Here is a 67,804-nt window from a genome sequence, read left to right as displayed (position 1 = left end):
GGGGCCCTGGTTGAGCATCCAACTTGGCTCAGGTCTCACGATCTCACGGTTTGTGAGTTCAAGCCCCAAATCAGGCTCTGTGCTGACAGCTCAGAGCCTGGAGCCTGCTTCGGATTCTGGGTCTCCCTCTCTCTCTGCCCCTAACCCACTCACATTCTGTCTCTGTCTCTCTCAAAATAAATAAACATTAAAAAAATTTTTTACATAAATAAGCACTAAAAAAAATAAATTCGGCAGGGGAAAAAGAGAGACTGTTTTGGTTTATGTCCTTTATTTTTCCACTACTCGATCTGCCACAGGAAGAATGTACCTGTTTTCCTGTCCAGGTTTTCCATGGATATCTGAATTATTGCTTTAGGTATTCTGTTATGTTGGATAGCGCGTAATGATTTACCTGTTGGTGACAACCTTTGCAATTGCTCAATGCTATCACAAGCTCTTGAAAACGTCTTCTTTAGACTTTGCTTTATGCAATTAACACTGCTGGCCTCTAACACATGTTGTTTATGAACGCATTCCGCATTAATAGCCTCAGTTGTCCTGATGCCGTGTTTGGAAGCCGTGATGTGTGCGTGCAGTATTGGAGATGCCCTCTCTACCTGCCGTGGGAATGTGAACACATTGGGGATTTCTACCGGTGACAAAGTCGGGCACTGCTAATACCACTGTGGAGGCGAGTGCTGAATTCCAATCAGAGGTCAGCGCAAATGGGGATGTCATTTTCTCCCACGTTTCAAAGCCCACACACCCCGGAACGAGACCCCCTATAGTTCCTCCTGTGCTGGGGTTTACCAGTGGAGTGCATCATGGCTCGAGAAACACATCAGGAATCTTCATTCATCACCAGGCGCAACAGCCGAGGTGTTCCCCTGAGCGGCAGCTGGTACGTCACTCTGTTCACGGTGCTTGGCCTCTGAGGGACCCCTGGCTTCCTTCCTACCCTCACAGCTGATTCATTCTTGCCACCTTGGCCGGGCCCTCGTATTCCCTCTTTCCTCTCCTGTCTCAAAAGCTTACTTTGCCTCACGGCTCACAGTATCGTCTATATTCTTATGACACCCAAGTGATCGTGGCCAGCCCAGACCTTGCCTGCTCGACCAGACTCTGACCCCTCTGCCCACTGCCGCTCGCACCTCAGGCCGGGCCCCTGTCCTCACTGGCCAGGATGGACAGCTACGGTCTCCTACCTCCCTGCTTTTGCCCGCGGTCTGGAGTCTCCCTCCCAAAGCCCCCGGACCCAGGAATGCCTGAATCACACAAGGTAACTCCTCCGTGCAGAAGGACTCCTGCCTGTATTCTCTCCCACTCGCACTGCCCCCCCTCCGGGCCCGTATTTCCTTGTTTATATTCTGCCCCTCCTCCCGTGGAAACACCAGCTCCAGACGGGCCGCTTTGCTGACTGACTAGAGGGTCCGGACCTCTAGGAACCCAGACCGGCCGAGGGACCGTGTCCAGTGTGGGGGAGAAGAAGGGGGGTGTGGGGGTCAGCCTCCCCAGCCCAGCCCAGCGTCCTCCCACGGCCAGAAAGGCCCGGGGAGGAAGGGCTGCCCGCTGTTTTCCTCCACACCCATGCCGAGCCGGGAGCCCACTCACCTGGCGGAAGGTGTAGTCGGCCCACCCGGCGGAAGAGGTGCAGTAAGGCAGGGTCCCCGCTGTCACTGTAGCCCATGAGGAAGGCAATCATGGCTTCGCTGTGGGGGCCACCAGAGCTTCATGGCCCACTCCAGCTGAAAGCCCAAAGCAGTGGCGGGGTCTGAGGGCCCTGGGTCCCACCCTCTGCCACCTCTGTCAGCAGGAAAGCCACCCCCATTCTCCAGATCACGGCTCAGACCCATCCGGCCCAAGCACTTGGAGCTTCATCGTAGGATGGATGTCTCTGAGGGTCTGAACGGCCCCTCTGAATGGGACTAGCTTTCTGAACGGGATGCACCCCACGTAGCCCCTTCCGAAGGGCCAGGGTGGGGTGACCTCTCCTTTAACCCTAGAATCGAAATCCCGTCTTCTTGTCAGTCTGTCTAAAGCCTCTTGGACACTCGGCTCCTGCCGGTGGCAGGCTCAGTCAGTCACCCTCTGCAGGGGCAAGGCTGCCCCAGCTGCTGAGGCCGCAGAGTCACCCAGAGCGCCTTTCAAGGACGAGGGGGACGTACGTGAGGTTGAGGGCCACCGGCCTAGAAGTCGAGAGTTTGTCACCAGGGTCACACGGGGCAAGTTCATCACTCTGAGACCCAGGTCCCCCTCTGAAATGGGTGATGACAGCACCCGCCTCCCGGCGAAGAAAGCCTTGAACAGGCTAGTACCGTGGGCCCCGGGGGGAATTCCCACCTGGGTGGGGGCAGAGGCCGTCCGCATCCTGGAAGTAGAAGAGGCCTCCGTGGTCAGGGTCCCCACCCAGAGCGGAAAGGCAACAGCAGGAACTTGTCGATAACGTGGGCTCGAAGTTCGGGATCGCCCTTCCTGATGGCATGACGGAGCAGGAACCAGCCGGCCTCCAACGCGTGGCCTGACAAGGGTTCCGAGTGAGGCACACAGAAGAGCCTTCCCCAAGCAGGGGAAGGGGGTGGGGGAGCTCAGCCCCCCTGTGCTGCCCGCAGGCGGCACCCTTCCTCCTTCACTAACAGCAGGAGTCGCCCTTAGCGGGCCCAACGGCCACCCCCCTGCAGAAAGTTTGCCCTCACCGCCGTCTGTCCTCGACTCCCTCTCCTGCTGCTGACACCCCAGCCTGGGAGGTCTGTCCCCGCCTCCCTGCCTGGTCCTCAGCAGCAGGTGGAGGGCACAGAGGGCTCAAGGCAGCCCCCAGGCACTCCCCACACCTGAAGCCCAGAACCCAAGAGTGAGCGTTCCCTTCCTCCTGGGCCACCCCCAGCCCACCCTACTCCTCACCTGGGTTCTGATGTCGCCCCAGGCAACCAGAAAGTTCCTCGCCATCCTCTGACACATTCTCCAGCACAGCCTGTCCATCCCTCTGTCGCGGGAGGAACCGAGAAGCTAAATGTGCCTTCGGCCCCTGCCATCCAACCAGAAAGATGCCCCCTCCCTCCCCTCTGTCACCTGCAGTCTTGGGCAGGCCGGGCCCACAGGGGAAATTTGAGAAGAGGCCCAAGGGCCTGGGTGCATTCTGACCCTTGCTTCGGGCTGGGCCCTGAGAGGTGGGAAGGGGGACACACTGAATGGGGGCCGAGACTGGGTGGCCTGGGCCTGCCCACAGAGGCCCGGAAGGACTTGGCTCTGGCCGGGTCTCCTGCTCCCTCGAACACGCCAGGGGCCCCTCCCTCCGGAGCTCCCCTGGGCCCTCCGCCTTCCCCAGGGTGTAGGGTCCCGTGCTTCCCCGGCCTCCGTGTCTCCCCATCCGTAAAGGGGACCACCGGCGCCCAGCTGGGGGTGGCGGTGGTGGGGGCGTGAGCCAAGGAGGTGCTGCAGGGGGGTGGGGAGCGGGCGTCCCCCGCTCCCCGGCCCCCCGAGACCCGTCCTGGCGGCCAGCGTCCGCCTCCCGGCCCCCGGACGCGTCCCCAACCTGGACATGCTGCAGGATCCTCTGGGCGCACCAGTCCCCCCAGCTCCGCGTAGTTGCCCGCCAGCTCCTCGTCCGCCTCCCCCAGCTGGTCCACGAGGTTGAGCAGCAGCATGGGCACCGCCATGGACTCGGACGCCGGGGCCCCGGGGAGCCGGGGCCGGCCCAGCCCCGATGGGTCCTCCCGCACCCAGTGCACGATCTGCTCCATCATCTCCACTGCCTCGCTCTGGGTGGGGAGAAGGGAGGCGAGGGGAAGGTCGGGGCTGAGGCCGCATCCCGGTCCCTGAGGTCCTGCCTGGGGGTGGGGTCCTGACCGGGGCGGGGGGCGAGGGTGGGGGGTGGGGGTGGAGGAGAGCCCCCTCCTCCCACCCACTCATGGGACGCCTTCGCCGAGGGCCGACTCTGGGCCCAGCGTCCTGTCGGGGTGCTGGGGGCCGGGGGTGGATCTGCCCCACCCTGCCTCGGGGGTTCCCAGTGTGTGGGTGCAGGCCACTGCCAGGCATCCAGGTCAGGTCTGAAAGCACAGGGGGCTCCAGGGAGGAGGGAGGGCTCCCTCCCGGCCAGGGCAGGGCAAGGACTGGTCCCTTTATGCCTGGTGCCCAGTGTAGGGATTCAGAGGTAGAGACTTCTGGGAGGGGCCACGGGTGACGATACAGCACCGCGAGGGGGGTGTAGCCAGCAGCCCCCGGGGGGGGGGCCCGGGGGGGGGGCCGAAGAGAGGATTGACTTTGATAAGAGACCCGGCCCTGCAGGCAGAGCCCGGGGCGGGGAACGCTGGTACCCAGGACTGGAATGCATCAGGGAGACGCACGTGCAGCCTTCCTCCCACGCACCTGGTAACGCGCTTCCCCCGTCACCCTCCACAGCTCGTTCATGGCCATGGTGTAGAAACACTCGCTGAAGATGGTTCGCTGCACCTGACCGGGCGGCCGTCCCGCGTCAGCACAAAGGCACACTTCTTTCCAGGAGGTGCCACTCGGGCATAACGCAGCAAAAATTCGCCACCTGGTGGTTGAGAAGTCGGCCTGCTAGAACTCAGGTGAGGACACTGCCACCTTCCCCTTCCTTCCCACCCGTGAGCGTCCCCAGGCCCTTCGCTGCTTCTAGACCTCTCTAGGAACTAGAGTACACTTGGAGGTGCCTCTGGGGGAGATGGGGGGGAGGGGAGGGGACACCTGCTTTTGCCGCGTCCAGAAGTTCGGGGCTGCGGAAGCGCTCGAGTTTTGCGGTACAGGCGACAATACATCCACACCTGTGGGGGAGCAGAGGGAATCTGGCTTCAGTGGGGAGCAGCGGGGTCCTCAGGGCTGGGACGAGCAGTGCTCAGGTGCCGCCGTCATGGGAGGAAGAGCGTGGAGGGGACCGGCCTCGTGTGTGTGTGGACCGCGGACAGGCGGAGCTGACGTCCCCTACCTGCCTCCCCTGCAGCCACACATACTTGAGGTCATCATACACCTGCCCGTCTCGGCCAAGGCACGTGAAGAACCCCCTGTGGGAGGCACAGTATCAGCGAAGCGGGGGGAGGGGCTGCACACACACACACACACACACACACACACACACACCCCGCCCCCGCCCCACCGCCCTGCGGGGCTCGGCACATCTGGGTCCGCGGAGGGCGAGGTGGGGGCTCAGGAGGGGCAAAGACCCCTGCTGAGGCCACCACAAGGGGGAGACGCACCCATGCTCCTGGTCGTGGGAGTGCTCCACCCAGAAAGCCACCACGCGGTCCAGCTCCTGCCCCACGCGCTCCTTCCAGGCCTGCAGAGCCCCCCGTTCCTGCTCCTTTTCCATGTCCTGAGGGGAACTCGGGACTTGGAGACCCAGCTGCCCGGCAGACGTCCCCAGCTTCCCAGGCCCCAACCTCCTCGACAGGTTCCTCTGTGTCCCAAGTCACCCCAGGCTCCTGTGGACCCCAGGACCACCTGACCCGCCCCCCTTAGGCCCCCAGGCCTCGGGACCCAGACCTCAGGGTCTCCCCGCACCCGTGCCGGAGGCTGCCCTCTGGCCCAGGACCGGCCCCAGGACTGACCCCAGCGTCCCGGGAACCCTTCATGACGACGCCGGCCCCACCACGGGCCCCACCGCTGGGCTGCCGCACTCGGAGACCCCCGCTCATCCCTCCTTCTCCAGGAAGCCAGACGGAGCTGGTCGCTGTCCCGTGACTGTCATTCAGCTGACCCAGCGGCGCCCCACCCGACCCCTCCTCCGGGAGGTGCCGCAGAGCCTGGGGGCGGGGCTTGGCGGTCGCACGACTCCGCCCCCCGTGCTCCGGCACCGCCCCCACGCTGGCCCGGCCCAGACCCCTCGGGCCCCGGAGTGGGAAAGGAGGCGGGCAGTGGCCGCTGCTGGGCGCCCTGGGCTCAAGACCCTCCTGGGGAGAAATGCTGGGTGAGCTGGCGGGACAGTCTGGGACGGGGAACGCGGGGCCGACTCCCTCACATGGGCTCCCAGCCACCTCTCACCACCCTTCAACTGAGTTGGGATGAGAGGCGAGCGGGGGAGGGGCTGGGCAGGGCAAGGCAGCCCAGAGCGGTGGCCCCAGCTCGTGCTTAGGGGAGGTGCTGGCTTTGGGTCCAACGGGGCTTGTACCCCCCCGCCCCGCTCACAGATGCGTGTTGTCAGTATTCATGGTATTTCCCTTCACGTCCAGCCTCTCCCCTGCCTTCCTTGCAGTCCGTCCGTCCCCGTCATGCCTAGCCAAGGGCAAGCCTTGGTATGTGGGAGGTTCCAAGGTTCCTGGCCTTGGGTCCAACGGACGGCGCCTTGGCCAGTCCCGAGGCAGAGAACTGGCCCCACTCCTCCCCGCGCGCATGGGCCTCTCCCCAGAAGGCTGCAGAGCGCTGTGCTCAGATGTGAGCCGGCACCAAAGATGCTGTAGTGACACGGCCCCGAGTGCCTTGCGGGCCGAGGGATGGTGGAGTGGCGGGTGGAAAGAACCCGGGCGGCCGTCCCCAGTGCAAGCATCCACAGAGCCGTCTGTCGCACGCCTGGCACGTCTGCACGGGCCCTCCCCTTCTGGGGCCAGCCCCACGTGGACCCTTTGCACCAGCTGGTGTGCATCCTCCCACACAGGGGCATTGTTCCCGCTGCTCCAACCTGAGGGACACACGTCTGCCGTCTCCCTGGGTCCCTGCCCCCTGGAGACGCCTGGGCTCCAAACCAGATCAGAGCTGGTGCCGTGGGGAAGACGGAGCCAAGGCTCCTGGTGTCAAGATGGACGGGACAGGACCCAACACAAGACACCGTGAACCCGGTGGAGGGAGCATCGGGGGGGAGATTACCCTGGGAGGCTTCCCGAGAGAGGTGGCCATGAGCTGGCACCGCGTGGGTACACGCACGCGAGGGGAGAGAGGGAGTGACTAGATGAGAGGGTGACGAGGACGGCCTCTCCCCACAGCCCTTGGGTCCCCGGCAAGAGTGACGGGATGCGGCACAGCCCCTCCTGGCTGGTTGGCGGGAAGTACCAACCCCGCCCGTTTAACCCCGGCACACCACCCACCCTGGCAATTGCGCCAGCAGCGGGGCTGCGAGGAGCTACTTCGAGAGACTTCCGTTCCTTCTCTTTCCGGGGCCTGGCCCACGTGCAGGATGGAGCCCGGGCAGGAGAGGATCCGCTCCAGCGGCACCTGCTGGGCCTCGGACACGGGAACCACCCCGCAGGCGATACCCGTGCGTCCTGGGGAGCGGACACCGCGAGAGAGCCCAGCTCAGTCCTCCCCAGCCATTCACGGAGGCCCGTGGCCGATGACCCGCTCTCTAGACAGGGAGTCGGGAGCGGCTGCCCAGGGCACTCTCCCCCCCCCCGTGTTCTAAACCCCGGCTACCGTGAGACCTTCTGCGGGCAACCAGGCCCTGGCCCAGCTCAGTCCCAAGGGCCAGGGGCCTTGGCAGACCCTTGAAACTTGGGAAGCAGTCTTGGATGGAGAGGCGCCCAGCCCTGGGGGAGGGTCACACCCCTGGCCTCGAAGTCCCATGAGCCCAGACACAGTAAAACAGAAGGTGCTTATTTCAAAAAAAGTCTTTTAATTGTTCAAAATAGCACAAAACGACATCGCACTATGGTAATATTGAGTCACAGGGGTTACTCTACAATAGATGAACGGGTGTACTGTTCTCAGAAACAAGAGAAATCCAAGGGCGCTCAGGAGAGGGGACAGGGAAAACGACAGGACCAGGCGAGTGGGCTCCAAGGTGACGGACTAAACGTGACATTTTCCACAGCGAAATCTACTATAATACAACGAACCAGAGGCCCCAGAAGGTGCGGGCCAGCGGCAGGGCCATGCGCAGGCCAGGCCCCTCACCGCGGCTGCGTCTCCAGGGCGGAGATGGGGAGGGGGGGTCCGGAGAGACTGGCTGCTCGCTCGAACTTGTCCCTCACAGCCTGCTCACGAGCCTGAAGCCTGGGTGCGGGGCAGAGAGCCGGACCGCCAGCCACACTGGGCAGAGCCCCGGGCCACCTGGGTTTGGCCCTGGGAGGACGGCCACGGCCCTGCAAATGTATACAACCGCTGGCTGGTGCCGATAGCCCGCCTCTTCCCCGGGGCTCCCTCCCGGTGACGCCGCACACGTGCCCTCCCGGGCCGCCTCGGAGACTGAGCTCCCCTCCGTCCCCCGACCCCACCGCTCTGGACACCACTCTGCGTGGAGACGGCCGCTGCGGGAAGCTCGGCGGCCGAGGGCGGCAGACAGCCGAGCCGGTCATGCCAGGGAGGGGGCCCGGGGGCGGAGGGCGGGGGGGGGGGGGGGGGCGGGCCAGGACCTGCTCCTCCTCCGGCAACTGTCAAGCTCAGTCCTACAAGTGTGGAGCAATCGCCCGAGGGGAGTGAGCTTCAAGCTTCGCCAGCTCCCTCCTCCCTTGTCCCAGAGGCCTGGGGATGGGCAAAGGGGCAAAGGGGCAGACGGCAGGGGCCAGCAAGAGGAAATCGGGCCAGGCGGCAAACATCATGCCTACAGGGGAGAGTCCACACCTCTCCTGCCCGGGCTGCCCCCAGCTTTTCTTCCAGAAAGATCCCTGCCAAGGCTTAGCCAAAGAGAAAAAAGTAAAAGTTAAAAAAAAAAAAAAAAAAGAAAGAAAGAAAAGAAAAAGATACACGTTCTGTACACAACTAACAACAATGAAAAAGGGACAAAACCCCACACACTAAGGCTAAAATTACAATAAAAATGTTAACTTCCATCAATTCCAACTTAAAAAAAAAAAAAATACAACAAATGCAGCAGTTGGTGGTGTGGCCCCTACCCCGACCCAGGGGCCAAAGCCGGGCTCGCTGGGGGCTGCCCTCCGCCCCGCCGGGAGTCAGGAGATTTGCACAGAACACTGCTCAGGCCACCACCAGGGGCCGGTTCTTCCCCCTTCCTTTCTCTTTCTTCTTGCGTTCTAGCTCTCTACCCAGGAAAGAAGAGGGAAGGCGAGAGGGTCGGAGTACGAAGGCCGCTGAGAAATCGCCAGGCTGACGGGGCTGGACAAAGCTCAAGCACGGGCCGCCAGGTGGCGGAGATGCAAAGGGAACAGGTAAAACGGAAGCAGATGGGACATGTGGTGCGCGGGGTCTTCTCGGGCCAGGGGAGGGGCTGGGGCCGGCTTCCTTCGGCTTCCTTGCCGCACCCCCTCCGCCCCGGGCCGCCCCCCCTCCCGAGAACCAAGGGGAGAAGCTGCAAGAGGCACGCTCTCCGTTCTGTCTTCTTTGTCCAAAGTCTCTGTGTAGCGCCCGTCGAGGGCCCCGGCGTGGCTGGGGTCGGGGGCTCACCGCCACCGGACGTGCTCGCTGCTCTTCCAGATCTGGGTTCTGCTCCCACCCGCGGCAATGATAAAATGTGCTTTCTTGAGATTATTTTAAAAACAGAAAGGGAGAGAGAATGAGTGGCGGCCAGTGGCTCCTGAGGGTGAAGTTTGAGCGCCGGGTGGGTGGGGTGGGTGGGCCCTGGCAGGTGGCGTTCCTGAAGCAGAGGGGGGGTCTGGCGAAGAATCCAGGAGCAGGGAGCTGCCTCTCACTGACCATCTGCCTTAGATTTCTTTGGAGCGGATTTCCTTGGAAGAAGAAAAGAAAGAGGAAAGACACTATCAGCAAGGGTCCCGGCAGCGCTGGGAAACCGCGGGAGGGACTCGAACCTCTGTGGTCGGGGCCTGGTAGGAGTTCGTACCCCGTTAGCACTCTCCAATCCTTCTAGGGAAGAGAAGAGCCATACTATCGCCACTGCTCCTTCTTCCCAGTGGTTGAGCCCCCAGCCTTTCAACCCCCAGCCTTAGAAGGTTCCCGAAAGGGGCATTCTGCTTACATTTCCGGAGAGGACATGGGCCGCTTGCTGGCTGGCTTGGCGCCGGAGCTGTCTTTACTGGTTTCTGAAGGGAAAGACGGCACGGTAAGCAGCTCAGCGAGGCGGGCAGGCAGGACGGCTTCAGCCACATGGCAGCACACAGGCCGAGAGGGCCACCGTGGGGACAGCGTGGCCCCCACCCGCAAGCTCCGGAGCCCGTCGGCCCGAGTCGGCAGCCGGCCACTCGGCCTGCGTGTGCCACCTCCCGCGGTCGCCCCCGGGCTCAGGCTCCGAGGCCCTCCCTGTCCTCCCGTCATCAGCCTCAGGGGAACTGACACAAAACCTGACAGGGCATCCTGGGGCCTCCGCTCCCCCCCCACCCCCCCCCCCCCCGCCGCCTGGGCTCGGGCCTCACCCTGTGCCTCCTACTTCAAGTTCTCGCCGTCCCTATCTCGCCTCAAACAACCCTGGACAGCATTCCCCGAGCCCACAGAGGAGGCAAGGTGCCCCTCCCGCCGCCCTCCAACTCCTCCCTAGCACCCGAGGCCACCTCCCTTGAGTCTATAACAAAGCTCCAAAGTCCCGCTTGGGGCCAGGTCAGCCCACCCCACCCGAGGCTCGGCCAAGGAGCCTGACGGACGACACCCACCTTGCAGCCACCTGACTTGGGTGGCAGGGCCGTAGCCCTTCTCGTTGCGGGCGGCGATGCGGAAGATGATGGCGGGCTTGGTGGTGTAGTCAATGTGGGCGTTGGAGAGGCTGGACGACTGCACCAAGCAGGAGGGGCTGGGCCCGCAGTACACCCGCATGAAGGCCAGCTGGGCCGGGGCGGAGCTCTTGGGCTCGCCACCGGCCTGCGAGCTCTGGATGGCCAGGTACACCGAGTACTCGATGATCTTGCCGGACGTCACGGACGGCGGCTCCCAGGTGAGGTGAGCACCATCTGGACTCTAGAAGCAAGGGGGCAGAGGTCAAGCCATGCCTTCTTTGGCCTTAATACCTCGATCTCCGTCTGCCCGCCCAGGGACGGAGGAGCGAGAACGCGTCACAGCTTCCAGAACCCACTGCTCAGACTCCGTCCCTCTTCCTGACACAACGGGCCCGTCTCACGGTAGACACAGCAGACGCGAGGAGCTGGGAGGACGTGGCCTCGCCTGCCCCAACCTGGAAGGCGGCCCGGCGTAACAACAAAATAAGACGAGCGGGGACTGAAGACACAGCCTTCATCCACCTGCTCTGCCACCTAACGTGTGACCTGGCACTTAGCCTCTCGGTGCCTCAGTTTCCTCATCAGGTCCCAGACCTCCGAACGACCCACACCGAACACGAGCTGCCGTGTCAGGGAGCAGGAGGACGACGGGGAGCCGGAAGGAATCTGCCCCCGTCACTCCAGCAACCGGTGACAGCCGGGACCAGAAGCTGCACTCCATGACCGGCAGACAGTCCACGTCCTGGGGCCCCTGCTGAGTCACCCCCACGTGGCCCAGCACAGAAGGGAGCACCCCGTGTGTGGACTGAGGTTGGGCCCGCCCTGCCGCGGGCAGGCGGGGGACGAGCTGGGGATAGGCCCGCCCCACGGCGAGACTCACTTTGCTGATTTTAATGGCACAGGGAGCCCCCGGGAAGCCGGGCAGACACGTCTTGAAAGCAGAGATCTCGCTGAAGGGCCCCCGGCCGCAGGCGTTGACCCCAGCGACACGGAACTTGTAGGCCGTGCCCGGCTGCAGCTCCTGTTTCTTCAGCTGGCTGTAGTCGGGGACGGCGCCCGAGTCATCCTGGCACAAGAGGCCGGGAGAGCAGGGAGAGAGAGAAGAGAGGCACGTAAACCCCGCCGCCGAGCCCGCGGTTCTGGGGTGGGGCTCTGAGGCCAGCAGAGCAGCGTCCTGTCCCGGGGAAGATGCGGACCCATGTGGGAGAGGGAGACGGGGAAAGGGCTGGCAGCGGCGGGAGGGGGCCAAGCCTGCGCTCCTCTGCTGCTTCGAGAGGCGCAGGAAAAGCGCGTGGAGAAGGCTCTACGCCTGGCTGTGCTTGGGGCCGGCCCCGAGACAGGCACCCCTGGGAAGCTTCCGAGGTTCCCACGAGCCTGGATACCTGCCTCACGGCCAGGATCCACCCCGCCAAGGGCATCGGCTCCCAGGAAAACTTACGTCGGACGGGACGGCATCGTCTGGTGGCAGGAAATAGTGTGTCACCATTACGTTGGTACCCTTAATGACGCCCACGTCGAACCACTGGTTCTCCTTCTTCACGGGGGCTTTGCTGGGCGGGGGCGGTAAGTCTGGCTTCTGGAAGAGGAGAAGGAGGGCTCACACCCTCAGCCTCTGGGGCGCAAAGGCAGCACCCCCCGAAGCCCCGTCGTACAAGACTCACCACGCCCAGGGACTCGATGCCGTTGGCCACTTCAGTCAGGGTCGCCGCGGCCTGTAGTTTGGCAGGGCTGGCTACCACGACCGGCTGGGGGGCCACAAACGTGTTGGACGGAGCCAGGCCTGCGAGGAAAGAAGACGTCAGCGGGCACGGCCCCAGACACCCGGCTGCCACGGGTGGGGGGGGGGGGGGGGGTGGGCTGCCCTCGGGCCACACCACACGCGTCGGCTGGCCGGCCCCGCTTACTCTCAGTGGCTGTGGAGGGCAGCAGGGCCACGGTGCTGGGGACGGCGGCGGCCAGCTCATTGAGGCAGTTGCTCTCGATGGCCGGGTCGTTGAGGCTGTCGGCAGGCGCCAGGGCCTCGGTGGGCAGGTGGTGGTGCTGCTGGGCCTGTGCCTCCTGCAGCTGCTGCTGTTGCTGCACCAGAGCGGCCAGCTCCTGCTGCGTCAGCACGATGGGGATGGTGGTGGCCTGGCCCTCCTGGCCCTCGGCGGACAGGTGGCCCAGCTCGGCCTGCGTCACGGCCGCCGCCGCCTCAGACGTGTCCATGGGCTCCCCGGTGCCTGCTCCGGGGGGGCGGGGGGGGGGGGAGAGAGACACTACTCAAGAGGAGCGCCGGCCAGGGCAATGTCGCCGGCCGCAGGCCTGCAGACCTTGTTTCCGGGCCCTCCCCGGCCCAAGGGACCCCGCCTAACTTTTTGGGTGCCGTGCCCGGCCCGGCCGAGCCGCCGCACTGGTCCCCCACCCCGCCGCCGTCACATCTGACTCAGGCCGCCTCCTGTGGACCGAGCCACCTCTCCTCAGGCCGCCCATCACGGCGGCCATCCGGCCAGAGCTGTCAGCAGGGAAGCTCCAGAACCCCGTGTCTTTGCTCCGCTCGAGGGCCCCATCTCCCCCTTGGGTCTCCCGTATGGCCTCGACAAAGACAGAGTGGCGAGCTGCCCCCCCACCCAGCACCTACCCATGACGGCCTGCTGCGCAGCCTGGAGCACCGCCTGGATGGCCAGGGCCTGGGCCTCCTCGGTGGCTGCAGCCTGGGCGGCTGCTTCAGCGGCAGCGGTGACCGCCAGCTCCTCGGGGGTGAGCCCCGTCACCATGAGGGTGGTGGTGCCTGCCTGGGCCTCGGCCATCAGCTCCTGAGGAAGCGACAGCTGGTCTACTTCAGACTGCGTAGGCGGGGGCGGCTGGACCACCACAGTGGCCACCACGGCGGAGCTGGCGGGCTCCTGGCCCGAAGACGGGTCCCCTGTACCGCTCAGATCCACGGCGGCTTGGAGCTCAGGGGTCTGGGAGGCTGACAGGACCTCGGCGGACTCCCCCATCAGGGGCGTGGAGGCCGGTTGCAGGAGCTGCCGTGGCGGAAGCTGCTGGCGGGGCCCTGGCGAGGCCTGGAGTTCCTCTGGGGGCTGCAGGATGTCAACAGCAGAGAAGGGCATGTCAGAAGTTTCTGTGTTGGCTATGGTCACTGTTATCGTGGCTGGGATGGGGACTTCGGTGGTCAGAGCCCCTGGGGTAGCCTCAGTCATTGATGAGATCTTCTAGAAAGGGAGAGAAGCCCCCGTCAGCGGGGAGGAGGGAGCGGCCAGAAGCAGGCAGCCTTCATCCTTCCCCGTAGGCCTCGACTTTCACTCTCCGTGGGCCAGCAAAACCCCATTCAACGGGGAGGGGCAGCAGGTGACCGAGAGAGAGCGAATGCAGCACGAAGAGAGAGACCCTTGGGACCTGCTGGCTGATCTTCACCCATCCTCAGAGACGCTTCCTGGTCTAGCCAAAGGGGCACCCGGGCTCCCGCTGTGTCCCTCTTACGGGTTACTGCCAAATGACGAGCCGTGGGAAACACGAAGGAAACAGAAGCGTCTGCAAGACGCTAGGCCCGGGTGCCCCAGGCGGCCCTTTTATGGTCAGCAAGAGGGCCGAGGAACGGCAGCGTGCTCGGTGCAAGAGCGACACCTGGTGTCCAACTCGGGAATGGTACAGGCCACGGGTGCCGTGAGCAGCAGAGAGGAGGTACGAGGGGATCCTCCCGGGGCTCTTACCGGTACCGAGGGGCCCGGGACCGGGGTGGACTGTGTCACAGTGGTCACAGCCCTCGTCAGTGTGGAGGACACGGTTGTCGTAACGGCACTGGAGCTGGTGATGTTCACGCTGTCGCCCTGGGTGCTCTCCGCGTCTCCCTGGTCACTGGCGGCTGGTGGGGGATCTGCAGAGGAGGGGGGCAAGCAGAGAGAAGGGTGACAAGCACTAGGCCAGTAGGGGCCTGTGGGGGTGGGGAGGCAGGTCAGCAGGAGCCCGAGAGCCTCTACCTGGCTTTGCCCCCAGGGGACACTGTCACCTGGAGAACTCTACCCTCTGCTGGGAAACCGAGCCCCAAGAAATCTAAGTACCGGCCTGTGGCTAAGGGGACCTCTCGGTTTCCACCTCCCTCAGCCCCCGAGCCCTGGGCTCGGGGAGACGACTAACGCCGGGCTGGCGGCCTTCGCTCACCTTGGTTTGAGCTCATGTTCGAGGTGACGGTGGTGGCCGTGTGTGTGGTGCCCGTCTCGTGCGTCTCACAAGGGGGGTTGGAGCACACCCTCTGCGTCGGGAAAGGAGCCAGCAACGAAGCAGCAGCCTGGGGGGCGATGGAGGGAGGCGCCGCCACCTCCAAGCCGGACTCCATGGGGAGCAAGGCGCCCACACCGACCGACATGGTGGTACCGGTGGACGTGGTCTGGTGTGTCTCGCAGGGGCGGCCGGCAGGGGGCTGCTGCCCGCCCTCAGGCTGGCCCGCACCCCCGTTGGACGTGGCCGTGGTGGGCGTGTGGGTGGTGCCCGTCTCGTGGGTCTCGCAGGGCGGGTTGGAGCAGACCCGCTGGGCGCTGCCGGCATTCGAGGTAGTGGCGGTGTGGGTGGTGCCCGTGTCATGGGTCTCGCACGGCGGGTCGGAGCAGACTTGGCTCGCGGTGGCCGAGGGGCACAGCAGCGCCTCCAGGGCCGTCACAGTCACGGCGCCACTGGCCGAGCTCTCGTACGCGGGTGTGGGGGTCCCCCGTGCCTCGCCGGGCTCTCCGGCACCCATGGCGGAGCGGACCGTGGTGGGGGTGTTGGTCGTGTGGGTGTGATGAGCCTCCGGCTGGCGCCCCACGGACGCCAGCTGACTCAAGCCGGCCACGGGGCCGCTGGGTCTGACCTGGCCACTCACGGCGGCCAGCTGCACGAAGGTGGCGCCGCGGCCGCCGGCCTCCACCGCCAAGGCCGGCCCAAGGAGCGGGCCGGCCGAGCATGGGGCCCCGGTGGCCAGCACAGTCATGGCGGTACCGGTCACGCCGGTCTGGCGGGTTTGGCACGAGGCCTTGACGGAGCCCTGGGCTCCCTCCGACACCCCGGCGGCCATGCCGACCCGGACCACGGCAGGAGCGGTGCCGGCCACGCAGGCACGGCGGAGGTCTCGCTGCTGGCCGGCGCCGATGCTCGACACAGCGGTGGTGGCGGTGCTGGTGGTGCCGGTCTCGTGGGTCTCGCACGGCGGGTTGGAGCAGCCGTGCTGCCCAGCCATGTTGGACGTGGCGGTGGTGGCCGTGTGGGTGGTGCCCGTCTCGTGGGTCTCGCACGGCGGGTTGGAGCAGACGCGAACCACGCTGCCGTTCTGCTGCCCCACCGTCGAGGCCACGAGAGAAGCGGCCGCCTCCTGTCTGTCACAGACGAACTGCACTTGGGTGGGCTGCGGCTGCCCCCCGAGGTTAGCCACGACGGTGGTGGTGGCTGTGTTGGTGGTGCCCGTCTCGTGGGTCTCGCAGGGCGGGTTGGAGCAGACCAGCGTCACGGTGCCCGGCTGCACCTCACCCTGGCCTGAATCGGCGATGGTGACCGTGGCCGTGGGCTGTTCTGTGGTGGGCGAGGCCAGAATGGACACAGGGAGGTCATGCACGGGCTGGGCCTCGACTCCACTGGGCGCCGTGATGAGCGTCACCTGGGTAGGCTGGGAGACAGGCTGCGGGAGCCAGATGGGACGTCAGCTCGGGAACTTCCCGTCTGCCCGTCCCTCCCACCATCCTGTAGCGCCACCCGTGCTGCCGGGACCACGTCGGCTCCTAAAGGGACAGCCTCCTTGGTCAATCCAGAACCCGCTTGCCCTCTGACCCCCAGACGCTGGCTTGCTCAGGGACCGGGGAAGAGACACGGTCCCCACCTCAAAGGCCACAGGCACTGGGGAGCGGCTGTGGGGTCAGGGAGGGAACCCCGCTAACCCAGCACCACACAAAGGCCAGCAACAGAGGCTTTGCCGCTTCTACGGACTCAGCTGAAGACGAACGAAGGGAAGAAAAGTGCTATGTGCACGTGAAGGGGATCTGTCGCGTGCTCTAGATCGCGAGTCGAACAGCCCACTGTTCAACCACTGGAAAGGCCTCGCGTCTGAGGTCTCAATACGACGGACGGTTAGACAGTGACTGAGAATCACGTGGCGCGACAGGGACGCGGGCCCCGGGTGCAACGCGGGGGAGGAAAAGAGGACGTGGCGCAGGGCCCCAAGACAAAGCCCAGAAGCCTTGAGCTGGGGCTCAGACGTGCCCGCCTGGGGTCACAGACGTGTGCCCTCCCCCCCCCCCCACGCCCCTCAGCGCCGTGCTCTCCGGCCGCCCTACCTGCATGGTGATGGTGGGGGTGGTGAGCCCGCCGGCCGCCGTCAGCGTGGTCTGCGCAGCCGACACGGTGATGGCGGTGGGGTTGATCACTTGGCTCGAGAGGGTGGCGATGGTGCCCAACGTGGTGATGGGCGTGGCCAGGGAGGCGCTGGTACTGTGGCCCCCAGCTCCGGCAAGGCTGGTGGAGACGGTGCCTGTCACTGTGCCCAGGGTCGTGACGCCTAAGGGCAGGAAGGGGGCAGTAAGGCCGGTGGCCGCGCCTCCTCTCTTCCGGCAGCTCTCCTCCGGCACACCCCAAGGGAAGGGGGGGGGGGCTGGGAGAGGGCGCAGGCGCCCCCCGCCAGCCCTCCTGTGGGGAAGCGGGCCCAGCCTACAGGCTACACACCTGTGGTGCCCTTCACAACCAACGTGGTGACTGCTGGCTTGACGGCAGAGACGGTGACGGGGGTGACCAGGCGGACACCCCCCATGGGCACGGTGCGGAGGATGGTGCCCGGCTGTCCGGGGGCCCCCTTTAGCACCACCTGGAATGCCAGAGGAAATCGCCCCTGCGTCACTCTCAGCTTGCCTAGAGCCTGGGCTGCCCCCCTCCCAGGCCCCTCAGGACACGTGTGGCCTGCTGGGGTCCTGGCCTGGACACCGGGGTGAGGGGAGGGCCCGGCACGCCTCACCTGGGTCACTCCTTGCTGCCCGTGGCCAGTGGCGATCTTAGGGACAGCTGTGATGATTTTGGCAGGCGCTCCGGTTCCTGAAGTCATCACCTTGGTGGTGATAATGGTGATGGGGGACTTGATGCCCGGACTGCTGGTCACACCTGGACGGGAGAAGGGCGGCTTGGCCTCTGGAGCTCCTCTTCTCCGGCGCCCATTCCCCACTTCCCTCGGGCCCTCTTCCAAGCAGTCCCTCCCACTGCCCCTCACTGCAAACAGAGTGCCAGGTACAGCCGCAGCCCCGCCACCTCCCTATGAACGTGCGACAAGAGGCAAGGAGAGAGAGGAGAGAGAGAAAGCAGAACAAAAGCAAAAGCACGCCGCAGCCCAGCCCCCGTCCGCCCGTCTGGCGTCCGCCTCCTGGAGCGGCCCCTCGCCGGCGCACCGCGGAGGCCCCTACCTGTGGCGCCGGCCTGCGTGATGATGGCCGACATGGGGATGGTCTTGATGATGGTGGTCGTGCCCGGCTTGGTGGTGCTCGGGGACACGCTGCTGATGCCCAGGATGGTGGGCTTAGTCCCGGCCCCGCTGGCCTGCGTGGTAGTGATGATGGTGGTGGGCTTGCCGTCCGCGGAGGTTACCAGCTTCAGGATGGTCCCGGCCGGCAGGGGCCCTTTGGTCTGCGACAGAAAAACACGTGGAAGCCTACTCAACAACGACAACGCCGCCGCCGCCGACGTCTAGATGCAAAGAGCGGCTCAGCCGACTAAGGGTCCGACTCTTGATCTCAGCTCAGGTCTTGACCTCAGGGTTGGGCGTTCAAGCCCGGCGCTGGGCTCTGTGCTCGTGCGCCGGGCACAAAGCTCACTTAAATTTCAGAAAAAAAGGCCAAACAAAAAGTACGTCTCGAAAAGGAAAACAGCCGGAGGAGAACAAGGTGAACGGACGCCACCGACTACCACGATGCAAACTGTGGCAGAAAGTCTGCTCCGGCTACTCTCCACCGGTGGCCCGAGCGGCTTAGGGGATGTTCTGAAGACTGAGAGCGACCGCACCAAGCAGCAGGGCGTTCTGCACCACACGTGCTCAAGGGATCTTCTCCAGGAGGGGACACAACTCCTTCCTGTGGCCCGGAGCCCCCTCGTGAGTGTCAGAGTCTGGGTCCCACAAGCTCACCTGGATGATCTGAGTCACCGGGCCCGTAGATGCCTGGCCTGTGACCGCTGAAGTCTGAACGGGTTTGGTCTGAACCACTGACATCACCTTGCCCAGGTTGGAAATCTGAAACAAAGGACGGAGCAAGGAGTGATCCGGAAACCAATTACGAGCACGGCTTGGGTCCGGCCTCTCCTGACCCGGGCCCAGGCCCGGGGTAGCGCCACAGGCCGGTCGCGGCCCCATGCAGCGGGGTGGCACCCGTCACTCACCAGAGCACTGCCTCCTGGGACAGAGATGGGGCTCTTCACCAGGGTGATGGTCTTGGTGACTCCACCCACCACCGTGGTCACCACCTGGGCTTGCTGGGCCACTGTCACAGTTCCCGACTTATGCACCGTGATGATGGGGCGGGTGGATGTATTGGCAGCAGAGGAGACAGACGTCCCCACCTGGGCGGCCGCAGTCTTCAGCATCCGAGTGGCCGGGTTGCTCACCTTGAAGGGGTGGCGACGAGCCGTGAGCGGGGCAGGGCGGAGAGGCCCAGCTTCCGCCCAGAGGGGCCCGAAGCAGCTTGCCGGGCTTTGCCTTTCCCTCACCGACGGAGAGCGTGGCCAGCCTCAGGCTGCCACGTCCCGAAAAGTACCCACTCATTCCAGAGCCCGTGGCAAGCGGCAATTACGGGCCGGTGGCCCCACGGGGGCAGGTCCAAAGCCCGGAGGGAGTGACTGCTGTCTTAACACGGCGCTCAGAAGGCCCCGGCCCCGAGGCTGCCCCGGCTCAGAACCCGGCACAAGGAATGCTCACCATGACCGGCGAGGAGGCCACCTTTACGGTAGCCGGGAGGGTGGTGGTGCCTGGCGTCACAGCCACGGTTTTGACGATGGTCGTGCCTGCTGGGACACTCAGCACCGTGGGCGCTGACGAGGGCGGGATCTTCTGGGTGGCGGCAGCTGCAGCTGCCAGCGCGGCCATGCCGCTCATCTGCGGGCTGCTGCCAATCACCTGTGGTGGGCACAGGGGGCGTGAGCCCACACTCGGCACCAGGACCGAGGCTGCCTCGCTCCCTGCTCCAGACGCTTCAGCAGAACCCATCGGGAGGCCCGGCCCGGCCCTGCCCAGAGAGCCTCCGTCCCGCCCGACGTCCCTCCCAGCAGCACCTGTCGGCCCCACCTTGGCCCCTGCTGCTGACCGGGTGCAGTGGCCCAGCAACAGGATTTTGCCAGAAGCTCTAGATACTTTCTAAAGACCACAGAATTAGACACAGCTCTCTCCTCCTGGCCCTGGGTCAAACCCCAGGTGCCTAGGTCCTCCCTGCAGGCTTCCAAACAAGGAAGTTCACGTTTAAGATGCCCTCGTCTGAATCAGATTCAGACGGCAGGGAAGTCCTTCCGAGGCATCAACTTATTAACTCGTATTAACTGAGTGAGGACGATTTGCCTCACCGGTACATTCCTGGCCCAGAAGAGCCCAGGCTGAACGGCACTAAGGCTGGGTGCCACCAACCACCAGGAAATCCCACCCCACCCACCAGCTCCTCACCGTGCCCTGGGCACTCTGCGTCGGCACAACCATTCGCACGCCTGCAGGAAGGGAGGTCACGGTGACGGGGGCTTTCCCAGCCTGGCTGGCAGGTCGCATGGTGACCAGCGGGGTTCCTGTCGTGGCCTGAGGACCGGTGACTTTGAGAACAGCGGGGACGCCTGGCGAGGGAAGGAGGTGGCCATCAGCAGAGGCCCGGGCCTCCGTCGCACCCGGTGTGAACGCGAACTGCTTCTGGGACCTGCTGGCGCTTCACATCTGGTCCTTCCAGACACGCTCAGCCACTGTCCCCGCAAGCGGGCCCGAGCTTTCTCCCGGCCCCAGCGCTCGGCCACAAGCCAGTGCCGCCGACGGCCAGGTGTGCTATCTTCAGCGGCCCTCTCGGGCACACGGCCTCCCGGCGAGTAGCCCCTACCCTCTGAAGTGTGAGGCCCCGCTCACCTTGAGTCCTGGCCGCCGTGGGCACGGAGATTGAGCTGCCGGGTACCGTCGGCAAGACCTGGATGGCGGTGGTGGTCGGGGGCGCGGCAGCAGCCTGGGGCAGGAGCGTGATGCCTACCTGGGTCAGCGGCTGCACGGCAGGTGCGGCTGCTGCCGGGGCGGGGCTCTTGGGAGGGTTGGCGGGCACAGACGGGACCGGATTGGGCGTGGGGGAGGCGGCAGTAGCGGCCGTGGCGGGAATGTCATATTTCTGGAGCTGCAGAAGGTAACTGTCGGCTGTCGCCACGGCCCCCCAGCTCACCTCCAGGGAATTGGTGTTGGCTCGTACCAGCTGTACCCGGGCCGGGGGTGGTGGCTTTTCTGCAAGAGGGCACGGCCGGTGAGAAGGGGTCGCGCCGGGAGGCCCCGCGCTGTGGCTCCGCTGCGCCGCGGCAGGCCCGCAGGCCCCCGTGCAGCCGCCTCACCTGTCTCCAGGTACCACAGGTCCTTGCAGCAGACCTGGTTGTTCCAGGCCTTTCGGTAGCCGTCGCGCCCACTCCAAATGTACAGGCGGGTGTTGATGGCTACGGCACAGTGGCCGGCTCGGGCCCGGGGAATATTGTCCTCCAGCGTGTCCATCAGGATGGTCTCCCAGGCCATGGTATCTGGGGACGGTGGGGTTGGAGGTCAGTGAGGACGGCAAGCGAACCCACAACCCCCAGTGGCCCTCTGGCCTTTCGCTGTCAGGGATGGGGAATCCAAACCAGGAAGTCATTAAAGAGTACTAAATTAAAAACAAACAAACGAACGAACGAAAGATAACTCGGTACGGCAAAAAGACCGTAAAAGATGTAATTATACACCACAAACTGGGGAAACTATTTGAAACGCACAGCCAGAGGTCTCACTTCTCGCACATCAAACAACACAAGAGCCTATGTAGAAAAGAGACGGGCAAAGAGGAACGCAAGTTACGGAAAGGCGACAGGAGGATCTAGGGGAAAATACATACCCTCGCTCAAAATAAGCGAAATGCAAACTTAAACCATAAGGTGCCTGGCAATTTGATTCCCGTGCCTGTGGTAGCCGGGGTTCAAGGTGAGCCAGGGGTGCTGGGGGGCCGGCCCGTGGGGAGAGTCAATCACCTACTGAACTTGGCGAAGAGCTGTTTGACGGTCGCCGCGCCGGCACTGCCGGGGGCATTTACGCGGGCACAGCCTCTGTGCAGGATGGCTTGGCGACATCCTTCGACAGTGATCCTACCTCTAGGTTTTTACCCTTCAAATACACTTGCACGGAAGTGAGGACAGTGCAAGGATACTCACGGAGTAGCGTCTGTGCAAGTTTCAACACCTCGATAGCAATTCAAAAGAATGAGGCCGCTCGCCGTGCGGGGATGGGACGGGATGGTCTCCGAGACAGAGTAAAGCTTTTCGAAAAGCCAGGCGTGGCGCGGCGCCGAGAGCAGGCTGCCGTCGTGTTTGTTTATAAAGGAACCTACAGACGACGCTTGGACATGTAGAAAAGTCCCTGCAGTGGGAAGGAGAAGCCACCAGCGCGGCTGCCTCTGCAGGATAGGAGGCGGGAGGGAGGCTGCGCACGGTTAAGCGTCCGTGCTTTCGACGGCGGGCCACGTGTAGGAAAAGAGCCTACTCAAAAATGAAAGCAGGGAGCGCCCTCAGAGTGCTCGCACCAGTGGCTGCCTCTCGTGGACTCGAGGGGCACGGGCCTTAGAAGCACACCCCACACAGCTCTCGGGACCGAGGAGGGCCAGCCTCCCGCAGCCCTCCGCAGGCTACTCCAAGCCCGAGGAGGCCATACCCAGGTTGAGACAAGCCAGTGTGTTGGTACACTTCCACTCCTTCTCGTGTGTGGCCACTTTGACGTCATCCATGACGAGAGGCACCCAGCCACCAAACACGTACATTCTGGGACGAAGGAGGGAAGAGTAGGAGAGGGTTGTAGAGGAGGTGCCGAGCTAGAGGCCACCTCTTCCATCCAGAAAGTTCTAAACACGCTTGGTCCTCCAGCTCTCCCCGGGAGAGGCCCCCAGGGCGCATGAAAGCTCTCGATGCCACCCTGTCCTTCTTGGTGGCTCAGCCCTCACAAGACCTGCGTCACCTCCACCACGTGGAGCCGTTACTCGAGCTCATCTAAAGCTCACCTCAGTCCCCATCATTCTCATATTCGCTTTGGGACCGTGGCATTGACAAAGACACCCGGCTGCTCGTGGAGAGTATCTAGGACAGTCTGCGCCCCTCTACCCCGAGTCTGTCTCGGTCTCCCAGGGCCGTAATGTAAAGACAGGGCTGCGGAAGGCCAGCCCAGCCGGAAAGGGGCCTCGGCAGGCCTTAGGAATTGCAGGAACAAAACCGAGAGCCCCGTGGGGGTGGGGGCGGGCCGGGAAGACAAGAGCCGTGGCCGCTACTCACTTGTTTCCTATGGTCGTGGCTGAGTGAAGACTCCGGGGAAGAGGCGCTACCCCGCTGAGACTGGGCTTGTTCCACGTCAGAGTCTCTGTGCGGAGCAAGGGAGGGAGGAGGGTCACCTACGCCATGCCAGACACGGGCCCTCCGACCCAGAGGACGCTGCCCAGAAGCAGGGAAGGCTCTGAAAGATGGGTGCCTGCGCGCAGTGTAAGAATTCCGGGCCTGCGCTCCCTCCAGCCCACGACAGGCCCTCTGGCCGGCAGATGCCAGCATTTCCCAAGCCGCGTTCGCCATCCTGGCGGCTGCGCCCCTCCCACGTTTCCTGAGCACCTGCTAGAGGCAGCTGCGTCCCTCGGGGCTGGGGCGCGTCCCCCACAGGCCCTGCACTCCACGCCCCACCCTCCGCTAGCGCACCGGCTCCCACCCCACCGTCCACAGGCCAGGCGCCAGGAATCTCACTCACGATCAACGGTTTCCTCTGAGTGCCGGTGCTGACCTACCGGACGGGTGCCACCGGCCAGCTTCTCCCTCAGCCTGCCTTCAGGTCGAACACCCAAGCTGCTTCCTACCACTCCTCACACCCACCCTGCTTACCCGCCCAAGGAGCCCCTCGAGGTCTTATGGTCTCTCAACATCCCACCTGACCGTGACACACCAGGGCATGCCACTCCTGTTAGAGTCTACCACGGATGAACGCTACCTCATCTAGATAATTCCATCCTAGGAAGATCTTCGCTTCTCTCCCCTTATCCTCCTGTAGGACGGCAGACCAACTCAGCCAACCGAGCCTCGCTCTTTCTTAAGAGCAGTGCCACAAGCTCGGGGCAAAGGTGATTGACGCACACGGGGGCCCCCTGCCCCCTGGCCAAGAGGATGAGGGGCAGAGCAGCACACTCGCTCCCTGGGCCGTCAGCCCCGTCTCACCACCCTACGCCGGTGGCCCAGCCCAGTCTGCTAACTTTGCTCCGAGGCTCCCGAACAGCCGTAGCCATGTCTCACCGATATCCAAGGTCCAAAGGTCCCCCAGCCTGCAGCCGCTCATCCCTCCATAGATCACCAGCTTGGACTTCTTGTTGTCTTTCTCAGTATAGACCACAGCAGTGTGGGACTCCCGGGGTGGAGGCAGAACGCCATAAGTGATGGGGATGTCCCAGGCCACCACTCCGGAGCCCGGCCGCAATTCCAGGATGTATAAGTCATTCAGGTACCTGGAGAAGAAAGGTCAGTTCTGGCAAGCGCTGACTCCACACACCAGAGGCCTCGGCAGCTTCTGGGGGTGAACAGCAGACTCCCTGGGAGACAGAGGGGGCCAAATCTACGTTGAACTCCAAGTTCCTCTACCCTCAGCCCGGAGGAGGGGCTGCCAGAAGCTCCCAAGGATAAGTGTGAGTCCGAGGGGAGCGGCAGGCTGCCTCGCACACAAAGCCGGGCACTGTACGTGGGCCCCCGGGGGAAGAGGGGTGCTGGCTTGGGACTACCTTCAGACTTCACGAAGGCACTCAGCCACCAGCCTTGGAAAATACCACCACTAAGTCTGCAGGTAGCAAGGGCTAGGAAGGAGAGCACCAGCCCCAAGGTGGCCTGAGGAGCAGAGACCGGCCCAAGGCAAGGTGGGTTGCTGACCCCCGGGCCCAGCCCTCCTGCCATGCCACCTCCCCCTGGTTAGAGACCTCGGAGCCAGAAACTCCTTCAAGGGCATCTAGCGTCACCCTCTCACATCACAGAAGGAAGGAACCCGGCACGGTGCCATTGGCTGGCATGTGGCGAAGCACACCCACCCTCATGGGCTTGCACACGGAGAGGGCGAGGCCTCACCTCGGAATGTTGTTCTTGGGGTCCTCGCTATCGTTGGCCAGACCCCCAAACAGGTAGCACTTGTTGCCCACGAGGGAGAAGCTGTGCCCGAGCCGAGGACACGGAGGGGGTCCATTTTTGGGCGTCTTTGCTTTGAGTCTCTTCCATTCCCACCGGCTTGCCTGCAAAATCAAGACTCAGGGATTTAATCAGGAACGGGCTGGCCACCATCGGGGCCTGGGCCATTTGTTGTGGAGGGAGGGCCTGGTAGGGGTGAGGGAGGCACGGGACCATGGGAGGCCTCCTGGGCAGCCTCCCCACCCCCACCCCCACCCGGGGAGCACGCTGGGGGCCGTTACCTGGAGCTCGTAGAGGTCATTGCTGTATTTCCCATACTCCACCATCCCACCAAACACCAGCAGGCGAGTGCCGTCACACACGAAGCCATACGCGGCACACCCAGGGGGGATGTCCCCTCTCACGGCTGGGATGAACCACTGGTTAGTCGCTGGGGGAACAAAAGGAAGCGGAAGAAATCAGAATACCTTGAGGACTCCTAAGAACCAGAGCCCCCACTCCTCCCACTCCCCAAATCCAGCAGCCCAAGAAACGTGGCCTGACAAAGGAGGAGCCAAGACAGCGCCTCCTTGTCCCAGGGTGTGGGGCCTTCTCATTTCAGTATCCAGTCCCAGCACCCCACCCGAGCCATCTTTTAAGTCCCTTGCCTCAGAAGCCACCTTGCGACAGCCTGCAACCACCTGGCTTCTCATCAAGGTCGTCTTAATAAGCGGGAAGTCACTAATTCATTAGCTTCTGGGAACGTGGGCCCTGACTTCCTTCCCCAACTGCTCAGTGGATCATTGGAAAGAAAGGTCTAACACCCAAGATACCCTCTCGGTGGCCCCATGCACCTCTTCCTGGGGGCACGGGGGCCACACCTCCAAGTGGTTCACAGAGTGACCGTGACCAGCCAGTGCCCTCCCTCCCTGCCGGTGCCAGTGGCAGGAGGCAAGCAGGTGAGGGTGGCCAATCAAGGAAGTCTAGTCCGCTGGCTGAGGAGAGCCAGGGAGGGGGGCAAGACTCCATCTCGGCTGGCGTTTCCTAGGTGATGTTCCACACCACCCCTCCCCTCATGCCACACCCACACCAATCTAGAACATTCCTGAAATCCGGAAGCGGTGGCAGTAGCATCAGTTTCTGAGGCAGCCTCCACAGCCTCTGCTGGCTGCAGAAGCGTCCCCCGAATCCATCCCCTGTAACCGGGGCTGGGGTGGAGAGACCACCTGAACCATCCAGCACCCCGCTCCTCCCCTCACTTAAGGCTTGTGTCCTATGTTCAGCTCCCCAGACACTTGCCAGGCCAGGGCCTCCCAGAAGAGTCACGGGGCACACATCCTCCTCTTTTTGAGGGGTCCTTCTCATTACACACTATTTAAAGGACTCTCCCTAAACGGCACGCCACACTCTCTCCAAAAACCTCAAACCGGGCGCCAGATGCAAATCTGATTCGGTGCCCCTAAACCGGTATTGGTCAAACGTCAGTGACTTGAGACGGAGGCACCGGAGCGTGAAAGGGGCAGCCCTGGAGTCCAAATGAGGGTCAGGACAGTCCCACAGGGAGGGCCTCGGGGGGCCCCGGCTGCTCGACTGCTTCTCAGCCTCTGCACAGGCACGTACTTGGTTATGCATACTTGGTTATGCATACGTCCTTCCTGCGTACTAGGTAACAAGTCCTTTGTTGTCACCCTGGGGCCTCATGTGCACACTGGCCCAAAGGCCTGTCCTCATCTAAAAGCACACCAGTAACCCCCAGGACAGTTACAGCCTTTCCCGAGGTGAAAGCGTTCCTGTTGCTCCCCACTCCCCACCTCTCCAGCTTTGCTTTGGAACAGGCTGTTGACCCCCTCCCCCCCTCAACGGTTCGGTGGGGTCACTGGGACTCCAGCACGCCCAGCACCACTGTCCCCCTCTGCCGTCGTCCTGGTGCAGGTGCGAGGCTGCACTGCCTGCTGCACACGCGTGCGCCCAGACCCCAGGTCCCGGCTCCCTCCCTCACTGTCATTCCTGGGGCAAAAACAAACCAAGAAAAGCAGCAGCTTTCTGTGCCGAGGCAAACCACCCATGCACAAATTGGAAGAGACGGGAGTTTCATCCAACTTACCAGGATAAAAAGCTGAAAGAAACCTGGGAGACTGCCTAGGCCAAGCTCCCTCAATTGATAAAGGAACGGAACCCAAGATAGGAAGTGACTTACCTGAGGTTATAGAGCAAAACGGACAGACACAGGCAAGAACCTTGTCACCAGCTTAAAAGCGACCGCTAGGTGCCCACCGTACAGGGAGGAATCGGCTATCCTCGCCCACCTGAGCGCCCTCTGGGCTGCTGCACGCAGCTACGGGGCCACCATGGGGCCAGCGGTCAGGCCTGGGACAAAGCTACACGGCAAACAGGACTGACCCGCCGCTTTCCTATCCCGCTCTCATCGCTGATGCGGCCGGCCAGGCTGGAAGTGACCTGTGACACCCCTCATTTAAGAGGCGCTGGTCTTGTTCTAGAACATGGGACAGGGGCCCTACACCGCCATCAAGAGCGGTCTGTCAGGCACTTGGTGGCATGAAGCCACAGCCCCAGTGCTGCCCTCCAGATGGCACGGCCGCTGCCTCAAACACACCGGCTGCTCTCAGGTACCCCTTAATCACGTTATCTGTAGCTCATCCAGCGGGTGACCCCGCCTCCGGTCCCTCGTTCTCCATTCGCTCCAGCCGGTCAATGCTCGCAGCTGGGGGCGTGGTCTGAGGAGAGGAGGCCACCTGCACACAGGACCCTCCGTGGGCTAGTCAGAAACCTGACTCCACCTTGTCTCTCCTCAGCAAGCTTGACACCCGCAGTTTCCGTGTTTCATCAGCCACTCCCACCCCTTTCCACACTTGCCAAACCCACCTGTAGTTGCTCCCGTCAACCTCTATGCACCCTCCCCTAGAGACCCGCACCCGCACAGTTGGGTAGACCGACCGACCGACCGGTAGCCCTTCTGTTCGCTCGGTCATAACACGGCACTTCCTGTGTGGCAGACGCAACACCAAGTGCGGGGAGGCACGGAGTAGACCGCTCCCATCCTCAAGGTTCCAATGTAGTAGGAAGGCTGCCACGCCCTCCCCCCCCATGATGGGAAAAGCAGCCCGGGGTGGGGGGGGGGGGAGTCTGCACCAAGGTCAAGTCTGGGGAGCACAGAACAGGGCAATTTGGCAGAGGGGGCTTCTCAGAAAAGGTGACTTTGGAGCCAGGCCTTGAAGGGTGAACAGGATTTCCTGACAAATGAAACTAACAGGGCCAATCAGGAAGTGACTGCAAAAGCCAAGTGAGAAGAGGGGAGGTCTCATAATGGAGGGGGAACGGATCTGAGACAAGCTCAACTTAGTGACCAATGAGCTACAGGGACAGAGGAGCAGTGAGGTGTTTCCAAGGAGGTGGCCTGTGCCTGTTAACTGAAGAAGAGAGCCCAACTATGTCCAGGAAGAGCTGGACTCCAGGCACTCCCGCGTGACCCTACCACCGGCTGGCAGGGTGACCCCTAGACCTGTCACTTCCCCTCTCAGACCCCAATTTCCTCATGTGCAAAAACAAGGAAGTTCCGCTAGATGCTTTGCAAAGCTCCTTCCAGCTGTTAACAGTCACTGGACATTAAAGAACCACGGACGCAGACCAGCCTTGGGCAGCTGATGTGGTGACCGGTCACAGTCTTCCCTCGGTACCAGGTCCTCCATAATCCGCTTTGCTACCCTGAAATACAACTCCCCAAGGCCAAGGACAGTAGCTACCCTAAGAACTCCCAAAGGCCAATCAAGTATCCCACAGCCGCCGTGGTAACCGCCGCTGAAGAGGAAGGACACACTTTCTCACACACACCTGCTGGCCCCCAGCTCGTCACCCCCAGACCACCGAGCTAACCAAGACGGCAAAGTGCTCACAAGCGCCCCAAACGCGCCCCCTGGAGCCACCGAGCTCAACGACAAGGAATGGGTCTCCCGTCCCGCAGAAGGAAGAGGGCGAGAGAAGAAGGAAGAGGCGCAAGGATCTGCCCTGCCCTGACTTAAACCGAAATGACGGCAAGCGGAAAGGCAGCCAGGCAGCCGTGCCGCCACTGGCGGCAGGAGGGCAACACCAAGCCCCATCTGTCCCGAAGGGAGCGCAAGAACCCTGCAGCTACCAGAAGCGCGGACACACAGCGAAAGCCGGCCAAAGTTCCTGCGCCCTTCAGATAATGGGCAACACTTGGTGAGGACCCGGGAGTTGGGTCTGCTGGTGACTCTCCTGAGAAATCGCCTAAGGAGTTGGTAAGGGCAGTTTCCAAACTGCTAACTGGAAGAATCCGGGGCTGCGGCCCTTCGGAAGGCAGACTACCCTCTACTACACGACCCACGCTTGCAGATGGGGAATGAATTAATGCCAAAGTGGCCCGATTCATTTTCATAAACTAATGAATATGCAGAAGCCCCTGGAAGCAGTGGACTTCAGAGCTGATGGTAATTAGGCCCCTGTCCTACTTTCTAAAATTGTATTTCCCTGTTAAGGAGTCTGCTCCGGGCCTTGTGAGAATAAAGACAGTCCAAGGAGTTTAGAAGGTTCTGCTCAGGGCGACGGCCTCTCTAAAAACAGCCCTGCCCCTCAGCCTCACCTTCCCCGGCTGACTGTGGCCACAGCAGCTGTCTACGCCTGCAGGGAGCACCGCCAACCAGCCCGGCCTCGCTGGAGGCAACAGGTGCCGAGAGCCGGAATGCAAAGGGTCGCCATCGACCCACCAGCCTTTGAAAGTCAACTCGGTAGGGGCAGCCAGCTACAAGGTGCGGAGAAAACTGCACTCTGCCTCAAGGGAGGGGGAGGGGAGCACCCAGCCCTCACTGCTCTAACCACTTTCTCCCTTGGGCGCCAACTCCCAACCCCAGAGCACCCTCACAGGTGGGAGGTGGGGCCCAGACTCAAGGAGCTGGTATTGCCAGAGCCCTGGGAAAGGACAGACCTGGAGAAATGGAGTCTGCTAGATGTGATGCCTGGGGGCAGAGCTGGAAAACAGCTCCCAGCCACCACCGACCCCAACGCATCCCCCCCCCACCCCCCACAGAGGGGAACTTCCTGAAAGACCACTGACAGGCGTGTGGGTGTGCAGGGCGCGCTGTGAGACTGCTCTCCCCCCTCCCGGGCGGGGGGGGGGGGCGTCTTAGGCTCTCTCCCGCTCTCCCCCCCAGAACACAGCGCACACAGGCCCTCTGGCCTCAGGGAGAGTGCCCAGCCCCTCCTTCTGAGCAAGGCGAGGCGCCGTGAGCCAACGTCCCTTCCACAGGCAACCCTTCCACAGGCAACGGCTCTGTGTGCAAACCAGGCCAAGGGGCCGCCACGGGCAAGAGGCTGCAGGAGGCTGCGGCCCAGTCGGAGACCTGGCAAGGACGCCAGGCAAGGGGCGCGCACCGCAGCTTTGTGTGTCCCGAGGAATCCCGTTCCTCCCAACTAACAGCGCCCTGGGATTGGGGGAGATATGAACGGGGGCACGGCAACCTCGGCCTCACAGAAAGAGGAGAGGTAAGGGTCCACCTAGCCCACCATGGGGTCACTGGAATTCACCTCCTACACCGGAGGGCCCCCGATCCAAAAAAAGAAGCAATTTGGAGCAAACACCGCAGAACTAAATGGCAAAAGGGGGAGCAGCAGCAACGCCGCCCTATCTGTGGGTGCACAAACCCTGAGACGGTCACCCAGCGGGGCACACAACCCCCCAGGTCGGAATCAGGGGCTCAACTCTGCCCCTAATCCGTCATCTAGAAGCTGTCATTTCTCCCGAAAAAGCATCAAAGAGGAAGAAGAGCTGAGCAGGCGCAGAAGGAGGGAAGAAGGGGGTGGGACTTTGCCTGCGCCAAAGGGACGCATCCGCCAGCCCGCCCGCCCGCCCGGCGGGGTAACGGTGTCTGTCTCGAGTCAACGCCGGCGACGCCCCCGCCCCCTCACCAACCGGACTGGATTTCTGTCGGATAATGAAAAGCACCCCTCAAACGCGGGGGGGGGGGGGCAGAGGAAGAACGGGGAGAGAGCAGGAAAAGGCACAGAAGCCGGGCCGACCAAAGGGTCTCGGAAGAGAGAGAGCAGATCAGTGCGGAGGGAGAGGGAGGAACGGGAGGGAGAGGAGGCAGGAGGGAAGGGGAAGAGAAAGGAGGGGAGGGAGGGCGGAGAGGAGGGAGGGGAGGAGGGAAAGAGGGGGAGGAGGGGAGGGAGGGAAGACGAGGGAGAGGGAGGAGATGGAGGGAGGGAGGGAAAGATCCCAGGACCCAGCGGGCTTTGCACTCACCCGTGTTGTACACGTGCAGTTCGTCCACTATCCCCTCGTTGCCGCCGCCAAACACCACGATGAGTTCCTTGATGGCCACGGCTCGGTGGCCGTGGCGGGGCCGGGGCACCGGACCCGACCAGCCCACCACTCGCTTCCAGCGGGGCTGCAGGAGCACCGCTGGAGAGTTAGCGGGCGACACGGCCGAAGCCATAGTTACGGGAAAGGCCGCGGTGGGGGAAAAGTCACCAAGCGGGAAGGGAGCCCCCCAGTTCCTCTCACACACACCCCCTTTCGTCTAAGGTAGCTCTCACGGAGAAGCGGTTCCTCACACAGCGGTGGACGGTTCCATGGAGGCCGCCATCTTAACTACCCTCCTTCCCTTCGGCTCTTCCCCTTCTTCTAGCTCACCCCGTCTCTTCAAGAGCCTCCCGAAACTTTCGAGCGCCTAGCCCCGAGAAGCCGGAGGCCGCCGAGTCCCGCCGCCCTGACAACTCGCTCGGGCGCTCCCGCTTACAAGCTCGGGCGGGAGGCCCTGGGAGCCGCCATCTTGAGCCGTCCCTCTCTCCTCCCTTCCTCAGTCGTAGCCCTCCCCCGCCGGAAATGGCGGAGCCCCGGCCCGGTTCCCACACCCCCCAAGTCCCCTGCACTGGCCGGCTTCCGGGGCGGGTGGAAAGGAGCCACAAGCGCCGCGGTTGTCCCAGCCCCGCCGGCGCTCACACCACAATTGTGGGAGCCGCCATCTTGAGACCGTCCCGCTTCCCCGCCCAGCGCTTAGTGCAGCCGCCGCTCCCGAAACAGCCTCGACACTCGTGAAGGACAAAGGCGCGCCGGAGGCCAGTGGAACGAACTCGAATTCTCGGGGGCTGGTCGGAGACTCGCGCCGTACAGCTTGTGAGGTCTCGAACCTCTCCCCTGAGTCCGCCTCTGCTGCTCAGGCTGCGCCTGCCGCCCTGGGAGCCGCCATCTTGAGACTAACTCCCCCTTCCCCCCTATTCTCTTCCTCCTGGGTCAGTTCTTCCACTGCAAACCAAACGCAAGGCAGCGTCCGATCCTCGCTTCCCTCTTTATGACTCCTTCCCACAGGAGCCGCTCCAAAGAGCCAGAATTAGGCCCCGGAGTGGCAACTGTACGGCAGGAGGAGCGGTAACGGCAGGGCGCTCATGCCTCCTCCCTGGGAGCCGCCATCTTGTGTGAAGAAGTAACAACTAAACATGGCGGCAACGGCGGTCGGGCGAGGGGGCGGAGTCGGGCTACGTCACTGTTTTCCCCCCCCCCCACCCCCCGCCCTCGCACGGCTTCTCAGAGCCAAGGCCTCTTAAAGGACCCCCGCGCTGCCCCGGGGCGAGGGCCCAGGTCCACCGCGCGCCTAGCTTTGGCTCAGGCCGCTCTCGGGTCAGGCGCAGGCGCGCCCAGCCCCGCGGCCCACCCCCTCCCCCCCCATTGCGCCCTCACGCCTCCGCCCTGGGAGCCGCCATCTTGCCACTTCCCTTCGCCCGGCCGTCCACGGGCGTCAATAGCGACTTTCAGCACAAAACAAAGATGGCGGCTGAGACCTCTGGTGAATGCCCGGATGAGGATGCCTCAAACGAGCTCGGCCCCGCCCCCCCTGGGAACATTCCCCCGGGTCGTTTAAGTAACACACGCCCGAGGAGTTGCCTTTAACTAGCAGTGGGGACAGAGCATAGGCTGCTGGGGACGGCCGACGGGAAACCTTAGAGCTGCAGCTCGGGCCGGAGAGTGCACATGTTTCCGCTCCCCACACCCAGGGGCCGCGGGAGAAGCGGCCCAAGACACGCCGCGGGGGGAGTCGGAGGCGGGGCGAGTGGGCGGTGACGCAGCCGGCTCCCAGGCTCGCCGGCCCCGCCCCCGAGCGCCGGCGCCACCGCCCGCGCTCTAACGAAAGGAGACGCGCCGCGCGCCCGGGCCCGCTCCCCGTCCCCCGCCCCGCCGGCTGCAGGGCGGGCGGCCAGGCCGGCGGTACCCGAACCGAGCGGGCGGGCGCGGGAGAGCTCCGTGTCGCCCCGCGTCACCTCGCGTCACCCCGCGTCACCCCGCTCCGCCTGCTTCCCAGAGCCCGGCGCCCCGCCCCGCGCGCAGGCGCAGGGCCGCTTCTCGGGTCCGCCCTTTCCCGAGATTTGAATTTTCCCCAGCCAAGATAGAGAGGCAAATACCCGGATGGTGATCGCTGGCCTTTTCGCGCCAATACTGTAAGTTCTCGCAGCAACCTTAAGAGGTGGGTACTGGCATCGCCCCCATGTGCCAAATCTTGCAGGAGGCCGGCCGGTGGCTGCACGGTCATCTGCACTGGCAGACTCAGGCTGTAGTGCAGGGGCCCTGAGCTGGTGTCTGTGAGCTTGAGGCAACCACAGAGGATTTTTCCACTTTCTCTCAGCTTTATTTCATTTTTATTTTCACCAACCCCGAGTTGAAATTTGGCGTTTCCCGCAACTACGAATATAGGCCACAGAGCACACACAGAGTGTTAGCCTGGTGGCTTTGTCACCAATGGAAGTGACACCATTTCAGATCACTTAGCTTTTGTTGTAGTCATCTTGAAATGAACTCAAGTACAAGACCTGCCCGTACGTCCTGTCATTTAACTTACCAGTAAAGAAGCACATATATTACCATATCACACATTTTCCAAAATATTTTCATACCATCTCTCGACCTGTTAAGTTTATGTTGTAACTCTGTTTGTATGTATTTGGAAGCATTTGTTTGGGAAAGGCCACAGAGACCTGTGGCGGCCAGAGGACAAGAGCCCTGGCCTGTATATGGGTGTGCCGCCAATTGCCCTAAATGACCTTGGGTATTCACCTCCCCTCTATGGCCCTGAGTCCCTCCCCCGTAAAATAAGGAAGGTGAGCTGCTGGTTTCCAAAGACCTTGACTGAATTCAGCAGTTCTCTCCCTGGAGTTCAGGAGTCACTGGAGTTGTTCGAGGCTTCTTGGGTATCCAGGTGTCCCAGAGTGACCTCACCTGCGAGGGATGTCCCACATTACAGCCCTCAAGCTGGCACCCCCTTATCTGCAGAAAGGCAGCAAGGGTGGTCGGGACAGTCAGGGACACAACAAGCAGTGGTCATAAATGCTACAGGGAAGAAGCCAGCACTGTGACAGGTGACAGTGGCTCCTGCATAAATGCATATAGCCGCGGGAAGCAGGGGAGAGTGAGGAACGTGTGTTAACCCCTTAGCCAGGATATCGTCCTGCTTTGCAGAACTTCTCCAAAAGACTCCACAACTGTAGGCCAGTGCCTTTGGCCTTTGTGTGCCGGGTGCTGCGGGAATCTGTAAAGAACTTTGAGGGTCATGTCACAAGGGTCATGGCAGGAGCCATGGTGTATGGAGGAGCTAGGCCATAAAGTACCCAGCCTGGTCTCCTTGGTGGACTTGGGAAATTGGTTGGATGACATGTCACTTTCAGCTTGCACAAGGGCTCGGGTGGACTCTGCCCAGCAGCCAGAGAGAGGAGTCACTCTCCACGCCCTTCCTGGACCTTCTCTATCAAGCTGACAGTGTTTTGCTCCTGTCCCCGGCTCTTACCCATGCTTGCTGGCAGACGGGAGGGTCAGGCTAGCGCAGGTCCCAAAGGCCTGGCACTTCATGCCACAGAGCCGGGCCCCGGATAGGTGCAGGTGAGCTGTCCCGGCTGGAGTCAGCAGCTGAGTGGGGAAGCCGCTGCAAGAGAATGGCAGCCGAGTGGAAAGTGTCAGCAGACGTGAGGCAGGAGGGAAGGCGGCCTGCAGAATCTCACTCTGGGCAGGACAGACCGGGCCTAGGGAGCTTTCAGGACTCCAGCGGGAGGGCACTTGGACGTGTGGCCGAGAGACTGGGACGTGATCACGCGTGGAGTAGAGAGCCAGCCACCAAAAGGTGTTAAGCGGGACCGGCACGATCCACTCCAGGGGCGCTCTTGCGGAACGTGCTGGGGGGGGGCGTTGGCTGTCGGGCACAGACCACATTAGCAGTGGGCAGCCTGGGAACGGGAACCCCAGGACAGACCTAGCCCCCTGGACCCAGAGGCTCTTAGGGAAAGAGCTGGGGCGGGCGTGGACCGCAAGCTGAGGCGGAGGCTCACGCTCAATGAGGAGCTGTAGAGTCAGTATGAGGGCTCTGGTTCACTGGGGGAAATGCTGGGCCCCATGGTCCTCCTTAACAACGGACCCCCGAGGCAGGACGGGAGCAGGAAAGGCCAGCAGCACCGTCCCCAGAAAATAGAGGTGGCTGCCCAGGGCCACGCGAAAAGCGAAATGGTAATGTGCCAGTGAAAGCATAGGAAGGACAGAGACATGTGGGCTTTGTGCTTGAATGGCCGTGAATTGAAATTGAGCAGGTATTCACAGAGCTTGGGAAGGAGAGCGGGGAATCAGACCCTGCCCTGCCCTGCCCTTTCAGGGCCTGCGTTGCAGGGGGAAATGGAGCTGTGCCTCAAAAACAAAAGGTGCTAAGTGGTCTCCACCTGTAAGAATTTAGTCCACACGAGGACTGCTCCTGGAGGTACTGGAGGCATCGCCATTCTACATGTGTGCAAACTGGGGCCCAGACCGGTGAAGGCCCAAGGTCACACAATTAGCAGGTGTGGGGAGCCGGAGTTTGAACACAGGCAGTCCCTCTCTTCCCCACCGGCCTGCCGTTTTGGCTTTGAGTCATTTTCAGAGCGCGGAACCTTTTCTCTGTTCCATGGCAACATGTTTCTAGGCTACTGGGCCAAGTCACAGCGCAGCTGGCCCCAGAGCAGTTGACAGTCATGATAACTGCATGTTCTTTTTAAACTGTCTGCTTCTCCAACTGCAGGAAATGGAAGGTTTATTGTGGGCCAAGGGAAGCAGGGGATTTGGGATGGTGTGGCGCTTCGGGGCAGGGCAGGAAGGCCCACCCGGCAGATGCTCTTCCTCCTCCCGCTGTCCTCTCCCCCCTTCCTTCCCCTCCTCCTGCCCCCTCCCCTCCTCCTCCTCTCGCACCGCCCCATCCCTTGCCTTGGATTCTAGAACTTGGACCACAGGGAACGGTGTCAAACTGGGTATTTGGCGAAAAGGGCTTGGGGCCAGCTGGAAACTTCAACGTTTGTGACACCACTGAGGCAGGGAAGCCCATTCTGAATTGTAGCAACAGTCCTAGGAAAGGTTGAAGTGTGTAAATGCAGCGGCTCTAAGGGAAGTAGGGCAGTGACCCTGGTGTTACAGTACACAGATGAAGGACTGAAGGACAGAGCGCATGGGTGTCAGGAGAGAAAGGCACGAAACCTCTAGGGGAGATCTAGATGATTCTAGAAGCCATGATTCTGGAAGCCATGAGTAAGAAGGTGAACATGCTGTGGGTAGCGCTTCACTTTTATTTCTGGTTGGTTTTCTTTCTTTCATTTTTTAATTTTTTAAGTTTTTTTATTTTTTGAGAGAGCAGGTGAGCAGAGGAGGGGCAGCGAGAGAGAGAGAGAGAGAGAGAGAGAGAGAGGGAGAGGGAATCCAAGCAGGCTCCGCACCGTCAGCACGGACTTGGGGCTCGAAGTCAGGAACAGCGAGATCATGACCTGAGCCGGGGTCGGTGGCTTAACCCACTGAGCCCCCCAGGCGCCCCCTGGATGGTTTTCTTTCTAACCACCCTCTTTTTGTAACCACAGAGGAAAAAGGCAGAACGCCCTTCCACTTCTGCTCCCCAGTCGGCGGAGCCACGGCTGGCCCAGCGAGGGGGGCCGGGGCGCGTTGCTTGGCGGAAGCCGAGTATGTGAGTTCTGACCTGCCAGTCACACCTGCGGTTCCGCATGCAGCCCGAGTCCACGCGGGCGCTGTGCCACGTGGCTGTGGCCAGCTGCTTCTGCCTGGCCGTCGTCTACGCGGGGGTTTTCGACGGCGTCTCCATCCAAGTGGGCTACGAACACTACGCTGAAGCCCCGGTCGCCGGCCTCCCCGTCTTCCTGGCCATGCCCTTCAACTCACTCGTTAACGTGGCCTACGTGCTCCTGGGGGTGTACTGGCTGCGGAGGAAGGCGGTTCCCCTGGGGCACCCCGTGCACGCGCGGAGGGCTCGCTACCTGAAGGACGTGTTCGCCGCCATGGCCCTGGTGTACGGCCCGGTGCAGTGGCTGCGGGTCGCCACGCAGACGCACCGCGCCGCCGTGCTGGACCAGTGGCTCACGTTGCCCATCTTCGCGTGGCCCGCGGCCTGGTGCCTCTCCCTGGACAGGGGCTGGAGGCCCGGCCTGTTCCTGGCCATCGAGGGCCTCTCCCTCGGCAGTTACGGCCTCGCCTGGCTGCACCCCTGCGGCTTTGAGGCCGCGCTGGCCGCACACATCGCGGCGGCCGTGGGCCGGGCCCTGCACGCTCACGGGCGCCACGGCGGCGCCTCCTCGGGAAGGCACTTGGCGCTGGGCGTGCTGTCCTGCGCGGGCTTCGTGGTCCTCAAGCTGTGTGACCACCAGCTCGCTCGGTGGCGTCTCTTCCAGCGGCTCACGGGCCACTTCTGGTCCAAAGTGTGTGACGTGCTCCAGTTCCACTGCGCCTTCTTGTTTCTGACCGGTTTAAACACCGGCCGGAGACTTCCTCCGGACGGGAAGGCGCGTTAAAGCGCGGAGAGAAGCCGCTTCCAGCCACCGATCGCCGCCGTGTCGCCGGTGTGAAACTTCCTTCCCGGGTGTGACAGATGCGAGGGCTCCGTGGAGGGCCGTCCCTTCCTCCGAAGCCACGGGCTTCGGTATTTAGGGGTGAGATGTTATGCTGTGTGCCACTTACTTTCAAAGAGATAAAGCAAATAGCTAAGTGCAGGGGGTTCAGGGACTCATTGTCCTGCTCTTGTAACTCTTCTGTACTTTGAAATTCTTTCCAAATAAAACGTGGGGGTAAAACGAGCCCGAGAAATCCATCACTCTCATGGCGGCAGGGGAACGTTTGTCTGCAATGGCTTCGCGGTTCAGGTCACGTCCGTGGGCTGCTGACGGGGAGACTGAGTCACAAACCCATGCTGAGCAGACCGATGTGGCATCAGTGACGGCCGTGCTGACGGCAGGTCACACGGAAGGAGCCACGTCACCGCAGACCCTTCACGGAACAAGACAGGGCCGTCCGGATGAAGAAACACAGATGTCAAAAGTTGAATTCTCAACGCAACGTTGCCCTCAGAGCCAGGGTGTGGCTCAGATGTCCTCCGCAGCAGTGGTTACTGAAGTGTCACGTGTCTGTTTCCATGGAGAGACCCAGAGCAGGGCATGAGCCAGCCCCACACCCCTGGCGTCCCAGGCCCTCAGGAACCACGGTCTCCTGATGGCGTGTCAGGCAGGGCCCTGGAGTGGGCATCTTGAAACCACCCCCCCCCCCATGCTTCTCGTGCAGACAACAGTGTCCGAAGCAGCGAGCCCAGGGGTGACACTGTGGCCGAAGAGAGGCTGAGGGTTTCTGCCCTCTTCGGACCCTTGAAGGCCGTGCTGTTCGTGTTCTTTCTTCCACTTGTTAATGTGCTCTTTTTTTTCCATTTTTTTAACGTGCTCTTTAGACGCCTGTTTTATCCCCCGCTGTCTGAGAGGCGTTCCGTTCAGTCCGTAGAAACAGAGGTGAAGACAGCGTTCGAGAGGACACTGTGTTCCTTCCAGACGGCCTCTCGGGACGGGCTGCCTACATGCACCCACTCAGTGTCCCCCCAGGCCCCTCTTCCTGGAGCCTGCGGGTTGCCATGTGGACCATTGCTGTGGAAACCGGGTCCCCGTACTGGATGTTCTGTCCCAGCTGGGCACCCCACGAGCGGGCGGTGGGTCCTGACCGGGCCACCGCCCGAAGAACCCCACAGGTGGGGGCCCACGAGCGTTGCCTCTGCTTGGGCAGCGGCCAGCTGAGCTCTGCCCCTCCCGCAAGGCCTGGGCGGATGGTGTGGCCTGGCCTGGGATCCGGGGCCCAGAGGCGGGACGCGCCAGTGCGTGAGGAACAGGCTGGCATTTGCTTGGGGAAACAGCTTTGTTCCATGGCCGTGTGTTAAAGGCTCCGGATGCCTTAGAAGGGGAACAGCGCTCTGGGGGTCGCCAGGACGGCCACCTTTCCCTCAGGCCAGAGGGAGGAAGGACCGGGAGATGCGTGTCCTGCGTCCTGTGTCCTGTCCTGCGGGGGCCCGGTGAGAGGTGAGGGTGGGTGGGTGGAGGGAGAGGGGACCAGGGTCTCATATGGGGTGGGTTGCTCTCGGCAGCTGTTTCTGTCACCAACGGGGCGGGTCCCCTGAGAAGTGTCGGGGTTCTGCATAGCTGTGTTCATCCCACACCTTTGAGCAGTAACTTTTCATTTTGTTTCATTTCGTTTTTACCAATACTTATTTAATAAGTAAGCCTGAGAACCTTCTGGTTTTCATTCCACTCCTGTGTCAGGCTGGGTCCCCACAGGAAACAGGTGGCAGGCTCAGATTAGGGTGATTCAGGACAGTTTCATGGAGAACTGTGCACGCCGCTGGGGGCCCGGGGGGCCCTGGCGTGGGGGGGGCTGCACCCAAGGGGACACGGGAGGGTGTGGGGACCTCCAGAAACCTGAACCCCTCTATCCTGCTGGTCTCTGTCCAAGGTTATCTGATAAAACGCAGCAGCACAAATGATGTTTCAGTTCCAGCCTGTCCCAAATACCACATGCTTGTAGTAAGAAAATTGTTTCATTATTTATCCTGAATTCACATTTAACTGGGTATCTTGTCTTTTTATTTGCTAAGTCAGCTGATCCAAGCAAAACCAGAGGGTGGGAAACTTCTGTTCCTCAGCCCAACCCCTGGGTTGGGGCCCCTGGAGGGAGAAGGCAGGTGGCTGTGCCCCCGCCCGCCCTCCCCCTGCCCCTGCCCACTGAGCTCTGCCGCCCTTCCCTCTTCTCCTTGGCCCTGTTGGCAGTGTGGCGTCCCTCTTCCCGCTGAGAAGCTGGTGGTCACTAGAGGGGCCCTCTCCCTGCTTTGGGCCTAAACGGTTCAGAGGTCCCAAAGCTGGGAGGGATCTCGGAAACCGTCTGCCCCAACTCCCTCACTTCACAGAAACTGAAAGTCTACAGGTCCAACTTGGCTGACGGTTGCATCAGAAATGCAGGCATCCCACCTCCGTGCCCAAAGTCCCACCCACGGCGCTGCTCTGCCTGTCCCCGGAAAGGGCGACGGTGGGGCTTCAGCCTGGTCTCCTCCTTGCTTTCCTGTACCACAGCCTGGGAATCCGAGCCCCCCACCCCCACCCCCGCCCCGGTGAAAATAGCTGTAGTGGCTTTGCTGCCTGTGGATGGGATACAGGCTCGTGGGGGTGGGGGACGGACCACGAGTCAATGGAGAGGACTGGCGGGATTCTGGGGGCCCTGCCGCCGGACACGCAGGCGTGTGCAGTTGCGTGACAGGTGCAGACACTGCCCGAGGGCCCCTTGCGCTTTAGTGACGTTGTGCCCATGGCTGTGGCTAATCGTGGGCTTCTTCACCCTGTCCTCATCTGGTGCCCTGACTCCTTCCCAGCTTTCGTTGCCTGCAAGGGTCCTCCGCTTCCACGCCCTGGAACGAGCCGCCTTTATCTGGGTCCGTCTCAGGAGTGTCATCGAAGGGCATGTGGGTTTGACAACCCTGGGCTGCTTTTCCACCTGACGCTCGTGATTCACGTTTCTACCAGGGACATGGAGGCCACCCCCGGCCGCCCCGTACCAGAGAGGTGTGAGCGCACGTTTTCACTTTGTGCCAATCTGATGGTGGCAAAGCGAGATCTCATCGCGACTTTAATTCCTGCCACCCCCTCCGTACACTGGCACACACGCGCACACGCACGTATGCAACTAGTGCTCAGGGGCTCGTCTGTTGCAAGTTTAGATTTGTCTGTCAGTTGCTTGTTGATATGCTTCCCTCGTTCTGCAACTGTATTTTCTTAATTTGTAGGAGCTCTTTTTTATATTATAGACATTAATCACTCATCTGTCATACAGAGACAGAGTGTGAGCAGGGGAGGGGCAGAGAGAGAGCGAGACCCAGAATCCGAAGCAGGCTCCAGGCTCTGAGCCGTCAGCACAGAGCCCGACGCGGGCCTTGAACTCACAAACCATGAGATCATGACCTGAGCCGAAGTCGGACGCTCACCCGACTGAGCCACCCAGGCGCCCCATGCAACTGTCTTTTCTTAATTTGTAGGAGCCCTTTTTTATAGTATAGATCTTAACCATTCATCTGTCATACAGATGGTAAATATGTTTTCTTTATCTATCGTTTGTCTTTTGACTTTGTGCATATTTTAAAGTAACACGGTTGAAGATTTACGGAGCCCTGTATGTCTAGATGTCTGTCTTTTTCTACGTAGTTTTTGGGTTTCGGGTCTTGCTGAAAACATTTTTCTGGGTGCGTAGATTATACTTGTCAAACCTTAACATCTCCTATGGCTGCTTCAGATCTCTTTCGTTATAAAATTTTAATTATTCAAAGATTATTCGAAACAGGGGTACCTGGCTGGCTCAGTCGGTGGAGCCTGCGACTCTTTATCTAGGGATCGGGAGTTCGAGCCCCACGTTGGGTGTTAAAGATTTAAAAAATTAGTAAAAACCATAATTGTAAAAACAGAATCTACGTTTAGGAATAAAACAGAGCGGCTGTTATTGTCAACATGACAGTTTGCCAAACCAGAGTTAGCCGGCGCTCTGGGACAACAGCTCCCTCTCACCTGGGAAGATCTCCGTAAGTTGAAATTTTTTAAAAATTATTTTATTTAGTCAACACACACTGCAATATTGGTCTCAGGAGTGGAGTTCAGTGATTCATCACTTGCATACAAGACCCAGTGCTCATCACAAGTGCCCTCCTTAATGCCCATCGCCCATCTAGCCCGTCCCCCACCCACCTCCCTCCGTCAACCGTCAGTTTGTTCTTTATTGCTAAGAGTCTCTTATGTGTGTTTCCATGTCTCCTCTTTTGAAATCTTTGCATGAGGATAAACTGGGTGATTTATGTCCTCCGCTGAGCCCCCAGATACCCATGTGATTAGGGAGCAACTCTTCCCCTTCTGAGTGGAGGCTTGTATCCCGGGTCCTTTCTGTGGTCGCCGTGCCCATCGCCAAGACGAGCGCTGCGTGCGCTGGGCCTGCGGCTCGCTGATTTCCGGGGCCTGGTCCCGGGGGTCTGGAGAGCCGCCCAAGCCCGCTTGCCGTCTGCAGCCTGGGCCCCGGGAGCATGGCAGGTGCTTCCAACCGTGGTCTTGTTTTTCTAGTCTTTTTTCCATTTCCTGCCCTTCGCTTTGATCTGTGCCCTCTGTGTCTCTTCAGAATCGCTGACTTCTGGTTCTACTTCTGCCTCTTCTTTGTCAGCCCTGCCTCACTTCCACGGGGGCCTCTGCCGGGTGGACGCGCTGCCGCCATCTCGCCGGCTCAGGTCTCTTCCGTTGAAAGACGGGAAACCCGACGGATTAAACTGGAGCCCCGTCCCTGCCTTCCTGCCCCAGAGGAACGCACCGTGCGGAGATGGGGACACCCTTGCCCCACAGGCTCTCATACCTTTCCCACGGGTGAGAAGTCCTAGTGCGCGCGTTGTGACTTTCCGTAACTGTGCCACACGGTCCAGACCTCGTACGTGCGCCCTTCACGAGGGTATCTGCCCGTGCGCCCCTGCACCTGTGAACCCACAGCCATTTCAGCAACCTCTTCCCTGAGCCATTTGGCAACTTGTAGCCAGGTGCAGGGGCGCATCGGAGGATTTCCCAGCCACGGACCTAACACGGTCTTGAAAGGGAAAGAGATGGGGCGCCTGGGTGGCTCGGTCGGTTGAGTGTCTGACTGCGGCTCAGCCCGTGAGTTCGAGCCCCGTGTCAGGCTCTGTGCTGACAGCTCGGAGCCTGGAACCTGCTTCGGATTCTGTCTCTGCCCCTCCCCTGCTTATGCTCACTCTGTGTCTCTTGAGCATAAGTAAACATTAAAAAAGAAAGGAAGGGAAGGGGAGGCAGACACCTGCTCCCACATCGATGAACCTCGGACACACGGCTGAGTGAAAGAGGCCGGACACGAAGGGACAGATACCGGAGGATTCCACTCCTACGGGCTGGGGCTGCCCGGAGCAGTCGGATTCAGAGAGACAGGAAGCAGGGTGGGGGCGGGGCGGGGCTGGGAGAGGGGGAAGGGGAGGGGGAGGGGAGGGGCCGTTGGCGTCCACCGGGGACGGACTTTCACTTTGGGACGGTTGCACAGAATATGAATGTTCTTTATGCCACAGAGCCGAACACTTACAAATGGTTCAAATGATACATTTTATTTCTGCACTTAACCACATTAGAAAACACTGGCTGTCGACCTTTGCCTTTCACCAGCGGGGTGTGCTCTGGGAGTTCTGTCTCCTGCCGAGGGGAGGGTGCAGGTGAGCAGCTCAGCGGGGGTCCGTGGGGAGGGGGCCGGCTCCCCACAGCTGGCTCGCCTTGGAGACGGAAACGGCATCACACTGCGAGATGCTAACAGTTCTCGAGGGCTTACCGTCTAGGAAAGTGAGTTTAGAGAAGTTGAATGACCTTCAAGTTCAAGGAGGTAGGAAGTAGTCAAGGTGGGGTTTGCCCCGGGGCTTCAGACTTCCCTCCCTTGGCTGTTGGCTGTTACTTTCTTGTTTGTGACTGAAGCCCTCACCACCGTGACTTGGGATCCAAATCTCATTTTGAAAATACACTTTTATTTTTTTTATTTTTTAAGTGTTTATTTTTCAAATGCTTCTTTATTGCTTTTTGAGAGACAGAGCGCGAGCGGGGCAGGAGCAGAGAGAGAGGGAGACACAGAATCCGAAGCAGGCTCGGGGCTCCGAGCTGTCAGCACAGAGCCCGACGGGGGGGGGGGGGGGCGCGAACCCAAGAACTGTGAGGTCATGACCTCAGGCGAAGTCAGAGACTCAACCGACTGAGCCTCCCAGGTGCCCTGAAAATACACTTTTAAACTGAGATCTACATCACATCCCATGCCATTCATTCTTTTAATGGGTACAAATCACTGGTGTTTTGGTATATGCTCAGGGTCGTGCAACCATCACCCCTGTCTCATTGCAGAACGTTTCCATCATCCCGAAAAGAGCCCCTGGACCCATGAGCAGTCACTCATCAGTCCCTGTCCCCCCGCCCCCCACCCGGCCACTGACACCCACTCGTCTGCCTCCATGGATTGCACGTTATGGACGTGTCATAGCAATGGAATCACTCAGTATGTGTCTTTTGTGTGCGGCTCCTTTCGGTCAGCGTGTTTCCCGGGTTCATCCATTTTGTGGGGCGTCTCTCTTCCTTGTAAGGGCCCCAGAGTATTCCGTCGTGCGCACGCACAACCGTCCCTTATCCGTTCGTCCTGCCGCTTCCACCTTTTGGTCCCTGTGGGTTACGCCATGGCGTGCACGGATGTTTTCCTTTCTCCTGGGAGCACAGCTGGGGTGGCAGGACCGCACCATACGCTAATTCCACGTGTGATTGTCAAAGCCGCCACACCGTTTCCCACGGGGGCAGCCCGTTTCGCACGCCCACCAGCCAGGCAGAAGGGTCCAATTTCTCCACAGCCCCGCCGGCTTTTGTTATTGATTTTTGATCGTGATTGATTTTCACGTGGCAGGATGCGTGGTGGGCCAGGTGCGGACAAGGCAGGCCCGACAGATGTCACCTCTGAGGGGACTTCAGATGGGGGCGCGGTGAGAGATTGTCATGGCATATCAAAACCACAACATGCAGGCATGCGCTGCTTACTAGAGGCACACCTAACACATGACTGCAGAAGATTAGGTGTGAAAGGATGAGGAAAAAGATAGCGTTGGGCACCTGCTAGCCCAGGGAACTGGAGAGCTGTGGGACAGAGTCGACTCTGGCACAAAACAACATTTTAGGAATAATGTTAAAATAGTTTCCAAATACATAAAGCAACAATCGACAGAACTCCAGGGAGAAGTAGACAAATCTAACATCGTGGAGGTTTCTGTGGGCTTCCCTGGAAGGTATCGGAGTCAAACAGAAAACAGTCTGTGACGCTGCAGAAAACGTGAACCAGCCTGTGACTTGGGGTGCTCTGAGAGGCTGCTGTCCCCCCATGTCTGTGAGCGGCATCCGAAGCCAATGAGAGCATTGTAGCCACAAAGCATTCTTGGAGCCCAGCACAATTAGGTCAGGAGTAGTAGCACGCGCGCGCACACACACACACACAGTCGCCATACGTTGCAAAGTTTTCAAGATCATGATGAGAATTTAAAAATACTTAGAACTACATTAATAAAAGTAAAGTTTTTCCGCTGAGCCAAAGCATATTAACTGTGCGACCTGACCTTTCCCTGCGTGGACAGCGGAGGCTCCGTGAAACCAACCCCCAAGGGTAAACACCCTTGTGGCCTCTATCCCTACACATTGCTTTTGCGTGTTTGACAACTTCGCCTAAATGGAAGCATATGACCTGTGACATTTGTACACATAACAGGACATCTATTCCTTTCTAGAAGTGAGTGGCGTCCCAGAATACTGACACAGGGAAACTAGAGGGACCCTGTGAAAAACTGCTTTTTTTTCCCCCTGCTTTTCCCGCTTCTGTTCAAGAGCTAATGCTTTCTTTGGAGTCTTCCAGCACAGCAGGTGACATCTAAGGAGTCACGGGCGGGGTTGTCACAAAGGCTTTCCAAGCCCACGGACTCATCAAGACCCCTGGCACCAGGGCACCGGTGACTTCTCGAGGACATGTCGACCCTCGCCCTTGTTCCTGAATTACAGAGAAGACGTGCACCGGGCCGCTGTCCTCAGTAACAAGGCCAGGCCCCAGGCAAAGATGAGACGCCTCCCCCTCTCCTTTCTGAGCGTCCCCGATGCTCCGTCTGTATGTACATTCTCTCTCAATCAACCCCACTCTCATTTCCTCTGCCTCGCATTTCATTTCTATCCTGTGCGAAACCAACGACCGCCTGGGCTGCTCCCGCGGGACCCCCTCTGAGTCCACGGACCCAGCCAGTCTGCATCAGTGCGGATTCACCAGTTTTGTTGATCTGCTCATTTTGCTAACGGGCATTCGGTTGCTTTGCAGCTGCTACAGTCACCCACACGTCTTTGTGGGGACAGACGCATTCATGTGTTTTTGGTAGAACCTAGCAGTGGAATTGCTTAGGGTAGGTGAAGTTCAAGTCCGTAAGAACTTCTTTTCATAAGGTATCCACAGTGGCTGTCCCAGCTCACAGCCCACCCCCCCCTCCCCACCGCCCCGGGTCCATATCCTCACCGACACTTGGTATGACCAGTCCCTCTAGCGTCAGGCATTCGTCGGTATGTGTGAACTGTCTTCTGGTTTTCTCTTGCACTTCCCCTTGACTCAGGAGGTGGACCTTCTCTTCCTCTCGGTCCGCCAGAGTGGGCAGAGCCAGAGACAAGGGTGGCAGACAGACCGGGAGAAGAGGGGTTTCGGGAAGGAGAGGGCAGGAAGGCCGGGGGAGGGGCAGAGCCCAGCTGGGAGAAGCACTGCCCCCCCCTCCCCAGGGGCCAGGCTCCGGGCTCCTCGCTCTCTCCCGGGCTCTGGGCGGGGCCCCTTGTGCCTTTGCTCCAGGCTTCCTGGCTCCAGACGGAGGGGCCCCGATGCCCCCGTGGGCCAGGGCAGGGGCCTCGGGGTTTTAAGGCACACTCCCGCAGCGGGATGGCTAGGGAGGCGAGGAAATGGACATTGCCAACATGGGCCCCAGAATAAAGAGAACAGCCGAGCGGAGAAGAAAATGGGGAGAGACGTCAGTCTCAGACCTTTCAGAAGCAGGTAGTTCTGGTGTGTGAAAGAAAAGAAAGAAAAGCTTCCAAATGTGTTTTATGAAAGCGGACGGACCTCTCCTCCCAGGAGAACATTAGCGCCACAGATGCCCCGTCTGTGGGTTGGTTGCAAGAGTCCGGGCTGACGAATGGACACAACTGGTCTCCAGACGTGACAAAGACAACAACGAGGAAGACTGCAGATCACTATCACTGATAAATAGTAATGCACATTTTGAAAATAAAAATATTGCTGATATAATTTCCAAAGCAGATTAAGAAGTGAATATACTTTGCAGTACAGTCACGAATGAGATGGGTCTGGTTTGGGCTCCCCCGGGGCCCCTGATCTAATAGAGGACACGAATTTATTTATTTATTTTTTATTTGAGAGAGAGAGAGGGCACAAGCAGGAGACAAGGACAGAGGGAAAGAGACAGAATCCCAAGCAGGCTTCACGCTGGGTGTGGACCTGGGGCTCGATCTCATGACCCTGGGATCACGACCCAAGCTGAAATCAAGAGTCAGCCACTCCACTGAGTGAGCCACCCAGGTTCCCCGAGGAGAGGGATTTAATAAAAAAATAATTTAGCCCCCCCCCACAAATATATAGTCAGAAAGTGTGACATTTGTATTTGGGGTGGGGGTATAAGGACTATTTCCGGGCACAAGAAATAGCACTCGGCCTGCTCTGCACCTGTGTTTTAACAAATTCTAGCCGTGTGACCTTGAGCAGGTCAGCTAACCTCTCTGAACCTTCCCCCTTTCACCTATACAATAGAAATGATAACTGTTGCTTCACTGTATTGAACTGTGCCCATATAATTTATCATCTATAGAACGACGATTTCAAGAGTAATGGGGGGGCATGTGGGTGGCTCAGTCAGTTAAGCGTCTGACTCTTCATTTCGGATCAGGTCACGATCTCACGGTTTGTGGGATCGAGCCCTGCGTCGGGCTCTGCACTGACAGCCAGGAGCCTGCTTGGAATTCTCTCTCTCCCTCTCTCTCTGCTTCTCTCCCGCTCATGCTGTCTCTCAAAATAAGTACATAAACATTAACAAAGAATAATAAAAGGGTACTGTTGCAAGAAAAAAAGGAGAGAGAGAAAGGAAGGAAGGAAGGAAGAATGAATCAAGGGAAGTTCATGTCAAGAGTGCACAGATGATTCAATTAGGAATTATGTTACTATAATTAGTAATATGAATGTATCAGAGGGCAAAAACATGACATCAGTAGATGTCTAAGAGATACTTGAAGCAATTCCACTTCTGGGCATAAACTCAAATGAATCGCAAGTCGGGACTGGAACAGATATTTGTACCCCAAGCAACCAATAATGAATGAATAAACAAAATGTCATATGGATAAACAAAATGTGACAAGAGACATACAATGAAACGTTCTTCAGCCTTAAAAAGGAACAAAATTCTATGTTTTTAAGATTTTATTTTCTGGGGGGTGGGAGGGAGGGGAAAGTGGGTGACGGGCATCGAGGAGGGCACCTGTTGGGATGAGCACTGGGTGTTGTATGGAAACCAATTTGACAATAAATTTCATATTTAAATAAAAAGATTTTATTTTCAAGTAATCTCTACACCCAGCGTGGGGCTCAACCTCACAATCTCGAGGTCAAGACTCGCATGGTCCACGGACCGAGCCACCGGGCACCCCAAAAAGGGATAATATTCTTTTTTTTTTTTAATTTTTTCAAACGTTTATTTATTTTTGAGACAGAGAGAGACAGAGCATGAAGGGGGGAGGGTCAGAGAGAGGGAGACACAGAATCCGAAACAGGCTCCAGGCTCCGAGCTGTCAGCACAGAGCCCGACGCGGGGCTCGAACTCACGGACTGCGAAATCATGACCTGAGCGGAAGTCGGCCACTTAACCGACTGAGCCACCCAGGCGCCCCAAAAAGGGATAAAATTCTGATACACGTTTCAACACGGGTGAACCTGGAAAGCCTGCTAAGTGATATAAGCCGAGACAGCAAAGGATGCATAGAGTACGATTCCATTCTATGAGATCTCTGAAGTAGGCAAACAGAGAGACAGAGTAGGGTGGCGGGTGTGGTGTGGGGGCACGGGATGGGTGCTGGGGAGCGGGTCTCTGTGGGGACAGAGTTCAGTCGGGGAAGATGGCGACGTTCAGGGAATGGACGGTGGGGGTGAACGATCTGAACTTAAATGCCACTGAACTGTGAACGGCACAGTTAAAATAGTCGAAATGGTAAATATTTTTTTGAGAGAAAGAGAGAGCGCGCCTGAGAGCAAGCAGGAGAAGGGCAGAGGGAGACAAAGAATCTTCAGCAGGCTCTACACCCAGCACAGAGCCCCAGGCCGGCTCCATCTGACAACCGTGAGATCGCGACCAAAACCAAGAGTCCGACGCTTAACCGACTGAACCACCCAGGCGCGCCGAAATGGTAAATTTTACGTGCCTATTTTGCCACGATGCAAAATATAAGAAGAAAGGTTGGTGCCGGACGTCAGCTGGGAGCGAAGCATAGTGTTCGGTTCCAAGGGAGGGCATCCCACGAGAGGGATCCGGCCTCGGAGGTCACTAGTTCCCCTTCTCCCAGACCCCATCTAGTCAAGGCACAGACAGGGCCACCCAGGGTCAAGGACACTCCACCTCTCGATGGGGTAGTGGAAATGTTCTGGAAGAGCAAGTGGGATGGGAAGTATTATTCCAGCCATATTTTGTTTACATATATATATGTATCAAGCCACAAGGCAGAAGGCAAGTCAGATGATTGTACGGCCGAGAATTCCAAGAGAATCAAGTGCCGAAGAATTCCAGGAAAGAAGCGAACGCCGTCAGAATTAACCCCCAAACAGAGTGGTTTCTACGCAGAGTCAAGTTACAGGATGCAGCGGGGAACCCTGTTCGGTACCCAATTCCTGCAGCGACACCACCACCCGCGAAAAGTGTCGTCTGCCGAGATGTCAGTCGCCGTTTCTCTTGATGACCAGGCCCCACCCCTGTCGAGGGCTGGTCCCCGGCCCCAGCTCCGACTGGCGGGAGACAGCGCGGGTGGCGGCGAGCCCAGCGGGCGCCTTTACCAGTCGGGGAAGGGTCCTGGGGTCCCGTCCGCCGGAGCAGCCTGGCCAGTCCCACGCTCTCTTGGGGCTCGTCCGGTTGGAGCATCGGGTTCACCCCTTGAACCAGTCTCGGGAGTGGCCTCAACGCCACGGAAACAGACACACGTAGTCCCCCTTAAGCTGTCGGAGGCCAAGTGCATCGTTTTCCAGGACTCCTGTAGGTACTGTCATTCTGGTTCTTACGATGGCGTCCATCTTCAAGCATGACCCTTGTACCCGATTCGAAGCGCTCACCGGCGCGAGGACTCCCGAGTCGCCCCTCAGCCCTACCTACCGCGCAGTCCTTGCTGCCAGCGGCCCTTTCAGTAGGACATGCTTGTGGGTAGAGCCAGTGAGACAAGCCACCGGAAACCCCCGTCTCCTGGCTGTGCCGAATGGCGGCCAGCGGGCTGCCTGTGGCTGGGCCCTCCCTGGCTACTCATCGCGCCAGCCCTGCCCGCCGGGACCTCCACCACTTCTAGATGAGACAGGGTGACCCGAGCAGGGGACGAGACCCCCATGCCTTCCCGTCAAATGCCACACCAGCCGGAGCCCCTTGTTGCCAGGGCATGAGTGTGACGGCGGGAGCTCTCGGGAGGGCCAGTTCTGCTCGGTTACGCCTTCCGGCAAGCTCCACGGAGCGGTGGTTTCCCCCACATGCGGCAGGTTTTGACCTCGGAATGTGAGCAGCTCGCTCAGCAGAGAACTGAAACCAAAGACAGTCACCCGGCTTCTGGTGTCCCAGCACTCACATGCCTTTACTATGCCAGGCAATTCTTGTCTAGGAAGAGGAAGTTGCAAAAAACTTGATTATTTCAGGAACTTCCCCCAAATCCATTTATCCAGACATGAAATTGAAATCAGCCAATTAGTCAGCCAGCCCTCACCAGGGTCAGTGTTCAGGGGGTCATTTATTCTCGGACCTTCCCTCCAAAGCCTGTGCTTTGCGGCAGCCACTGATCTTTTTTTTTTTTTTTAATTTTTTTTTTCCAACGTTTATTTATTTTTGGGACAGAGAGAGACAGAGCATGAACGGGGGAGGGGCAGAGAGAGAGGGAGACACAGAATCGGAAACAGGCTCCAGGCTCTGAGCCATCAGCCCAGAGCCTGACGCGGGGCTCGAACTCACGGACCGCGAGATCGTGACCTGGCTGAAGTCGGACGCTTAACCGACTGCGCCACCCAGGCGCCCCACGGCAGCCACTGATCTTAAACAACTTCACTCAACCCCCATCAGATGTCGTCCTTGAGCGTCCTGCCTTAAACCAGACTCGACAAACCTACTTGAAAACACCCCGCCGTTGACCTCACACTTCCAAGAAGCTTGATTTCGCTTGACTCTGGGGGGAGTGGGAGCCACCACGGGCGTAGGGGTCCTGGCTGGGAAATGTGAAACATCCTTTCCTAGCCCCGTGTTAAACCACACTGGCGGCAGACATGACTTCCTGTCCCCATTCCACCGTCAAACTGGGTAAGGCCAAAGTAAATGAACTTCTGGCTCCAGAACATACCCGCTCCCGGAAGGTAAGACCCAACACTTCGTGGAGCCTCATCTGGGCTCTTCCTGAGTCGCGCCCCTAGGCTGTGTCCACCAATCCAAGGTGACGATGTCATAGCCTCGGCCTGGCCTCGGGTTCCTACCCTGAAATCGCCGCAGGCTCTGAGGCTCTGTGCGTTTCTGTTTCTACTGCACTGACCCCAGTAGACTCAGCTTTGTTTGCTCAACGGGGTTTTCCGGTGGTCGTTTTGGGGGACCCGTCACCAATAGCTACAACTGGGAAATGGGGGGACCCCCTTTGTTACCTCTGACGGGCTTGGTGGCTTTGGCGGCTGCGCACAAGGTAGAAAGAAACCACACATGTGTTCGGTTCCCGAGTGAATCAGTCCAAAAGGCAGAAAAGTGTCGGAAGCCAGACGGGTGCCCCGATCCCCTGCACGCCTCACCTGTGCGCAGGGCCTGCGAGCATTCTTCCCGGGCTCGCCACCTCGAGTGACTGCCTGTCTGAAAGGCAAGGACGGTTCACTTACCACGAGTGTAGACTGTGCCTCTGGACCTTTAGAGGCTGTGGCTGCCTGTGTCACTTTTGTCCTATTGAGTTTTTGACCTCTTTTGCAGACAGTTTTGGAGATCTCTCTTTTGCAAAGAAAGTCGTTCATCTAAAAGGTATTGGCATAGTTGTCATTAGTACTTAGTAGTTTTTGTTTGAATTTCTTCCTCAACCTGAACCTTATTTAGAAGCGTGTTTTATTTTATTTATTTATTTTTTTATTTTTTTTTTTTTTTTAAATTTTTTTTTTCAACGTTTATTTATTTTTGGGACAGAGAGAGACAGAGCATGAACGGGGGAGGAGCAGAGAGAGAGGGAGACACAGAATCGGAAACAGGCTCCAGGCTCTGAGCCATCAGCCCAGAGCCTGACGCGGGGCTCGAACTCCCAGACCGCGAGATCGTGACCTGGCTGAAGTCGGACGCTTAACCGACTGCGCCACCCAGGCGCCCCTAGAAGCGTGTTTTAAAATATGCACTTGGCTCAGCAAGTAGTTTTTGGAATGTTTTGTACACGTTGGAAAAGTGCGTGTCCTGTTTGTGGGGCACAGTTCTCTGTGCCAGATCAATGTTGGTCTTTTGAATAAAACATTTACACGTTAAAAGATAAAGTCATAAGAGAGGAAACATGAGCGACCTTTCAAAATGATCATGAAGTGGGAAAAGCCATTTAAAGCCTGATGGTGCAAACCGGAAGCCACGAAGAAAAACATTAGTAAATTTTTGCATGGAAACCGCCACGAACGAAGTCAAAGACGCATCGTCAACCCAGATGGAATATTCGCCACACGTGCGTGGATAGGTCACATCTATGATGCCGACTATGCAAAGAACTCTCCTAACCAACAAGAAAAAGTTGTGAGGGGCGCCTGGGTGGTCAGACGGTCAGTTAAGCGTCACGAGTCTCGATTTCCACTCAGGTCACGATCTCAAGGTTCGTGGGTTCAAGCCCGGCGTCGGGCTCCGAGCTGACAGCATGGAGCCTGCTTGGGGTTCTCTCTCTCCCCTCCCGCTTCTCTGGCCCTTCCTGTCCGTGCTCTCTCTCTCAAAATAAATAAACTTAAAAAAAGAGAAAACGTTGTGGAACTCTCGGCACAGATAGGACTAGATGGTACGCAGAAAAGAAGTTCAGAGGCTGATGAACATAATGAAGAAACTGCAAATAAAAAGCGGGTTCAGCTTTTTCCCTGATATTTGCGAAGGTGAAACTTCTGGCCAAAGCCGGTGTTTTGCAGGCCGCTTGGGCGACATCTGGCAAAATGATGTAGCAATCCGGCTGCTAGAAGTCTCCGCGGAACACAGCCTGGCCTAAGTGTGCAAAAACACACGCGCAAGGACTCCGGATTGTTCGCGACAGTCAGAAAATCTGGGAACAGCCTGGGTGACCTCCCAGAGAGTCCCGGCGCAGTGCATGTGTCGTCAGCCCACACGGTGTCTGCTTTGGGGTCTCCGGAGGAACGGAGCGGGTCCTTCTGTGTCACAGGGAACAGCCTTTATGGACGGTGCTGGGGGGGGGGGCGGAAGGTGCGGGGCCGGGGTGTAGGAGTCACGGGAGGTGACGGGAGGTTCACGCAGCCACTCTTGGGGGAGGACGCTCCGGGCTGAGACGGTGAGGACACGTCTGTACCGTTTGCGTGTGTTTGTAACGAGCAGGTATTTTTGAAAGGAAAAGTCTGTCTTCAAAAAGTGGTGTCTCAAAATGTCCTGGCTAGGGAAAAAGGGGGGGGGCATGGTGGCCGGGAGCGGGACTCCGTCTGATCCCAGGTTGGCTTCGGTCCCGGCCGCTCGCTGGTTGCCTTAGAAACGAGCCAAACGTGGGGGAGTCGGTTACCTCGGGCAGCCACAGAGCCCGTGACTCAGCAGAAAACCCCACCCAAGAGGGAGGCCTCGCTCACCGGTTGTGCCGGCCGACTCCCATGCTCTTCTAGAAAAACAGCAGAAGGTTGATGGGAAATGCCGGGAGGAGAGCGGCGGCATCGTGTGTGTGCGCTGGCCGGTCCTCGGGGGACCCCGACCCCGGTCCCGGGCGCCGCCGGCCGTTGGCGGTGTCGAGTGGCGGCCCCGAGTGGGGCGCTGCCTTCTGGCCGTCCCGCTGACGGCGCACGGCTCGCCCCCTCCCTGCCTCCCCCTCCCCCCCCCCCCCCCCCGGGTGGCCGCAGCCACAGCGGGCCTGAGAGCAAGGGCTTGGCCCTTGGCGAGTTTAAAAAAAATCCGAAAGCCAAGCCAGACAACCCACCCGCCGAATGCGGGTGGTAAAGCAGCCTAGGCACAGATCTGTCCTGCACGAGGGTACACCGACGGGCGGAGTCGAACGTGTGGTTTGCGTGAGGCGCCCCCGCTGTGGGCGCGAGCGGGGGTGGAAGAGGATGCAGCGCGCTGGGCCCCGCGGGGGAGGAGGCCGCACGGCCCCGGGCAGGGCCCGGGTGCCCGCAGGGGCAGGACGCGCAGGGTGGGGGCCCGGGCCCGGGCGGGGGGTCGCGGAGGGGCCGCAAGGCGCGTGGGAGACCAACGCGAATGGGAGAGGACAGGATCCTCACGAGGGTCCCCAGGCCGCGCCACAGCGCGTCACACCGAGCCTCCCAGAAAGCAGTTGCCACGGCCGGACAAAAGGTATGTTCCGGACAACGGGCAGCGGGAGCACGACTGGAGGCGCTCCGGCCGTTGACGTGAGGGCTCGAGGAGAGGATGGCGAGAACCTTCCCGAACCCCGGATTCCGGGAGGGTACGGCATCGCGAACATCAAACAGCAGAAAGGCGGCCAACCTGGAGTCCTGTACCCGGCAGAGGAACCTTTGAACGTGAGGGCAAGGGGTGCCCGGAGGGCTCAGTCGGTTGAGCGTCCGACTCTTGCTCTTGGCTCAGGTCGTGATCCCAGGATCGTGGGATCGAGCCCCGCGTCGGGCTCCTGCTTAAGATTTTCTCTTTCTCCCTCTCCCTCTGCCCCCTCCCACGCTCGCTCGCGTGCCCTCTCTCTCTCTCTCTGAAAAAAATATCAGAAAATAATAAAAAAAATAATAAAACCACTGCAGGTGGTCCTTCAGGCCGAGGGAGACGGTCCTGCGCCCGAAAAGATGCCCGACACCGTCAGTCATCCGGGGCGGAAGGGAAACTCGCGGTAGGGTAGCACCTCGCGCCTACCGGCATGGCCGCCGTCCAAAGGATGGACAGTAGCGAGTGTCGCGGACGACTCCCGCCCACGGCCGGTGGTGCAACACCTCGGCGCGTTCGCCCCAGCCCTGAAGAAACACCCGGAGGACACGCGCGCGTCCCCCGTAGCGTGTTTGTCGTGTGTGCTGCCACCGGAAACATCCTCACGTCTCCGCTGTGGGACCCACACAGGGTCTTTGGCGGTGTTTATAGGAGTCGCCGAGACCAGAATATTCATCTGAGTCCCCCGTAGTGACGTTACCCTCCCGTTCGGTGCCTGACCTAACTTTCTGCCAAAAAACGAAGTAATGTGCGAAAGAAAAGGAGGGACAGAGGGACCCCGGACACAGGAACCCATCGGCAGGAAGGCGCGCGGAGCCCTCCAAAGGGCACACGCGTGAGTAAGCGCAAGGAAAACTGGACCGTTCAACACCCGTCATGCCTTTGGGGTTCGGGATCTAGGAAAACAACAGTGTCAAAGGCAAGGGGGAGGGGTGGATGTGGGGGCGCGCGGGGGTGGCTCTGGAGCTGCAGCATTTCGCACAGCCGGTGGCTACGGTTCCACAACGCAGCTGAATCGTGTGCAAATAGTTCCAACGATACGTATTGCCTGTGTGTTTTGCCACGATAAACACGCGCGCGCAACCCAGTTGGTAAATGTGGTAACGCGTGGGTGGGAACAACGATGGCAAGGCCGGGTCGGAGGGAAAAAAGAAACAACAAACTGCGGCTTGAAAGACACGCTGTATCTCTGAAAAACAGCTTTATGGAGGTCGACTGGAGACACAGCACGCCGCGCGCTTCTTGAAAGCCCATAACCTCGCCCCGCAGCCCCTGCCGCCCACCCGCTGCTAGGCCGCCGCTGACCAGGCTTCTGTCCCGAGAGGTGAGCGTGCACCGCCTACGACTGCACAGGGACGGATGGACCCGGGTTGTGCGTACGCTGCGGTTTGCTCCTTTCGCTCAGCGTACTTATTGTGAGAGCGGAAGAGTTCTCTTCTTACTGCTGAGTAGTCTTCCGTCGTACCGACACACCGTTTGTCTCTCCAGGCGCCTGACGTCCATCCGGGTTCTTTGCACCGTCTGCCTGTTTCGTTGTGGACGGAGCTGCTGTGAACACCCGTCTTCGTGTGCATGTATGAATTCAGTTCTCTGACACGCATCCCACCAGTGGAATATTGTATCAAATAGTATAGGTGGATGGTAACATTAAAAACATTTTTTTAACATTTATTCATTTTTGAAACACAGAGAGACAGAGTGTGACTGGCGAAGGGGCAGAGAGAGAGGGAGACACAGAATTCGAAGCAGGCTCTAGGCTCTAAGGCTTCAGCACAGAGCCCGATGCGGGTAGATGGTAACATTTTAGGCTGGGTGGATGGAAGGTAACATTTTTAGGTGGATGCCAAAGCGTTTCCCAAAGTGGCCAAACCGTTTCACGTCGCCACCGGCACTGGATAAGTGTCGCCACTGCTCTGCGATCCACATGTAAATGCAAAGGGCCTACCATACGTGAGACGATAAGGAAGAAGAAGGAACTGGTGGGCTCACGGCCCAAACAGATCAAGACTCACTCTACGGCTACAGTAACAAGCCTAGTGTGCTGTGGGGACGGTGCTACCTGGATACAGTGATGTGACAGAACGGAGGCTACAGAGAGGCCTGTGCGGGCACAGCGGGCAGACTGATGACAAAGTCCCCATTTTGGTTCCCTGGGGACAGATGGTCTTTTTACTGACTGGGATGGGATGAAGTGGACGTCGGGGGGGGGGGGGGGTAGAAGGACATCTCAATGGTTGTCTACCAGCAGAAACAAAAAACAATTGGAGATGTGGCATGGACCTAAATATGAAAGGGAAAGCAAGGAAGCATCTAGAAGTCAGAGGAGAGTATCTTCATGACCTTGGGACAGGCAAAGGCCTCTTACGCAGAGAACAGAAAGCATTATCCAAAACAGAAGAGATTGATAAGTTGGACTTCCCCCAAATTAACAGCTATTCATCAAAAGTTGGCATTAGGAGAGTGAAACGGTGAAACTCTGGAGCGACAGAGGACGTCTGAGCCTCATAGCCCATATCAACGAGGATGACAACGTGCGGAAGCCGGGAATGCACCTTTCGTGTACAGACGGCCCGTGAGCGCGTGCGCCGCTGCTCGCGGCCACACTGGCCATCACAGAGACGCAGAGGCCACAGCGAGGCACCTGTCGGAACGACTCCGGGTCGGACACGCTGACGCCGTCACGCGTTGCCAAAGATGCAGAGCGCCTGGAACAGGGAAGCGTCCAGAAGGGCCCACCAGGCGGCCCCGAGGAGCAGCACCCCTGCTGCCGGAACGGGTGCCCGTGCCGCCTTCGCTCCGTGTCGGTCTGGCTCCGCCGAAGCCCCGTTCCTCAGGATCCCGTCCCCTGTGCGGTCCTGGGGCAGGGGTGGCCGCAGGAGAAATCCGCGTGGGGCTCGGCCAGCGAGAGCTCCGTCGCACGCGTTCCTGTGCCATACAGGCCGGTGTGCGGCCGGGTGCCGTGCGGCCCGGGCGGCGGCCGCCAGTACCGATCCCGGCCGTTCCAGATTCGGGCCCAGGGCGGGCACAGGCCGTGAGGAAGGTGCCCGCTGGCTCCGTAGGCCACCCGCACGGTCGGCGTTGGGATGAGGGCTGGGCTGGTCTGCCCCCCGCAGAGGGCCGCGTCTGCTTTCAGGGGACCAGTGCCGCCGACCCACAGGCCCGCAGGCGGTGCGGAAGTCACAGCCTTCTGTGGACCCGCCGGGTCTGACCCTATCCGTATTTATTCTTGTCTTCGCTGTGCTGGCCCGATAAAACACCTGAAAGAAACGAGGGCACGCGTCACCATGCACTAGAATGTTCACAGCAGCTTTATTTACGGCGGCCGCTGCTGAACACAACGCGGATGTCTGTCAAGGGCCGCAGGGACACAGCGTGCTATCGTCGCACAGTGGCCGCTACGTGGAAGTCAGAACCAACACTACGTTTCGGTACGGTAGCCAGTGAAAGCAGCCAGACGCAAGAGCCTGTGCTATGTGAGTCCATTAAAAAACATGTGTTTTTTTTTTTTAATTTTTTTAACGTTTATAATTTTAACGTTTATTTATTTTTGAGACAGAGAGAGACAGAGCGTGAATGGGGGAGGGGCAGAGAGAGAGGGAGACACAGAATCCGAAGCAGGCTCCAGGCTCCGAGCCGTCAGCCCAGAGCCTGACGCGGGGCTCGAACTCACGAACCGTGAGATCGTGACCTGAGCTGAAGTCGGACGCTCAACCGACTGAGCCACCCAGGCGCCCCTAAAAAACATGTTTTTTTTTGTTTTTTTTTTTTAATTTAAAAAAAATTTTTTTTTTCAATGTTTATTTATTTTTGGGACAGAGAGAGACAGAGCATGAACGGGAGAGGGGCAGAGAGAGAGGGAGACACAGAATCGGAAACAGGCTCCAGGCTCTGAGCCATCAGCCCAGAGCCCGACGCGGGGCTCGAACTCACGGACCGTGAGATCGTGACCTGGCTGAAGTCGGACGCTTAACCGACTGCGCCACCCAGGCGCCCCTAAAAAACATGTTTTTAATGCATGTTTATTTTTGAGAGAGAGACAGAGCACGAGTGGGGGAGGGGCAGAGTCCCTCTGTCAGGGCACAGCCCGATGTGGGGCTCGAACTCATGAACCACGAGATCATGACCTGAGCCGAAGTCAAACGCTTAACCGACTGAGCCACCCACGTGCCCCTACACGGTCCCCTTTAAGTGAAGCTTAAGAACACGGAAAACTAATCTATGTGTGTGCTTCTTTTGTGTGAGGGATCTTTCTGGAATGATAGAAGTGCCCCTGTGCTGGTTTTAAACACGCCGACGAATTCTTTGGCCCTCCTCCATCCAAAGGGGGACACTAATTCCTTTCCCCTTGACGACGGACCGCCTTTAGCAACTTGCTTCCAATGAAGGGACTGCAGCACAGGCCAGGCCACCAGAGGTGACAGAGCCGCCCCCAGGACGAAGCCCCGTGGAACGTTCAGGTGTCTTAGCCCCAGGGGGTCCTCCGCTGATAGCCTGCGTCAACGGCCAGCTATATTGAGTGGAGCAGGTGGCTGTCCTGTCTGAGCCCTGCCCAGACTGCAGGTTTGTGGGAGAAATACACGTCATCGCCTCCCCCCTGAATCTCGGGGTGGTTTGGTACATAGCAGACGTTTCCTGGCCCAGGCCGTGGCCGTCACGTGGCTGTGTACCCCTGTGAAGTCACTGAGCCGTACGGTAGACGCCGAGTACTTGCCTGCCTTCAAGTCGTGCCTCCGTAATGAAGTCTGTGAACAAAGTGTAACCGCTGGGGCGCCGGGCTTGCGCAGCGGATGGAGGGTGGTGCTACACACCGAGACGGGGAGCTGGTGGCGACCGGGAGGCCAAAGTTCCATGTCCGGCTTGTGATATCTGTGAGACGGCACGCAGGACTCGTCTGGCAGGTGAAGGGCTCAGCGGAGACTTCATTGTTGGAGATGTCATTTGGGAACGATCAATCCACAGTCGGTGTTTAGGGCCACGAGAATGAGCGAGGTCAGCACAGGAGTGAGCAGAGGTAGCGAAGGGGGCCCTGCCCCCCCCCCCCGCCAGGGACTCCCACCTTGTAGAGGGGACAGGGCGGTGTGGCAGAGGTCACGAGAGGAGAGCAGTCCAAGGGGCCCATAGGATGAAATCAGAAAGGGACTAGCCAACCCGATCCCTGGTGACCTCGACACGCCACTTTGGCGGGGTGGTGGGGTAGGAGCCAGGTTAGAAGCCTGGTTAGAAGCTCTCCTGTTGGAGAGGCAACAGGAAGAAGTAAGGAAACAGACAAGTGTCTGGAGAAGTTTCGCCGTAAAGAGGAGCGAAGAGTTGGGGCTGTGACTGGAGAGAGGTGTTGCCTCAAAGTTCTTCGAGAGTGGATGCTACTGGGACCTATCTGTGGACGCAGGAGAAAGATGGGGTGACGTCAGGAGTGAAGAATTCCTCAGAACAGACGAGAAACTTGTGATTCTGGCCACGGTGGGATAACAACTACTAGAATAGCCCTCTGGTAGTAAACAGCTAGAAAACTAGGCAAAATCCCGCAGACAACAGGCTGTGCCGGACCGTGATCACAAGGAGACCCGATGCCGTGACCCGTACGAGCGGCCTGGACTTCTGCCTCGAAGCACTTCTCAGATCACGGTGCAGGAAGGGGTGTCCTGAGTAGGACTTGTGGTCTCCGCTATTACAGCTAACGAGCCAATAGTGGAGAAAAGACAGAAGACCGGAAACATTTGAATAGAAAACACATAGCAAGATGGTGGACTTAAATCCAACCATTACAGTGTTAATGGATTGGGCACCTGAGTGGCTCAGTTAGTTGAGTGTCTGACTCTTGTTTTTTTCCAGTTTCTTTATTTATTTTGAGAGAGAGAGAGAGAGAGAGAGAGAGAGAGAGAAAGAGACAGAGGGAGAGAGAGCACAAGTGGGTGAGGGGCAGAGAGAGAATCACAAACAGGCTCTGCGTGGACAGAGCCTGACCTGGGGCTTGAACTCACAAACTGTGAGACCACGGCCCAAGCTGAGATCAAGAGTCGGACGCTCAACTGACTGAGCCACGCAGGCGCCCCTAAACAGAGCAATTCAAAGGCAGAGATTATGAGACTGGTTACAAAAGCGAGACCAGGCCACAGGCCGTCTACAGGTGCACTTGAAAGGAAGACACAGACAGGTTAAAAGAACACAACTGAGAAAGTCACACCAAGAAATAAAGTAAGCATAAGGAAGTTGGAGTGGCTACACCGAACGGAGCAGATGTCGAAAGGAGCAACATTACCAGGGAAAAAGACGGCCGTTTCCTGGTCATCAAAGGGTCAACTTATCAAGAACATATCGTAGTCCAAAAGGCGTACGCGCCCAAAGGGAGCTTCAAATCAGATGCAGTAAAATCTGACAGAACCGAAAGGAGAAAGACAAATCCACAAGTGCATTTGGAGACTGTGATATTTTTCTTCCAGTCGGCCAGAGACAGCCGGTGGAGAGAAGATCCGCACGGCTACCGAGGACATACACAACAGTACCAATCACCTCGAGCCAAACGACACTTGTGGTTCGCGCCACCAACTGCGGAATATCCACTCTTTCCAGATACACGCGGAATGTTCGCCGAGCTGAACCATCTGCTAAACCATACAAGTCTCAATCGTTTTAAAAGAAATGAAATTAGACATTGTAAATTCTCTGTCCTACAATGTAATTAAAAATGCATAGCGAGGTGTCTGGCTGGCTCAGTCGGCTAGAGCACGTGACTGTTGATCTCAGGGTCGTGAGTTCAAGCCCCATGTTGGGCATGGAGCCTACTTAATTAAAAACAAAAAAACAGGGGCGCCTGGGTGGCCAAGTTGGTTTAGCGTCCAATCTCGGCTCAGGTCACGATCTCGCGGTCCATGAGTTTGAGCCCCGCGTCGGTCTCTGTGCTGACAGCTCGGAGCCTGGAGCCTGCTTCCGATTCTGTGTCTCCCTCACTCTCTGCCCCTCCCCTGCTCATGCTCTGTCTCTCAAAAAATAATAAACCTTAAAAAACTAAAAAAACACATTATTAACTCAATGATAATGACAATAGAACATATCTAAGGGCATAGAATACAGCTAACGATGTTCTTAAAGGGAATTTATAGCTTTAAATGCTTAGGCTAGACAAGGAAAGTTTTAATTTTTTTCTTCAAGTGGGCTCTGTGCCCAACATGGGGCTTAAACTCATGACCCTGAGATCAAGAATCACACACTCCACTGACTGAGCCAGCCAGGTGCCCCAGGAAAGGTTTAAAATAAATGACTTGAGGTTATACTGTAAGAAGCTGGAAAAGATTGGGGCACCTGGGTGGCTCAGTCGGTTGAGCATCTGATTTCAGCTCGGGTCACGATCCCAGGGTGGTGAGATCGAGCCCCACGTCGGGCTCCATGCCTTTTTCTTCTTTCTATATAGAGAGAGCATAAGCGGGGAGAGGGGCAGAGGGAGGAGAGAGAGAATCCCAAGCAGGCCCTGTGCTGTCAGCATGGAGCCCAGCGTGGGACTCAGACCCACAAACAGTGAGATCATGACCTGAGCCAAAATCCAGAGTCAGATGCTTAACCGATTGAGCCACCCAAGTGCCCCTAAAGATTTTAAAGTAACCTCTATACCCCAACATGGGGCCCGAACTTACAACCCTGAGATCGAGAGTCACACACGCTACCAACTGGGCCGGCCAGGTGCCCCTAAAGGAACTGAAATTATAACTAAAAACCTTCCCACAAAGAAAACTCCCGTAGAAACGGCTTCATTGGCAAACCCATCAGTCACTTAACGAAGTAACACCAAGCATACACGAGCCCTTAAAGAACGTAAGAGGAGAGGGAACACTTTCTAAAGCCAGGTGCACATTACCAGAAAACCGCAGGTCAACCTCTCTCATCAACATAGACGCAAAACCTCCCCAGGGATATTAGCAATGGTGAAAGACGACATTTTGCACCCAAGTTTGAGTACAAGGCAAGGACGTCCATTTTCACCACTTCTATTCAACACTTGGTTAGAGGCCCTAACCGGTGCAATAAGGAAAGAAGAAAGGCACACAGATCGGAAAAGAAGCAGGAAGTCTCTGTATTTCCAGAAGAACTGACTGTGTAAGTAGACTACTGCAAGGTATTTACCGCCCTCCCAAAACGACTAGAGGTTGGTTCATTCCTTGGCTTTGGCACCAAAATAAGTAAATACAGTAAAAAACCTACTAGAGCCAGTAAGTGAGCCTGAGCGAGGCTCAAGATGCAAAGCCATTCTGAAAAACTCAACTGCATTTCCAGAAACTCTCAATGACCAATTAAAAATGAAAGGACGATACCAATGTGAGCGGAAACCAGAGGCTCCAGACGATTTTCGGGGGGAGGGGAGCGTGTCCCATGTTTTGGGTTGGATAGTTATGAACCCCGAGACGAAAAGCATTGGAAGAACTCGAGGCTTTCAGGGCAAAAAAACTGCACGAGCACAGGCAGAGATGGAAACGTAAGCTTTTATTCCTCCGGACGGCTTGGACTTCACCAACGCCTAGCTTCATGGGGCACGTAGTGTGACTCGTGACCGCAGACACAAAATCACTGTGAGCCTGTGCTACTTTTGAAGACACTCAGTTACACGAAACCTGACTTGCTTTTCGCAACGTGAGTCCCGTTTTCTTCGTCCCTCTCTGCCTCGCTTCCAACGCCCCCCCTTCCTGGGGCTCCTCACCGGCCGGGTAACACAAGGCTTGGGCTTAGCTCAGCCTTGGGTTCGTGGCCCCTCTGTCACAATCAGCGCCCGGGCCCGAGGCTGAGCCTGTGGCCTCCGGAGCCGGGGCTGGCGCGACACCCGTCGGGAGGCGCCCCCGGGGGTGGGCCGGAGTGCCAGGCGATCACGCTAGGCTGGCTCCCAGGTCCCCGGTGAAGCCTGCAGACACCAGCCCAGTGAGGGGACACCGCTGGGCTCTCTGGGGTGGCTCCGAACTCTCGTTCTAGCTAGTGAACTGAACCATAGGACGGCCACACCTCACTTTTCCGAATCACAAGAGCCCGGGGGGGGGGGGGGTGCGGCGCAGCCTCATTGGCTCTGTCCTACACGGTGGCCCCTTTCCCCCAGGGCTTCAGCCGAGTCCCAGGGGAAGGGCTAAGGGCCGCCCTGCCCAGTTCTTAGGGGAGCCAGCTCCCTGCTCCACCCGGCAGCCACACTCACATCTCTCCCCTGGCCTGCGAGGCCGGCAGCCTTCAGACACGCATTCCTCCCACACCCCTGCACCCCTCCGATGAGAGCAGCTCGCCCGTCCCCCAAACGCCGGAACAAAGGCAGGCCTTTGCGGTGTCCTGCCTATCGACAGCTAGCAGCCGGCTCTGAGCCCAGCCTGTGCCCGCGCGCCTGGAGCAGCTGGGGCCACCTTCTGCTGTCCCCTGCGAGGAGGAGACCCCCACCCCCCACCGCCCACGGGCTGCTGAGGATTCGAGAGCCGCGAGAACTTCCAACTATGAGAACTTTGACTTCCAGGTTTGGGGAATCCGCCAGGTGAACACATCAACTCTGAAATTCGTCGCTCTCTTCTGGCCCCTGCCTGTTTTGGCGCTCCACGCCTAAGCCTGCAGAAGGAGGAAACGGCAGTCAGCAAGCGCGGGAGGTGCTCCGGCTACCAGAAGGCCTGGCTCGAGGGCCAGGCTGTGCTCCCGTCTCGGCTTCTGGGCTTCTCGGCAGAGAAGGTGAGGGAGCTGGGACGAGGCCTCGCCCCGAATACACAACTTCCAGAGGGAGGTGTGGGGGGCAGGCCTGTCTCCAGCCATCGTCGGTCGCAAGGGGTGGCCTGCCTCGGAGCTGCCCCCACCCCCCCACCCCCCCCCCCCCCCCCCCCCCGGGAGCAGGCGCCACGTCCATGCCGATCGGAACAAACGCTCTGCTGTCTGGGGCCGGCGTGAAGAGGCGAGCCCGAGCGGCCCTGGAGGCCGGCCGGCCGCAGGGCGCACCCGTGCCTCTAGCCCCTGGCCCCATGGGGGCCGGTCCCAGGGGTACCTGGGAGTGAGCTGGACGACAGCAGCTGTAGGCTGTCCAGGACCCCGTCCTCATACAAGGCCAGCTTCTGCACCATCTTCTGCCGGGCTGGGTTGATGACGATCTGTGGTGGCTGTGATGACAGAGAGCTACCCAAGAGCGGTCCTGGGGTGGAGAGAGTGTCCTCTGAGCTGCAGGGGCCGCTGTCCCCGGGAACTCGTCAGGGATGCTCCTGGCCAGCCCCAGCTTAGTTCCCTGCCCCTTGGGACACACGTCCTCGGTGCTGTCTCTGACGGGAGGGCCTGGAAGGGGCCGCGCCGTTGCCCCAGCTCCTGGCCAGGCCAGGAACCCCGTCCTGCATAAAGCCCTCCTTGTTCCCAGCTTTCAGGGAGTGAGCTCCTGGCCTCTTCTCACCCACCCGGAGGTCAGGGCCTGGAGCTCGCTAAGGACACAGGGAGATTAAGAGCAGGCCCCCAGTTCTCTCCTGCCAAAGGGCTGGGGGTGGGGCGTATGGGGACCGTCAGCAAAGGAGGCCCCTGGTCCCTCTTTTGGGCACTGGTCCCCAGCTACCTTCCATAGCCGTCAGCCGGGGCCCTGGGCCGCTCCCCCAGCTCGACGCTTGGGTGGCACCCCCTTCGGTACCGCCGGCCGTCCCGAGGGATGCCGGGGCCCACACGGCGGCACCTTGCCCGGGGCTGCCGGGCAAGGCCAGGCCTGGGGGGCAGCTCGGGCTCAGGTGCCAGGAATGCAGGGCAGCAGACAGGCCGGACACGCTCTCGTCACTCTCCACGGGCTGGTTGGGGCCCTTCTGGAGCCAGTCTGGAGCCGGGGCTGGGGCTCCTGGGGGAACCGCCAGGGGCCGCAGCGGGCCGGCAGCGCTCGGGGCGCTGCCGGCCGTGGAGATGTAGGAGTTCTCCTGGGGGGAAGGGGGGCCGTGGCCGGCAGCCTCAGGCTCCAGCGCCGGCCCCGCCACGGCCGCCTGCAGCCTCTCCAGGCTCTCATACACCTGTGAGGACAGAGAGACGCTCTGAGGGGGTGGCCTGGGTGGGGTCTCCGTGGCTCTCCGCAGGCAGGCCAGGACTGGCCACGCGGACCGGTCACGGCCCTCACATAAGAGGGCCCTGCTCCGGGCCACCCGTGGTCTGTCCTGGGGCTCAGGCTTCCTGGGGGGCTGCGGGGACCAGTGAGCTGGCACGCCCTGCATCTGTCCTTTGCCCTTTTGTCCCTGTCGCAAGGAATGCCGAGAAGTCACGGCCCCTAAGATAAAGGACCAAGAATGGCTTTTCCCTCTCTTCCAGAAAGCAAACCTCACTGCCCCCCTGCCCTCAAATGGGCAGAGGGAAAGAGGGGAGGGGCAGGGAGGGGCCAGGGAAAGGCAGATGCAGTGGCACGGTGGACCCAGAAGGGGGCGTGGCAAAGCCCTTTGCTTGTGTCTGGCAGGTGGGGTTTGGTGGGGCTCCGGCCACCCCAAGCGGATTGAAGGGCGAGCGAAACACGTGTGAAGACCCTGGCTCTAGAAAGAGGTCCGGCAGCTGCCACGTCCGGCTCCCCGCGGAGCAGCACCGGGAACACAGGGCTCCCGACACGCTGCCGTCCCCCACGGGCAGCAGAGTCCCAAGTGCTTCCCACCCTACGCCGCTGTGCAGGGCTACCTGGGTCATGGGGGGTCTCCTTTTGGCCCGCCGGTGCAGACAGCAGCAAGCCAGCTGGCCCAGCGCCAGGCCCAGCTCGGGGGGGCACGGCCCGGGCCGGGGGTCCAGATGCTTCTTACAGATCTGGGCGGCAATTGGGGCAGCCCAGGCGTCTGCGGCCAGACCTGCTTGGAGTGTGGTCTGGGTGCTTTTCAGGGCTAACCCGGCCTCCTCAGCCTCTTCTTCAACCAGGTCTTTCTGTGGGACGGATACTATGAGTGTGGCCACTGCGGGGGAGGTCGTACCTTCAGTCCCATTCCCCAGGCTCTCATCACGGACTCCTGTGGTCTTTGTTCAGACTTATTAAGCACCCACTGTGTGCCCAGCACTGCCGGGACACACCCTAGGGACACGGTGACAAACGGAGCGCTCTGGGTCCACCTTCATAGAACTGACTTCCTGGTGTGGGAGAGATACCAACAAGCCCATAAAGCAATGGGACACTTCAAAGGACAGGCCCGTGGGGCTTCTGACGAGGGCCTGAGCGAGTAGCACTCGAGCTGGGATCTGAAGGCACGAACTCGCCAGAGGTCAGAGCTAAGAAGGGAGGGGAGTGGCCCAGAGAGAGGTACCCAGGGGCGCAAATAGGACTGGAGGTCATCTTGAGTTCTGACATGGGCAGGACCAGGAGGAAGCACCTGGGGTGGGGGTGGGGGGTCTTTCAGAAGGAAGGGCTCATAGAAGGGCCCTGGGGCAGGCAGCAGGGAGCTGGCTGAGTCTGGAGGACAGAGGGATGTGCTCATGGATGAGGCCGGCGAGGGAAGCATGGCTCCCGTCCGGCTCCCCGGTTCCGGCCCAGACCCGGTGAAACTTGGGAACAGACAGAAGCAACCCCGAGGCGGGAACAGGGGCAACAGGAGGTACACCAGTTGTCAAACGTACAGAACCAACACCGATGGAGCGGCCCAGGAAGTGCCTGAGCACGGCGCGGGGATTAAGTCTGTTCCCAGGGGAGGGGCGCCTGGGGGGCTCAGGCGGGTAAGCGTCCGACTCGGTTTTGGCTCCGGTCATGATCGCACGGTTTTGGGAGCTCGGGCCCCGCGTCGGGCTCTGCGCTGGCGGCGCGGAGACTGCTTGGGATCCCCTCTCACCCTTTCTCTGCCCCTCCCCTACTTGCACGGTCTCTGTCTCTCTCAAGCAGACAAACAAAAAAGTCTCTTTGCAGGTGGGGAAACGGGCCCAGTGAGGAGCAGGGATTTGCTCCAAGACCGTCACGCTGGGACTAGAAGCCAGGTCTCAGTCCGCGGTGAGACGAATGGGAAGCAGCTGGCCCGATTTCCCACCACTGCCTCCCCTGGGGCCCTGGGTTCTGTTTCCCACCACAGCTTCTTGGCCCCGAGCTCTGGGACTGTCCTGTTGGGCCACCCCCGTCCCCGCCCACAGCCCGGGTAGGGGCTGGAGAGGCCATAGCATCTGCAGAAGACAGACAGGTTTTTCCTCGGCAAGGTCAAGGGAAGCTGTTTGGCGCCCTGCCTGCTTTCAAAGATGAGTCAGCAGTAGCAGAGGCTGGCTTCTGTGGGGCACTGCATTCCAGATCATTCCACCCTCCAGGGCTGCACCTGTTGGTTACCAGGA

General features: G+C 59.8%; 4 protein-coding genes across 12 annotated transcripts in view; 1 reads left to right on the top strand and 3 right to left on the bottom strand.

Moving 5' to 3' along the window:
* Window positions 1-531: 531 nt before the first annotated feature.
* Window positions 532-5,739, bottom strand: RENBP (renin binding protein). The gene is given in 15 exon segments (XM_047098425.1): window positions 532-599; window positions 1,594-1,691; window positions 2,115-2,168; window positions 2,298-2,383; window positions 2,385-2,500; window positions 2,881-2,962; window positions 3,512-3,550; window positions 3,552-3,737; window positions 4,345-4,430; window positions 4,433-4,516; window positions 4,687-4,735; window positions 4,737-4,763; window positions 4,925-5,000; window positions 5,193-5,308; window positions 5,544-5,739. Coding segments are annotated over 15 exon segments (1,254 nt in total). The 5' UTR covers window positions 5,631-5,739.
* Window positions 5,740-7,517: 1,778 nt separating this feature from the next.
* Window positions 7,518-32,381, bottom strand: HCFC1 (host cell factor C1). 6 transcript variants are annotated; one of them, XM_047098412.1, is made up of 27 exons: window positions 31,087-32,378; window positions 25,112-25,260; window positions 24,774-24,934; window positions 23,958-24,166; window positions 22,962-23,046; window positions 22,351-22,457; window positions 21,015-21,194; window positions 20,852-20,910; window positions 20,551-20,644; window positions 20,110-20,270; window positions 19,375-19,572; window positions 18,840-19,064; window positions 18,589-18,693; window positions 17,873-18,092; window positions 17,434-17,576; window positions 17,148-17,286; window positions 16,763-16,983; window positions 14,625-16,110; window positions 14,177-14,340; window positions 13,102-13,546; window positions 12,386-12,706; window positions 12,143-12,261; window positions 11,920-12,057; window positions 11,362-11,547; window positions 10,422-10,722; window positions 9,794-9,857; window positions 7,518-9,545 (listed from the first exon to the last, which is right to left on the bottom strand). In XM_047098412.1, the coding sequence occupies exons 1-27, from the start codon at window positions 31,277-31,279 to the stop codon at window positions 9,506-9,508; spliced, it is 5,913 nt and encodes a 1,970-aa protein (XP_046954368.1). In that variant the 5' UTR covers window positions 31,280-32,378; the 3' UTR covers window positions 7,518-9,505. The 6 variants fall into 6 exon arrangements, with proteins under 6 accessions (XP_046954368.1, XP_046954364.1, XP_046954366.1 ...); XM_047098408.1 differs by having other exon boundaries at window positions 13,102-13,678; window positions 20,551-20,910; window positions 31,087-32,381; XM_047098410.1 differs by having other exon boundaries at window positions 20,551-20,910; window positions 31,087-32,379.
* Window positions 32,382-33,119: 738 nt separating this feature from the next.
* TMEM187 (transmembrane protein 187) lies at window positions 33,120-37,914 on the top strand. Of its 3 annotated transcripts, none has more exons than XM_047098500.1 (2): window positions 33,120-33,301; window positions 36,690-37,914. In XM_047098500.1, the coding sequence occupies exon 2, from the start codon at window positions 36,831-36,833 to the stop codon at window positions 37,629-37,631; it is 801 nt and encodes a 266-aa protein (XP_046954456.1). In that variant the 5' UTR covers window positions 33,120-33,301; window positions 36,690-36,830; the 3' UTR covers window positions 37,632-37,914. The 3 variants fall into 3 exon arrangements, with proteins under 3 accessions (XP_046954456.1, XP_046954458.1, XP_046954457.1); XM_047098502.1 differs by lacking the exon at window positions 33,120-33,301 and adding an exon at window positions 33,309-34,707; XM_047098501.1 differs by lacking the exon at window positions 33,120-33,301 and adding an exon at window positions 34,716-34,945.
* A 25,117-nt stretch (window positions 37,915-63,031) lies between these two features.
* The window catches only part of IRAK1 (interleukin 1 receptor associated kinase 1), a 9,030-nt gene continuing 4,257 nt past the window's right edge, over window positions 63,032-67,804 (bottom strand). The window contains exons 11-14 of one of the 2 annotated variants that reach the window (XM_047098466.1): window positions 66,191-66,427; window positions 65,109-65,544; window positions 64,560-64,703; window positions 63,032-64,135 (exon numbers count right to left, since the gene is read on the bottom strand). In XM_047098466.1, the coding sequence (XP_046954422.1) occupies window positions 64,074-64,135; window positions 64,560-64,703; window positions 65,109-65,544; window positions 66,191-66,427 (879 nt within the window). In that variant the 3' untranslated portion in view covers window positions 63,032-64,073. The remainder of the gene's footprint in view (window positions 64,136-64,559; window positions 64,704-65,108; window positions 65,545-66,190; window positions 66,428-67,804) is intronic. The other variant, XM_047098467.1, reaches the window with a different exon arrangement.

The sequence above is a fragment of the Lynx rufus genome, unplaced genomic scaffold (assembly GCF_022079265.1).
Source record: "Lynx rufus isolate CCGP_SWC_20201006 ecotype Redwood Valley unplaced genomic scaffold, mLynRuf1.p SCAF_49, whole genome shotgun sequence".
Taxonomy (NCBI): Eukaryota; Metazoa; Chordata; class Mammalia; order Carnivora; family Felidae; genus Lynx; species Lynx rufus.
This window is presented reverse-complemented; position numbering and strand designations above follow the sequence as displayed.

What these genes read in the sequence shown, in the direction of transcription:
- HCFC1 (XM_047098408.1), bottom strand. Translation starts at nt 31,279, where the DNA reads ATGGCTTCGGCCGTGTCGCCCGCTAACTCTCCAGCGGTGCTCCTGCAG. An exon ending in GCCACGACCATAGGAAACAA is followed by an intron (nt 22,458 to 22,961) that starts GTGAGTAGCGGC and finishes CCTTCGTCCCAG; the next exon opens with AATGTACGTGTTTGGTGGCT. An exon ending in CGCAGAGTGCCCAGGGCACG is followed by an intron (nt 19,573 to 20,109) that starts GTGAGGAGCTGG and finishes TGCCCACCACAG; the next exon opens with GTGATTGGCAGCAGCCCGCA.
- TMEM187 (XM_047098500.1), top strand. Translation starts at nt 36,831, where the DNA reads ATGCAGCCCGAGTCCACGCGGGCGCTGTGCCACGTGGCTGTGGCCAGC.